Source organism: Tinamus guttatus, unplaced genomic scaffold (assembly GCF_059628265.1).
Source record: "Tinamus guttatus ecotype Peru unplaced genomic scaffold, ASM5962826v1 Tinamus_guttatus_pri_ptg000470l, whole genome shotgun sequence".
Taxonomy (NCBI): Eukaryota; Metazoa; Chordata; class Aves; order Tinamiformes; family Tinamidae; genus Tinamus; species Tinamus guttatus.
This window is the reverse complement of record NW_028289004.1, coordinates 3062401-3134489: the sequence shown is the minus strand read 5'-3', so window position 1 is coordinate 3134489 and position 72089 is coordinate 3062401. Positions and strand designations below refer to the sequence as shown.

The window sequence follows — 72089 nt, the reverse complement described above, 5'->3', positions numbered from 1 at the left end:
CAAATGCAGGGGTTAGGAAGTTAACTTGCCTCAGTACAATCAATACAGGGAGAGATCCACCACAGGCCTCTTGAAAGCCTGCCCTTAATTTAGCTGGAAGGAGCTTTTCCCCGGAGAATTAAAGGAATTGAGTAGGACACTTGCCTGGAGGAGGTGGTCTGAATACATGATTGCAAAGCAACTGTGGTGGAAGTGCACTCACCTAAAACTGTGTTAACGTAATTTTGAATAATGAATATGTGAGAGGAAACCAATTTGCTCTCAGATATCCCACAAACAGAAAAAAATCATCAGATAAATTATTCATCGTGAATTATTTGCATAGGCTGATAGGAACTCATTAAACACCCAAAGACTGATTTGCAAGAGGGGAATGGAGAAATTCTTTAAACTGGTATTTCTCTTCTAAACTCCTAATAATTGCCTCTCCAGTGCAGGAATTTGTGTCTTTCTTCTGCTGTTGTTCCATATTTCTTGGATTGTCTTTACTGAATGTTTTATGGCAGAGCTTTTCTTTGCACCAAAGAGCTGGAATTTCACAGCTCTGTGTTGCAGCGCATTAGAAAACAGTACAGGACATCACATTTCCTCCATTTACTTGTGGCTGAATTGCTACAAATTTTTAAATTGCAATACTTAAAAGTATCAGCTACAGATACATAAATCTCCCATTTAAAAAAAAAAATCCATCTCAGCCTCTACATGCCAAGGATCCAGCTTTTACATTAAGTAATATGACAAATAACACTAGGCGCCAATAATGCTAGGTGTCTTTTTCTGAATACCCAATGTGAGCCAATTTAAAAGGACATAACTTAGGGCAAGCAAAATCACTCTACCAAACTTTCCAGTTTGAAAGTACTGGATTGTACATCTATGCCTGATGTAGAAAGAGGGCAGAATAAAGCACTTAGGACGTTTCAAGTAGTGTTTGTCTAACTTATTCTTCAAAGATCTGCTTCAGGAGGCTGTGCAACCAGCACAGGCAGTGTATTCCCAGAGAATGCCTATTCCTAGTTTGAGGATATGCAAATTAAATCATATTTGCTTCAAATTAAGCCGATTTCTGCTTGTCCCACCTTCAGGGGGCATGGAAATCATCCGATGCCTGTCCTTGCAGATCCTATACAGATAGCATAGTGCTACTATGGTTCTTCTTGTTTTGTCTTTGCTAGGCTGACCAAGCTTTTCTACAGACACTGTTTTTCCAGCTCCTCCGTTTTGATTAGTTCTGTGCTCTCTCCAAACGTTGTGCTCTAGGTGCTCAAGTTCAAGAAGAATGGAAGAAAAAGTTATCCCACATCTTCTGCATGCCATCTTTTTAATAAACTTTAAAAAGTGGAGTAAGGTTTAAATCTGAGGTTCTGGTAGCAACACAGCAGTTTTTGCTCATGATTGAGTAGCAACAGAGTATAACCCCACAGCCTTTGCTGCAGAATGGCTGTTTAACCAGTTGTCTCTATCTCGTGTTTATAGAGCTGATATTCCTTTTTCCTGCACGTTGGCCTTACATGAATTTCTTGCTGATCAGTTCTTGCACATCATTCCTCCAACATGTCAAGAGTATTTTAGCTTCTCAGTTCTTGAAATGCCACAGCCCTTCCTAACTTAGTACAATAGGCAATTTTTCATTACTGTGCTTTCCCTTCTGCTATCCATGTTAGTGGGGAAACGTTGAATATAGTAGGCTCAGGACAGCCCTTTGTGTGGTCCGTTTCCCATGTCTGAGTGCACAGAATACATCACTGAGGGCACAAACTATGCACGTAGTGTATGCAATGGGGTAAATGTGTAGTAGTAAAGTAGAAGTGGGGTAGAAATACAAACTGTTAATTCCTATGGTGCCACACTAGCTCTGGGCTTCAAGCACAATTAAATTCCATGGTGATTTGCTAAATAGTACCACTTGGCAGTGTAATTGCTTTGTATTCTAAACACTGAGCAAAACTGCTAATTCAGAAAATACCCTGATTCAGCAACCATTGCAAAAGTGATGCGGCCTTGCCATAGATGATCAATTCTAGTACTTACGGTGGAGGAATTTTAGAGTGGATTTTTTTTTTAAGGCCAACTTTCTTCTAATTCAGTTTCTCATGCTCCTGCATCCATACCTTATGTTTAAGTGTGATGGGATACAGAGCACAAGGTCTGCAGACGCTAAGAGAGGCCCCCTGCTCCCTCTGTAAGGTTTGGGGTATCTGTCCTTAGCTCTGTTCCTGTGGCATGGTGGGGAGAGGAGGACTGCAGCCGGCTTTCCTTTGCCAGCGGCTGACGCTGCAGCGGGAAGGAGTGAGTGAGATCACCCCTTTGCACTGGAGCATACTCTGCCCGGGTGATAAATGAGAAGGAGAGAAAAACAAGAGTGGGAGAGAGATGAGGGATGGCAGTGTGGGAGGGCGGAGTGCCAGAAAAATCTTCCTCTGGAAAACCACCCTTCGAGAAGAGGCCCAGAGCCCTGGGAACATCCTGCTGGGACTTCATGGCGCCCTGGAGGATCATGGCGCTCCGTGTTTTCCCGGGCTGGGGCCTCCCCTGGGAGCGCAGCCGCTGGGCTGTCCCGCGCTGACTCCATGCAGGAACTGCAGCTTCCTGCTCCTTTGTGCCGCTGCCTCCAGCGTGCGCGGCGGAAGGGAGGGTGCCCGTGTTTCCTTCCCCTCTTCCTCCCTTGTGAGCTCGGAGGCCCAGGAGAGAGCCCAGGCTTTGGAAATGCCCCAGTGTTTCCTTACGGCTGCTGGAGAAATGGAGGTTTTTGAGGCATGTCCTTGCTGAAGTTCCTACATCTGCAGAAATTTGGCTTTCTCAGCCAGGCACCTCCTAGTTCACCCTGGGCAAGTTGTCCCTTTCCTCCCCCATAGTGCTGCAGAGACACGGTGGAGAAGAGCCGTATTTTTAAATATGTGCTTTATTTTTGGAAACCTGTATAAATAAATACAAAATGACCAAGAGGTTCAATGTTTACTAAACATTGCATTTGATTGTATGACATTACACAGTGTGTGTCACAAGAGTTCACCTTGTAATTGTGTCCTCATCGCTGTTGGTGCATAATTCTGGAACTCATAGGAGACGATTAGTCCTGGAGCTGCATCCAGCCACCCTTTTAGTGGAACCCCTGAGTGCTTAAGATTGCAAGAGAGTGTTAGGGGAGCTCTGGAGCCAACAGGCTGAGATCAGATAATTTCATTAAGAGAGATCTGACATAGCAAAAGAAGTTAATGGGAGGGGTGGGAGACATTCTCCAGTAAAGAAAAAGTATTAAAGCTTTGGAGCATTGATAATTTCTGATTTACTTTTCCTTATTGGTTAAATCCATCAAGTCAGCAGAGATCACAGGTTCATTTGGGAATATGATTTTGTTTCCCCTCTGCTTGCTGAGAGCAGGCAAATGGACAAATCTCAGATGATCAGTTTTTTTCCTGAAGAGCTTGTTTATATTTTGATAGGGGTAAAACTATACTCAACCACTTCTTAAAGTGCTGGTTCTCCAAACTGCTTACCATCCTTCCCAGTGAAGGTCAACTGCCAAGGTTTTATAGACATACTCAGGTCATGATTTGGTTGCTTGCTTCTTTAAATTTTCTTTTTTTTTCACATTCATCCCCTCTAATTCTCTTCAGAAGGCATGAATGTAGACAGCTTACCTGCACAGTTAGAGTTGATGAAACTGCTTGCGGGAAATCATTTTTGCATTCTATTTGGCCTGTTTGAAGCATTTTTTTTTTCAGGTAGACCTGAATTCTGTATAGATTGGTATGGATTATGTATGTGAATGATGTTACAGCACCAGGGAACAGGAGGTGACGAGAAATGAAGAACTGTAAAGAGGTTTACGGCTTTGAAAATCATTCCCTGCAACATTTTTTCCTCCCAAATGAGAGTTTTTGGTTACATTTAGCAGACTTTGCATTCAGGTCTGTGTTCCCACCACATACCAGGTTTCCTATTGTTTTCATTTGCTGTTGCCCTCCTTGTAAGTGTTGCTTGGTGGCTGTTCACCTTTGGAATTAGAGCTTGATACTTTCCCTCCTTCCATTCAGCAGCAATCTGAAATAAGCTTGGTGGGTAAAATGCCACTTTACTCTTCCATGAAACAATTAAGCCCAAACCAAGACACCCCCCTGCTTTGATACTGGTCATACCAATGTTATTTGGGTCCATGACAAGGCTAAAGCATTAGAGACGTAAGTCAGAAAAGATACACCTTTTTCTCAGCTCGCCTTCTGTTTCTGTCCTCCTGTACAGAAGCCTCTTCATTGCAGCCCGTGCAGACTCATCAATAACATAGGTTAATCTGGTCAGAATTTTATGACTGATTTTGTGTGTTTCAAATTTGGGATACTCGGTGAGTCTTGTTGAAAAATAAAGAATATTTCTAAGTTCTCTTTTAACAGAAAATCTCATGTTCAAAGTGCATTTTTTTTCTGTTTCTTTGACTCATTTTCGTTGTTTCCATTCTAAACAAAGGAAAAAAAATCCCTATATTTTTAATGAAAAGCCAATATTTTCTGATGCAAATCTCAAATAAAAACAATTCTCTCCTCCTCTTTCCAATAGTTTTTTCCAGGAGGCAAAATGTTGTCAAGCCAAATGTTATATTGAAAACCCATTGTTCTTTTTGGCTTAGATTGGAATATTAAGCACTTTTAGGAATGTTGGTAGGAGAAACTGAGCCTCCCAAAATCGCTGGTGATTGAGTCTTGCAAAATCAGTTGTCACCCAGTAAAAATAAAGGGGCTTTTGTTTGTTTTGCAATTCTCATCCTCTTTCTACTGTGGCCATTTCCAAATGTACTGAGAGGGTTGAGATGGTAGCCAGGTGAAACTTTCTGGGGTGAGTAAAGCAATTCATACATGAGAATATTTGTTTGATCTGAATAGAAGCTCTTTCACTGACTAGTTGTCTCAATAAAGCCCGCAGCATGAACCTCAGACAGGTTGCATGGCACGAAGCCGAAGCTTGAGTGTTACCAAGTACCAGAAAAGTGCAAGACTAAGTATACCTGGATCCACAGCACGCCTACATCCTAGCATCTCTATGGATAGCATTTTTTCTTCCTTTCTTTCTTTCTTTCTTTCTTTCTTTCTTTCTTTCTTTCTTTCTTTCTTTCTTTCTTTCTTTCTTTCTTTCTTTCTTTCTTTCTTTCTTTCTTTCTTTCTTTCTTTCTTTCTTTCTTTCTTTCTTTCTTTCTTTCTTTCTTTCTTTCTTTCTTTCTTTCTTTCTTTCTTTCTTTCTTTCTTTCGTAATCTTTTAAAGAATATTTAAAATATGAATGTCCTCTTTTACATTATGGCCTCAGTTTCTTCTCCCTAAACCTGCTGGTCAATGCTCGGTCACTGCTGGCTCCATGTCCCAGGCTCCTGTCCCCTGTACCGCGGGGACCCTTCGCACAAAACTCAGCACAGCCTCTGGCTCCCAGGCGCAGAGGAAATGGCCATTTGGAACAAGATGGGCCGTTTTCAGCAAAGCTTAATAGCTCTGACCCCTGTGAGGATGTGGTGTACGGAAGAGATATTTATTAAAGCATTTTCCCTATATTTTTCCCCATTTCTCCCTTATCCAGGCACCACAGTTTAAAGGTCTATTGGTTGTAGGTGTCAGTAATAGAAACCTCTTACCTTATTTTCAGCCTGATGCTGGAAGAGACCACCTGAAGTGTTCCTCAGGGCCGTGAGTGCCTTTCAAAGCATTTCTGTGCAGGCTTTTATGGTGTTGTCTACAGCAAATCTAGACATTTCTCATTGGAGTGGACTTTTTACCTTGTTTGATTTTCCCATTTCCAATATGCATTTGTTATTTCTACCTGTGAAATATTCTCTCTCAATCTATTATTTGCTGCTCACTTCAGACATTTTATATTCTGAGATCATGGCTTTTGAAACACAAGCTGAGGAGAAAAAAAAGGAACTCTATCGATGTTTGCAATCTTCTACATAATTTTGAAGTGTTGCATCTCACCACCAAATTTACCATTTCTAAGCCTGATTCTTCTAACCTTTTCTTGGCAATAATTGCTCCTTTGCTGGAGAGATTTGCAGAATGTCAAATGGGTAGTTTAAATGGTATTCTCCCTCCCTCTCTCTCTCTCTATCTTTTTTTTCTTTCTCTCTTTGTTTTTGCACGTTCCATATTTTAAATCTGCCACCTAATATGCACACAGATGGGCATATAAACTATAACATTATGGTCTGACATTAGGTTTTGAATATTTCTCATTTCCAGACTTGAGAATATATGTCATGTCACTCATATATATCAGAGGTACAGTAGAGCAGCAAAATGTTTTTGGCTTTCCTAGTTAGCTACTGTAGGCAATCTCCCAGTGAGATCCGAGCTTTTGGCAGAAATGGCTCCCATCAAAGGTGCTATCCATAGAAATAATCCCGAAATTACCCGGGGACCACTGCCAGCGGCAGGCAAGATTCAGTGTAATCCCACCTCTCTTGCCATCAGATGTATAGTATTCTGATTTATATAATGCTGTGAATAGGTAAATCTGGAACAGCTCTCATGGCTCACTTTGTCCAGAAAGAAAACTAAACACAGCTTAGAAGAAAAAAAAATCGCTCCAACATATGAATATTTTACAGGAAGGTGGGGTTATTTCAAAACATTACTAGCCAACTGTTTTTCTCCAAGTAAGAATACTGGCCAACGAGGTGCATTTTTCGATTTTCAGTAGATTATAAGCCATTATGCACCGTATTGCTCTCTGGTTCTGGTATAATGTTGTATATATTTAATGTAGAAGTCTCCAACAGTGGGGTCCAGAGTCAATTGTGAACGATACCAACCTTGTATTCCAAAGCAACGAAATACTGAATTCACAGAAGGAGGCAGCTGTGAATTTTCATTTGCTATATGTGGAGGGCCCTGGTGCTATTTAGACAACCTTAATATATGTTGTAGCAACAAATCTTAGATACTCTCAAATAATATTGCTCACTCCTCATTTTCACTTAGATATTCTTTGCCTTTGCAACTCAGCAGTTTTCATATTTTTTCTCTCTGTTTATTTTTCTTTCTAAAGCAGTTCTGAAATTCTGCAGCTAGTTTCTTTGTTCTGAAACTTGGTAACTTAGCTCCAGTCCAGCTGATTTATTACTATGAGGAGAGCTAAAACAGTCTTCCTACCAATATTGTCTACGTTTCTGGATTGGCTTTTCCTCCTCTTTATATAGAGCCAACTTGAATTTGGTATATGCGCTATACATCATTGGTATGGGGGTGTATGCACTATATATATATTAGTGTGGCATACGATTTTCCTGAATATAGCTGCCAAATATAAGATAATTTTTACTTGTAGTAACAGTGAACATATTGCTTATTATGAAATATAATCAGGATGTGAAAGCATAGTTTTTTTGCACCATGTGTTTTCTGTCATTGATTTGTTTGTATGCATTCAAAATTTTGTTTCCAGCAACTTTTTATTTCACTTGTGCAACTTGGTAATTTCTAGGAATATTAGTGGCAATCCTGCTCAGAAGTATGGATATTCACAGCATGGAACATATTTAAAGGGACTTAATATGGCTGAAGAGAGTTAAGATAGAATATTTTGCATTATTTTAAAGCACATTCTATTGTATATACTCTGGATTTATCAGTTATTAGGCTGCTTAAAGCATATTTCTTCTAGATCCTGTATCTGTAAAGTTTAAAGTGGACTTTTATTTCTCCTGCTGGATTTTGGATGTCTTATTCTCCTCTTCTTTATAGCTAGATGGTTGGCATATATTTCTGGGCCAGGAAACTTGAAACAAATCATGTAATGCAAATGTGAGCACACTCAGGTGTATTGAATCAGTAGTCCTGTCTAGTTCATCTGTGCAAACTGGTCGTACAAATGACAAAAAGGTGTATTTGGAATTAAAATATTCTAATTAATATGCAGCATATACAATTTAAACATACTGTTTGTAAATACTTGTTGGTCTCACTTGAATTCCTTGGTAAAATAAAAAGAGGTTTAATATGTCTGTGTGCTGAAGGCAGACCTGCAAATGGGAGGTCTTTTTTTTTTTTTTACAGAATCACAGAATGGTTGAGGTTGGAAGGGACCTCTAGAGATCATCTAGTCCAACTTCCCTGCTCCAGCACATGGCACAGGGTGGCATCCAGGAGGGTTTGGAAGATAACCGGAGAAGGAGATTCCACAAACTCTCTGGGCAGCCTGTTTCAGGGCTCTGTCACTCTCACAGGAAGGAAATTCTTCCTCAGATGGAGATGGAACTTCCTGTGTTTTAACTTGTACCCATTAACCCTCATCCTGTCACTGGCCACCACCGAGAAGAGTTTGCCCCATGCTCTTCACAGTCTGCACTCAGGGATTTGTACATGTTGATAAGATCCCCCCTCAACCTTCTCTTCTCCAGGCTAAACAGGCACAGCTTGCGCAGTCTTTCCTCATAGGAAAGATGTCTGAGTCCCTTAATTGTCTTTCTTGCTCTATATAGGCTGGACCCCCTCTAGAAGCTCCATGTCTCTCTAGTACTGGGGAGTCCAGAACTGCACGGAATATTCCAAGTGTGGGAATTTTTAGACTTTTTAGAAGAAAATGTATTGCTTATACATACAGATAGCCCAATTTTTCTTAACTTACGCATATGGACAGTTACATGAGCACCTTTTGTAATATAGGCCAGCAAGGCGTGCCAGCCTTGCACAGGACTTTAGCTCCTTGAGTTCCAGGAGGATGTTGAGATGTCTCTCGCATTAGATAAGCAGGTAGAAAATGAAAATAATTTGATTGCCTGTTTCAGCCAGAACTTCTGCCATCAGTGCTTGCGAATTCCAAATATAGGGCAACATGAGGATATATCCTAGGAAATCCTAACAGGCAGCAGAAGCTACCTCTGAACTCCAGACCACAGCTTCCCATGAAGCCAATGTGGCTGAAGGACTTGGCAATTGCAATGGGCAGCCAAGAACTCTCTGGATCTCAGGCCTGCTGCTGTTCTCCCTGGCTTGGACTTGGGTCCTTCGCTTGTTCTTTCGAGTAAACTCAGTTTTATCTCACTGTCTCAACCAGGTGTGACTGTAAGTAGCCCCCTTGTCACTCAGTTTGGTGGTTTGCTTCTTCAGGAAACCTCAGATCCCTTAAAACCCTGGGAGAAGGACATGGGATGTGGGGAAAGGACAAAGGACCTATAGGTGGACCTTGGGTGGTGACCTCAGCTCTGTGATGTAGAGTGAGGGGTGCATCTCGGCAGATGTTTTATAACTTTTTGGATGCTAAGATGTTCATAAGGAAGTGTTTAACAGCAATAGTTCTGGCAGGCCTGTCAGAAGTCTAGATTTTGGAGCTATCCAAACTATCACTCAGCTGAAGACTTTTACTCAGCAGAAGACTTTTACCTTAACCATTGATTGATCTGCTTGGGCTGCAGTTCTGCTCCTGGATTTGCTAGGAAAAACAAAGAAAAGCACTTGGATGCCATGAACATGGGAGCAAATACTACCAAGTGAAAACCTTTTCCTTGTGCATCCTTGAGCAAGGTGCAGCATGGGGAAGGGCAACTACTGGGGAAGTTGCCCACATTTTGTCTTTGGGACATCACTGGCCTCAAGCTGCTGCAGGCGACCTTGAGCTGTTCAACCATTGCTCTCTGATGGAAGTCGGAGAGGACGCACAGCCTAATTAGGCAGGTTAGGGCAGATAACTCATCAGTTTGCTGCCTAGGCGGTGCAGCGGGAATTCTCTAGCAGGTCGGGAGCACAGGAAGCAAAGAGAGAGACAGCCATTTTATTTTAGGCTTATGCTATACATTGAGATTCATTATACAATTTTCTTCCCTAAATTAATACAAAAATAGTAAAAATAGGTTAAAAAAAGCCAAAATGAAAACCCCTGAAATCTTGCAAGCCATTTATTTGACGCACAGATTAAGACTTCTTGGAGCTTAAATAACTAGAGTTATTTAGACTTTTTTTTTCCCCCCAAACTAAAAAAGGTGATGCCTCTTAGAATGCCAACTGTATTGGACTAATTCTTGCCTAAGCAGTAACAACTGCCCCAAGTAGCTGCATGTAAATGCTGAGGTGCTCCTCTCTTCAGGCGGGAGGCTGTGTCAGGCATGGGTGTCTCAGGATCATCCAGGGAAACATCGTTCTGTCCAACCTCAAGCGTGCTAGGCAGGAATCCCCTTTGGATCACCTCATGGGCCCATGCTTGTCTCAGAACAAAAAGGGTTTTCCCTTGCCCTTCCCTGGCAGAGGGTGGTTTTCACAACGTGTTTCCCAGATGCGCAGCCCAGAACTGGGACCTAAGGCACCCCATTCTCCTGGTAGATCAGGGAGGGGAGAGGATGAGCTGAGTTTGCCCCGTGCCTGCAATGGGCTGCCATCGATACTGCTCTCCCCGTTCTCATCAGAGCTGCATGTACCCAGGGTTGCTTACTTCTTTCAAAATATTTGAAAGACAATAAATGACAATTAGCTTGAGTGATTAGGGTAACTAACTATACAAGCAAAGAAGATATACTTTGACTGTATAGCTAATTGCACAATTCAATTTGTAGAGAAATGGGTCTTGATAAGTGTTAATGCAAGGGAGAAAAAAAGCTGTGGGTAGTTCTTTCTGCTGAGAGTTTCAAAAAAAGCATCTTTCCCATGGGCTTGTGCTTTACCCCATGAGCTCTGCTTCAGCAAAACATGTAAACATTTTCAAAATTTCGGGCAGATGAGCAGCTGTATGTGAACAGGATTTCTTAATATGCTTCAAGTTGCACCATGCTGAGCGACCTGCTGTCCCGGGCCGCGGAATGGAGGTACCGCAGGGCCCGGTGGTAGCAGGCGATAGCCGCACGTTCTGCTCTGGAGGGCTGTGGTAACCCACACAGAACAGGGGCCCCTTTCCTTCTTGTGCTCTGCTCGCGTCTCCAGTCCCTCATCCTTGTGAGGGCCATTAGAGCAGTTCAAGGTCCGTAGCAAACCCAAGACCTAACCCATATTTTCTGTTCTCTTTCCCTAGTCCTCCGGAAATTCAGTATCTATTATCCGACTTAAGGAACAGGACACTTATTAAATTTGCTAAGTTTTGAAATAGTCAGCTTTTTCTCTTACAAAGACACCAGCTAAAGAGAAGCCTTTCCTACCTTCTCACTGTTTAAGGGAAGTCATTACCTCCATGTCTGGCTCTCCACTGAGTAGTGCCACTACTCAATTTTTTTTTCTTTTAATGAAACTAAACAAGCCGTTGGTTGAAGTAGGACTTGGCAGCTCATAGGATGACACTTAGCCTGGACAAGCATTTAAAAATACACCTGTCAATTTACAGTGTATGTTTTACCTGAAAACAGTGCTGGCTCGGAAAGCTGCTGAAAGCAGATACGAATCCTCACATGTTTCAAAGTAATCTCAAGCCACTGTGGTATTGTGTTCTCTCCAGGTTCATGCAGTTGACCATGATGAGTATGTTTGCTTGCCTTTGGAAAAACAGGTCCTTTTCTTTGCCAGACAGGCTTGTCTCAGCCTTCACAGCTCTGATTTTCATATAACTAGAACATTCTCACTTAAAGATTTGGGCAGAAAATTCTGGCTTCATTAATTAATTCTTACAGTGAAATTATTCCAGCTACACCAGCTTTTCTCTCTCTCTTTTTTTTTTCTCTCCAGTTAGAGTATTTATTATTTGAAAATGAACCTGTGCTAAGCCAAAATAAGGAATATGACAAGAAAGATGGGACTGAGTTTAATTGTTGTATGCATTTAAGTTGGGTCTTTTCCTCTATGTTTACTGCATGGTAAATATACACTATACACCCTACCTTACTGTATGAAACTCTTCATGTTTGTAGCTGATCTATGTGGTCAGAGAGCCACAGTCCTGCACATTCTTGTTAACCTTAGTAACCTTTTGCTGTTAAATTTTAGCCAGGCCATAACACAGCGTTACTTGCTGTGGCTAAAAAGCTGCCTAGGAGTGTGACAGAAATTGCGCAAATGTCAGTAATCTTCTAGAAAGGAGGTTTACCACTAAGGGTAGACTGTTATGCACAGTTAGGCATTCAGAGTGCTTTGGACCAAGAACAAAACATGATATTTGCATCTCTTAATCTATCGATGCAACTGACTTTGGTGAAAATAATTCCAGAGAAAAGAATTTGGCTCCAGAGTAAAGAGCCAAAGGGGAGGAAGGCCAAAGTGGGTTGGCATAGTCTAGAGAACATCCTGTTTCTGGTGCATGTTGAAGTATTCAAGCTACCTGTATAGAAGAAATATTTGGTGTACATCAGATACATTGTGATTCAAGCAGAAATCTTATGGAGCTGACGTAAGTACAGTGTAGGCATTTTCATGGTTTTACCTCAGGAAGCCTGAAAGTGGGGAATGGAGTAACAGCTTGAGGTGAAATGTCATGAGAAAATAACATAATTTGGGTCTGCTTCTGAGTTTTTTCTTTTTTCTTTTCATTTATGTATGTATGTATGTATGTATTTACTTATTTATTTTTTCTCTGGGAGCTGATAGGCTTTAGAAAGAGGTGCTTCTCTGCCCTGATCTTCCCTGCATGGACATGGGCACAGACTCTGCTCCCCTGCCAGTCCTGGGAAGCAGCAGCAACTACTAGGAAGGAATAAGTTCCAGGAATAAACTGCCAGGGAAGGTTCAGGAATCCACTTTTATAATTATTTCTAAGAATGGGTGAGACATATATCCTTCAGCAGAGATTTATGTACAGCTGGCTTGCTCTGGTGTGAGGGGATAGACTAGATGCCTCCTAACTGATTTCTGTGGAAGCCCAAGCATGTACTGTGGCACTTTGTCTTAGAAACACCTCTCCATCTGTTTTCCAACAGGTCTGGAGATAGCTGAGAAATTTTGTCACTGGTTTTATCACCTTTCTAGGGAAGCTCAGAAGGCCTCACATGCTGAGATTTAATAAAAGATCCATGAAACTACAAGCTCATCTTTGGGCATCTTTTTAAAGATGCTCCTATATGCATCTCAGTTGTTAGGAGGTTTTTCATACCTATCTCTGCACCGGGTATTTGTAGATGAGGGCATCAGGGATAGCAGAGGTGTTTGGCAGATATTCCTCTCTGCAGTGTACAAACCCAATCCCAAATCTCCCAATTCCAGGTTTCCCACAACTCAGTAGACTGCTACTGTCAAAGGCAATTTGCTATTTCTTTGAAGTACTCAGCAGATTTGTTAATGGCCTCAGAAGTTTAGAAAGTACTGCAGCTGCCTGTCAAACTACTGGGACATTGAGGGTTGTTACGTAGAGGTCATAGTGACCATCCAAGAAAATGTGCAAGGCAATACATGTTTGGAGAACATTTCTGGCTGGAAAAAGTAGCCCCAAGCCTGAATCAAAAGAAAATAGGGGAAACAGACCTTTCCCCTCAGCTCACGTTCATTTTCCTGTCTTGAGTATGTCCAACTGATTGCTGCCAAGGCTGAAGCTGTTACAGCTCTCCAGCTGCTACTGCATCTGATACTGTTCAAGCAAAGAGCCTGTGTGTTCGTGGACAAAGGACCTTCTGGTCAGGGAAGAGTGCTATCCAGGGGAAATGCTGGCAGCTGCCCTGCAAACTTGTTTTGCTAGTCGGTATGTTACATTTTGCATCAGGGCAAAATACCCGGCTACCTTATCTTCTGCTAGGGAAGGAGCTTTGGTAGTATCCTTTCCTTGAAAGTTGACATGCACAAGGTGACATCTGAGAGTTTTACACAGTGTACCACAGGGTCACTGATTCGATGCCAAAGGTGAGTTTCAGGGGATGCAGCATAGTCTGGGTTTGTTGCAGTCACACCATTGTAACCCAGGCAGCCTTCTGAGCCAAAGCACCCTCATTGGGCCAAGCCACATGGCCCCCGTGATGTCCATTTGACCCCCTTATACTGTGATTGAGGCGCTGAAAACTTTACAAGAACTCCTACTTTCTGGATAAGAGGTAGGAGGGTTTGGTTGAAATACTCATGTGTTCATTAGTACACCTGGCACACCAGCTAGCTTCCCACAGCTGGGAGTTAGCAGGCGACTTATGGTTGGAATACTCTCAGCAAAAACAGTACAGTTGGCTTATATATCCCCACTGGGGATCTGCCTCCTAATGAAACCTTCCCAGAATGAGTCGGTGGTTCTTCGAAAGGGAGGGGATGAAGGAGAAAAGAGATGCTTCCTCATCTGCATTATTCCACATCACAGATGCTGGCAGAATTAGTGATTTTGAACTCACAGCTCCAAAAAGGTCCATGTGATGTTTTCAATAGATCCCATTGATATAGGCTCTTTGGGCACATAGTTAAACTTGTTAAATTGCAATCCCTACCTTCGGTTTGTTACATATGACACTCATGGTCTACTATCTCTTGGAAGAGCCCATAGTTGTAAGGTCTATTGCTTTACAGGATGATTGAGGGATTAAGTTATACATTACGTAACACTACCCACTAATCCTCTTAGCGTGCATTACTAGTGAATGGCCTGAAACAGACTCTTATTAAAGAGCCCTAACATTCACTCCCTTCATGACATTTATGTATTTGAGGCTTGCGTCATGGGTTTTGGCGCTGAAATATTCAGTACACCATCTTCTGTCTGCTGCTAGATCCACTGGCACGTGCTAGTAGAGTGCTAACAAAATTATTGTTGGTAAAGCAGATTACTTGTTTAACTAGTAGCAAGACATTTATAAAATAGAATTAATATACTTTCTATAGTGACCGTGTCACTGGAGTTTTTTTTTTGTTCTTTTTGTTTTTATAAGAAAAAGAAACAGCTATAAAACCATGATTAAAAATGTTCCAGGGAATGAGTTACATTTTTAAAATAATGGCATTTTTAGGAAAAATAAGGTGATCTATAGCATAAATGTGTTCTGAAAATGTTTGGTTGCTGCATCCTGCCTTCTTTCTCAGTACAGCTTGCTATCTGTTTTAGAGTTTGCATAAATGTTTAGATTAGGGGAGAAAAGAAAAAATTAGATGTGATGGTTAAGACCTATAAGAGCTGACTCACGGACTTGAGTTATTGCTGTGCAGAAAGTTTGCAAAGACTTTACATCCTGTGAACACCTACTGCTCTTCCAGCCTTGACAGTTGACCTTTCCATCTGACTGGGTTTAGCAACAACAGTTGCAGTACCTGCAGCACAGATAACCGGAACGCTGCTCGGGAACCCAGCTTTGCTCATTACATCTTACTTCACGTGGCCAAAACTTTCACCCTCTCTTTGCACATGTGTGCAAGTTCTCTCATAATACCTGTTAAGGGAGCCACTCAAGGAACAATCCTCCCTCCCTCCCCCGCTTTTTTTCTTCATTCCTCCCATCATTTTGCGTATTCCTGGATATAGCTTAGAGGGTGAAACCTCTCCCCAACAGAACTCTTCCCCTTCCCAAATGTTTAGCCAACACTGGATTCTTTTTCTCTCAGTAAGAGCTAGTGTAAAAAACAACAAACAAACAAGTTAGACTGTTGTAATTTGGTCAACCACTCGGGTGCTATCCATATCCACCATTTCAACACACTCTATTTCCTCACGGTTTTCAGGATTCTTCTTCTCTTTCCTCTTCTTCTTGGATGGTGGCAGGAAAGTCAGTATCACAGGTAAAATGGCAAAGCAGTGAAAGAAGGTGACTAATGCTATTAAAAACAAGCACCTGAACAGTGTACGGGTCAGATTTGAAGGCACAGCTGCAAGAGGAATCAGACCAACTATATAGCAGAGGTAGCTCTGCAAAATAGCTACCCCATGCACTTCCAGGGCATTTTTCACCCATTTAGTTCTTGTGAACTCTTTGCCCAGGACAAAGGTTGATAACAGTGGAGCACAGTTGTCAATTGTATAATTAATTCCGTAAATTAAGCACAACACAGAAATACAATCTAGTTCCACTTTCCACAAGGTCATAAAACCTATAACTCCAAACTCAACTGAGGCAACAGTTAGAGTGAGCCACACATTGATCAGAGAGTCTGCCACCAGGAATGCAGAGAAGAAGAGCAGAAATAAAGCACTGATGCAGGAGTTTTGTAAGGGGGCTCCCACTGAAGAGGCGTAACGATCCATGTACACAAACGATGGATTGAAAACGATGAATTTCACCTTGGAGGTGAGAGAGAGCTTCCTCAGGGTTTCCAGGAGATCATAAAGTTCTTCCCTCTTGGTTTCCATTGTCTTGGCCACCAAGAACATCCTGGAGGCCACTACATCGACTTCGTTGTTGTATTTTTTTGAGAAGATGATATCCTCTGTAAAATGGGCAAACTGAGGGGCTTTCAGGAAAGAGTTCCTCAACATATCAGTGAAATTTTTCTTGGGCAATCCAGTAGATATGTTGAGTTTCCTAAGATAATTTAAGTAGCTTTCAAACCAAGATATCCTCACAAACCCCTTGGTATACTCTAGCACATCCTCTTGAACACTGGTGTTCCAGTACTCTATTGACTCATAGATATAAAACCCAATGACCGGGCTGTAGTTACTGAAATACTTCTGCTGGGCAGTAGTATACTCAATGGTTCGTGTTGCAGTTGCTACGATGTTACTAAGGTCTGACCCTTCACTGACCTGCAGGTAGCCCATTAAGGCAAAGGAAATATAAACCAGGTAAAAGAGAACTACAAAAGGCTTGACATAAGTGTTTGTTATCCAGTCACAATAGTAGCGTTTAAGGAACCACACCAAAAGATGACTTTCGTAAGTGTTTGTTTCCTCTGAATCTGCTGTGTCCTCACTGAATTTGGCTGTCAGAAGAAACCTATACCATGCAGGCTTCTCTTGCAATACCTCTGGCTTTGGTACCTTTCTACAGAAGATACTATGCTGGTAGTTGTTTTCTATGTAGCCAGTAAACACCAGGCTGGAACCATAAAAGGAGAGTACATAGAGGTAGTTGAAGAAAATTGCAATACAGGAATTGCAGCAGAAAATCCTGGCTGCTTCAATGTTAGTGAAGGGACTGGCCCCTATTCCAAAAGTGACCAGGTACATGGCAGTGGTGAGAGAAAACGAGAGCATGGAGTCTGCAAATACAGCTGCAGTTCTCTCCTTTACATGTTGATCTTCTCTAGTTTTTCTCCACGAGGACAACATTTCAAAAGTCCCATATAACCCATGACCTACAATAGAGAACAAAGCAAGTGTTTAAAGTACTCAGATAAACATGAAGAAAAATGTAATGTGGGCATGCTAAAGGCTCAAGAGAGACACATTTGGATATTATCAATCCTTTGGGTAAATGACCTAGAAGAGAGAAATTGTTATGTATTTACAAGCCACAGAACCATATTCACTACTGACTAGCAAATCTTGCTATCTGAACTTGATGGGAGCTCTGCATCATTGACATAGGGTTGATAAGTTAAAGAATTTTTTTTTTTTTCTGATTGAAGGTTTCATTTCATTATTTCAGAGTGCCTGTGACGGAATATGCTTTGACATTAGTTTTTCATGATGATGGGATCTGACCTGTGCTGAGAATAAGGAAATAGGATCTTCAAGTGCCTATGCTGTAAGTAGAGCATTAGTTGGTCTCTTTGTAGAAAAACTGTAAAAAATGAAACCTGCATGTAAGGTGAGTAATTGTCAAGTAAATCAGTCACTGACTTCTTCACTTCTATCCAAATTTGCTGTCAGGAAAAAGAAATCCTAGAAATGGAAAAAAAAAATTAAAAAAAAAGCACAAGTGAATTTTAAGAGTAGTAGAATGATAGAGCTGATGTGCAACTGCTTAAGGCATTAGTTTTCTTACTTTAACCTCTGAGGGTTTGTGAAACCAAGTGTAGCACCATTTTTTTTCTTGCCACTTCCTGAATGTTGTAATTAATTAATTTAATTCTTAGAGTGGATACAGTTTTCATGAAAGGACGTAAAGACCTGCAGACCTAAAGACTCCCTCTAACCCCCAAAGAATGGGGAAAATGCATGATTTTATCTTAACCTCTGGTCAGCTGTCTTCCTCTAGTGGTTTTTCTTCTGTGACAGGTAACAAAGGTACATTTGGGGAATACAGAACTCCCTGAGCTCATAGTATGGTCGAGCAGAAAACATAGTCATCAACCAAATATCAGATGAGAATGGCCAAGATAAAAGCAGATTGAGGTTTTACACAGAGACCAAAAGAAAGAAAGAGTCTTTTTATCCTACAATGTAAGACTTTGATACTTTCTCATAAGTATCTCACTTCTCACTTCATATCATCTTCACTGAAAAAAACCCCAGATCTTTTCCATCCAATCTCACTGTCTTTGTTGCCTTTTAATTTTTCTCCTCCTTTATTCTTGTGCTGTTTTCCCATCTTCTGCCTCTCTGGTCTGCTCTTTTCTCTACATTGCATTATCTCCAGATACTCCCAAAGGACAATCCTCTGTGCTTTGCTTTTACCCCACTCCTTGATAACATGATCAGGACTGAATTTGTTTCTGATGACAAAGACGTGCAATCATTGGACTTTTGAAGTTGATACTCCAGAGCAGGGTCAAAGTAATTCACACATATCTGTTAAAATTTCAGGCTGTCTGCTGTTCCAAAATTGCTGTATTGGTTATACCCTCTTCACACACAGATGACTATCACTGCTGCCACATGGGCTACAAGCACACTCTGAACAAAATAAGTGTTCTGAAGAACCAGAACATATCACGGTCCATTCTTAAATGACCTAGCATATTTAATCCACGAGATAGGTATTTAATCCACTTGACAAATTAACTCTTCTGTAATTAGTATGTTTCACAGAGTGGACAGCTACATCTGACTCATGCTAACCTTGCAAGGGTTATCCTATCTCCATGTTGAACAGGTGGAAGAGCAGGTCACTCTGCTAATACTGAAAAGAATGGATATTTTATACAGAATTCAAAATACAGTGTCCATAAGATGAGATAATAGAGCATCTGGTGTATTTGCTTATCACCTGGTTATTTGGAAAAACAAAGTCCATGCTCTCATGTATATCAGATGTCATGTCTGCATGGTTACCTGGAGTCGTGGAACAGGAATGTCCGATTTGTAGCAATATTACAGTCCCATTTTCAGTATGGCATTTAGCATTTATCTTAATTTTCCCTAACAACATTTTACAGTTGCTTTCAGAGGCCAGGTCAAGACTGTCAATTTGATAACTAGCACCGTGGCCCCTCTTAAAACTAATGGGAAATACTGGAACTCCCCAGACATAAAATAAAGCAAGAAGCACAATCAGTGACTGGCACCTCGTTGTTAATTATGCTTCAAATAGTTATGTTCTAGCCTCAGAAGGGAAAGCTACTAAGCTTGCTTTCAGCTTGTTCTTTGTAAAGACAGACTGACCTTTATTTAAATGTAACTGATCACTTGCCAAAGCAGGGAGTGAGAGGTTTAATCCATTTATGGCTCTCATAAGTCCTGCAGACAGGCTTGTCTCAGAATTTCACATGGCATCATATGCATTAGCTTCTAGTGAGCAAAACAGTATAAAATGAGGTCATCGAATACCGCAAATTACTTCCATCGTGAGCTTTAGTTATAACATGTTTTTGCAAAAAAGAAAAAAAATGCTTCAGCATTAATAGGATCTTGCCTAAAATCATTCACATACATTAATTTGGAAGGCCTTTGACTTTGCATTGATACAAAAATTAGATCTAATTGAATATGACACAGAGTATGACTTTTTAACAGGTGTAAGATTTTGGATAATAGCAATGTCTGATAACATTGACTTCTGATACCATTTATTTTTTCTAACAAGAAAACATAAAAACACTCTGGGACACAATCTGTTCTCACATCATTTTGGAAACTAACCCAAAAAGAAATTTGATTAAGTGAACTGTTAGAAGATCCTTCACTGCATGGGCTCTACAAAACTAGTTCAAAAAAAAACAGCTATATGTTATTTTATTTTCAGAGAGGTTACTTCTACTGTTTGCTACACAATCTGCATGTTAGGAATGGGATTTTCTTTTGATTGTAGACCTTCTGATTCTCTTTCCATTTTGTGCAATAGCTACAAAGTTCTAACTTACCTTTAGGAAGACACATCTAAATGATTCACAGACTTGTACATAAGATTAAGCCTAAACTCATACACAAATTAGGCAGGGCAGTCCAAAAATTAGCTGCATTTGGTAGAATGGGATTTACCTAATATAATTTACTCCTCTAAATACTGACAAGCACAAATTGGAGTACCTATCTCCAGCATTGTCTAACTCTCCGATGCTTCAATGAACTTCTTTCACTTACCTGTCATTTCAGAGTTTCCATTTTTTTGCAAACCTGATTTGCACCTCTTGTATTCCTCTAGCTAGCACTGTCTGTACTAATAACATTAATGAGGAGGTAAATTTTTCCTTGCAAATAAATCATGCAATTATTTTAACTGATTTTCCCTTTCTACTAAAGAATTAGCCACAAGCGTCTAATGATTTATACCAATTTTCTCATTATTCACAGTCACTCAGTAAATAATAAACATGAACTCGAACAGCTAATGGGCTATTGGAGAACTTTTCCTGTTGACATTTGCTATTATGATTCACCTGCCGTGCCCTACTGCCTGGCTGTATGGCTATAAGCTAGGAACAAGAAGTACAAGGAAGGACTGGATTTTTGCAAGGAAAAGAGAGTCTGAGCAAAGGAAAATATTAGGGGAATAGGAGAAAGGTAATGGTGAAAACAAACAGAGACATTCCAAATTCCTTTTTTTTTTTTTTCCCTCACTCTTTTTCAATGATTTTGCATTGTAGATCATCTGCCTACCGTATGTCTTGGTGGACAGAGGACAAAAATTCTGGCTTTCGTAAGCAGAGCAAATGAAGAGAGTCATCGTTACCAGAGAAGGCACTTTAAATTTTTGATGGGCTGAGGTGGGCCTATTTTTAGTTTTAAAAAACAGTAATACCAGAAATAAAAACAATAAGTGGTACTTAGCTTAAATACAGTGCTTTTATGAGTAGCCTAAAATGTTATAAAAAGTTACATTAGCCTCCTTCAGGATCAACTTTTGCAAATGCATGTGAGAAAAAAACATGAAGGCAGTTGTGAAGCCTTAATACTGTTAACATCCTGTTGCTTAATACTGCAAAGCTCTTTACCATATTTTTTACCATCATTTATGTGCAAGGGTTGTAAGACTTCATTTTGGTGTCATTCTAAAATCTGAAATAAGAAATGCATCCTTTTGTATGTGAAGTACTTGCTCAAGCTAGAAGCCCTTTTGAATGGGTAGAGGTAGCCTAGGCTTACAGTTGCCTGTGTCTCCGTCTGGCAAAAGGTGAGACTGAAGCCCAGAAGGGCAAAATGATTGAAAACAGCCCAAGAGCCCATGGAAGAAGGTGGTGTGACCTCCTAGTCACCAGGGTCACCAACTAATTCTCTATTCACTTAGCTTAACTGCTTCCCTAAAATGAAGGCTGTTGACTGCTTTTCTTCAGTTTAAGGATGAAGCGATATGTTAAATTTTACGTTAAAATCACATGTGAGGTTTGGGGTTTTTGCTCTTATCATGAGAAGGTGAAGTTCTGGTATTGAAGTAACTTTTTCAGTAAGAGAAAGTATAGAAAATGACTGAGAATTCAGTTTTGGTTCCTTTTCTCACAGTTTTATCCACCTATGAAAGCACACAATAATGATATCACCCAAATTGACACTAAAGGCAAAAAGCCTGTGGACAGAGGTGTGAATGAGCCTCAGTAGTATGTTGGGAAACCTTGTAATCTGGGTAGACAAAACTCCAGCTAGACACATGCTCTAATGGAGATGCTGAGGTTAAGTCTTGATTTTTACTTAGCTTTTCTTTACTTGTATTGGCTACATTCATATAACGCTGTCAGTTTGGTTGGATGACTGCAGCCTCACTTAGGCTGATTTAAATCTGAAATCATTCTACTGAATAGGAGGACCTGTCTATGAGAGGAATTTAGTGTGCAGTGTAAAAGCGCCTGAATTTACAGAGTACTAGCTACTTTGCACCAGTTTTCCTTCTGGAAATCTATGAAAGGGAGCCTGATTCACTTTCAAAGTGGAGCAAAATATCATCCACATGGGCAAATACTGGAGGAATTAACATGAGGCAGCTAGGACGCTATAAATTCACACACCAGCTTATTACCAATGTAGGCAAGCTTCAGAGAGCTATGCTTGTGCAAAATTAGTGCATGGCAGATCAGAATCATACCCCAGGAATTGCCCTTTTCAAAGCTGTACCTGTAATAACCTATGATATAATGAAGGTGCAATGAATTTTCCTAACTGACTGTATTAAAAATAACAATGTACACTGCTCAAGTATGTGATTGCTTTCCACAGAATGTAAACAAAGGGGCTGAGATAATTTCCCTCTGCTGACTTATTTTTTTCCAGCTAGATCAGTGAGCTCATCAGCTCCCACCTTATGCAAAGCCGAGTGAAATTGCTAATCCGGACTCTCTTTGTCACAGTAGCTATAATCAACAGTTGTTGACTAAATATAAATGCTACATGACCTGCCTCATGTGGCCTCTCCCAGCATGAGGAATTTTAACTCAGAACGTATAGCAGTTTCAAAGTGCTGCTGAATATGCAGGCAGAGCAAAGAGCATTTGCATCCTGTTCAAACAGCTAGCATGCAAACAACTGGATTCCCACACTGTTCCCACTAAAATAATATTAAAGCCCACTGAGATAGTTCAAACAGAACAGACGGACCCAGAACCAAAAATAACTTACACTTCAGCTCTCAATGATTAATCACAATTTAGCGGCATGGGCAGGGATGAGCATAGTTCAAGCACCACTAGCAAGACATCGCAACCAACTATAGGTTAATCTAACTATAGCTTACCTTCCTTAAGCAGAGCTGCAAGAATACAGTTTTGCTGTATCAATATCAAAGAGAGTGTGTACAGTCAAACATCCCACAGGGGGGTAAGCTTGCCTGTCCTGAACAACTGTGGTGAGCAAAGGAAAGTCACTGCAAATCCTACTTGCCATCAAGCCAAGCTGCCAAGACTAGTCTGACTTTTATTTCCTACCCACGTGCATGCACGCCCATGTCCATGTCCATGCATGGTATGTCGATCTCCAGCACAACACATCCATGTCCATGTCAAAGACCAACAGACATCCAGTGGGCAAGTAAGCCTGAAGAGCTATGTGGACACTCCAGCAGCTGGATTAAGGGAAACGCATGAAGAGCAGTATAGCAGAAACATTCCCTATAAAACTGTTAACCAGGCTTTTCTGCGAGATATTGGCACAGTGCAGCCCCCTTGCCTTTCTTTACTGCCTATTATGCAGACTCTACATATCTGTATCATCTGAATTACAGGTGTGACAGCATACCTCAAAAATGCAATGGCAATGCATGGTAGGTTCACTATTTGTGGCTCTTGTTTTTGAAGACTGCTAAGTTTCGTACATACCTCCAGAAGGTGCACTATGCCTACAGATATGCCTCCCATTTAAGTTGGGAACCCCCTCAGAAGAGAAACATATTAGGTATGTCAATCTGTTAGGCTATTCACCCTCAATAGTCAGAGCTGATGTCTTAGATCATGCTCATAACAGCACCAACCATCCCAGTCAGAAACCACCAGGCATGTCCATATTCTGCCTAATTTCCTGCCTGCATCAAAAATGTGGGCATCTTGGTGTATTCACACTGGTTAAAACCTGCCTCGGTCTCCTGAGAGGATGCCTGTCTGCTGTGTTTTATGCTGTATCTACTTAGGAACAAAATGGGAGAAACTGAAATGAACAATAATATGTTCTATGCTTCTGCTGGATTTGACATCTGTAGGTGCAAACGGTGAAAGATGTCAGTGAAGAGAAAAAGTGATTGTACAACATGCCGTGCTGGTTGGTGCATGCAAGAAGAAATCTTCAACTGGTGCTCAACATGTTAGGAGACCACAGTGTTATTTTTAGTCTTTGATCCTGCAGAAAGACTCTCTGGGCCATTAAGTCTGTGTTCAAATTGCTTACTGCATATGCATGTCTTGAAATCCAGCACAAGGTTTATGCCTCATTTAGGTCTCATGTGGGGCCTCCAAACACATCTTAAAGGGGGGTTAGGTTGCTCACAAGATTCGTGTGGATCTGCTGCACAGCGGTACTTTGATCCCTCTTTTCTGGCGATGCACATCTAACACGCAGTAGCCCATCTCTGCTGTTTCTAAAGATTGCTGTTTTCGTAAAGGCAGCATAGCTCTCCACTCTTCCATGAAAGACCCTGTTTTGGTCCGGCTTTGCCCTTTGTGAATGATATTTTTCAGTAAGAAAGAATACACCAGCAGAAAATAAATCACCCTCCTAGCCTCTGTTTCAAAGAAAATAGCCAGGACTAGTGGACTAGTGATGCTTTGGATATGTGATGTGTCCCTTATATAAAGTTAAGCTCCAAAATACTCATCTTTTATTACAGTGAACAAGCATTAAAGGGCAGATGTTTTAGAAATGGTGCAAAATACAAGCTAATTTTAAGAAAATGACCAATATATTATTTTTGAAACTAAGATAAATGTGCTTAACTGTGAAGAAATTTATGCACGTATACATAAGACAATCCTGTCATTTTTCTGTCTATACGGGGGAAAGAGAAAAGAAATGGAGAAATATTTCAAATAACTAAAATTAAATAATGCCCCAGTATTCCTAATTCATCTTATCATGACCCCTTTGCCATATTTTAGTTTTAGAGTATGTCTATTTTAATGCTATTTATTATAAAAGGTATATATAATACATATATATTCTCTGAGAAGCCCTCCCATTCAATGAACACAAACATTAATTCCTCTATAGTTAAAAGCATGCAGACAGTAAGAGTAAAGTAAGACATTTTTCCGCAACTCTTTGCATATGCCAGTGCTATTTAAATGCACTGTATTGCCTGTAATGTGCTTTTGTTAAGATACATGTGTATACTAGAGTACTGCTTGTCAAGAGGAAACCCTTGATTTTATTGTATAGTTGTGGAGTACTTGTTTTATTACCTGGGCAGTTTTTTTCCCTACAAATACAGGTACTCTCTTCTAAAAAGCACTATATTTACTGAGTCACTGATAGTCTTCTGAAGCTAAGAACATAAGTATATGTACATATACGTGCACATACTGCACATATACATGCAAGATTTTCACTGGGTTCATGTTGATGAGGTGGGAATATGGGTGTGCAAGTTAGCTGTGTTGTCACCTCCTGGGCAATCTCCTTGCATATTCCCAAGAAATCTTGCACAATAGTATCTAAAATACTTTGCCACCATGTATATTTTAAGCATACTGCTTTTCATGTGTTAGTGCTCTCCTCATAATTGGTTTCCTCAGTAAATCTGGGGCAACTGATTGATTAGGAGGAGAGAGTCAAGGAAGGTATTGAAGAATATAAGGAGAGGGTCTGACCAAGAGAAAGAGCCATCGCTGGGGAAGCCTAAGTGAAAGGAAGCGTTGTGCAGACTTAGTTTGCTTAAGCTGATCTGGGGGTGGAGGATTATGTATGGAGAAGAGAGAGAAGAGAGGAACTTAAAAAAAAAAGGGGGGGGGGGAGGGGAAAATGCAGTGGATGCCCCACCAAGAATAGCAAAACAGAAAAAGAGACACAGAAAGTTTAGGGAGACCAAAGCTGTGCTGGGTTATGGAAGGAGATACCATGGCATAGCACAGGAAAATCAGTGAGATGTGCTGGCAAAGGCAGCAGGAGACTGCAATCAAGATGAATGAGATGGAAGAGAGAGAAAGCAGGGCAGTAAATTGTGAGGCAGCTAGTTGAAGAATGACACATTTCTTCCTGGAATGAACAGGCAGGAAAGGGGGAGACTGACAACGAAGGCGAGAAAGCTTAGGGCAGAGAATAAAAACAAGAGAGACTCAGTAAGCTTCACATTTTTATTAACTGGTAACAAAAAATATTGGTGGAAAAGTACTATACAAAGTCAAACATTTGTGTGTACGTTACCATTATGTGTGGACTGAAGGGCATCTGGGAGACCTGTGCAGGGGTTGTTACAAGAGCAGCTTTTCTCTTTAACTCTCTCTATAATTGATGTTGACATTTCAGTTTTCATGGATATAGTAAATACCTGGGTGCTTGATAAGGAATGCTTAGAGGGCTTACAGGTTTGGCACATGTTGCGATTACCTGCTAGCAACTTCTCTGAGAAATGAGAAGGAGCAGGTTGCCTTTAGAGACCAAGGCTCAGCTCCATCAAGTCACACACCTGGAGATTCGGAGTTTGCTGGCCCCCGCTTCACAGGAGGGTCAGACCTTTGAAATTTTGCATGCTGCCTGTTAGCTGCCTTGCTTGGCTTAGCTATTTGTTGCCTTCATGATCTCTAAGCTTCAGCAGTCCTCGCAACCTCCTTGCATGTCCTGGCCTTTTCACTCACCTCTTCCAACTGTGAATTTCCCTCCTCCTTTAAGTTCAAATTTCCCTTCTGACCTTTCTCAAATGTCTAACCTCAGACCTCACCTTTGCTGCTTCAACTTTTTGAATCCATGTCCTTGGTGCAGACATCTCAGCTCTCTGCTCCATCAGGATGAGACCCCGTCAGGCAAGTCTGATGCCCAGCAATTTTGTGCTTCTTAGAAGTGTCCAGTGCTTGTTTGCACAGGAGAGGCACTCTGAATAGCGGTCCTCCCAACCCTGGGCTCTCCGAGGACCTCTCGGCACATTTTGCATGGTTACGCTCTTTCTCCTGCTCTTGTGAAGCCACAAAACAAACGTGGCTGTGTGGGGTAACTGGGGTAGTAGTGAGGCAGCCTGCGACAGGCTCCCACCACAGACCCCCTGCACGGGCATCGCCGTCCCCGGCGTGCACGGCGCCTACGGCTCAGCAGGCTGGGCCTCCCACTCCGGATCCTGCTTCCAGCAAGCTCCCGGGCTTGACTTTCCCCATTATCTTTCCCCAAAGCTTTTTCTGGAGCTCCTTGGGCTCTGCCTGCCACTTGTTCCCCTGCTACGCACGCACTGCCCCTTCATGCACCCGTTCCCTCTGCGGCATTCAGGCTTTGCCTCCTTAGACCTGCCCTGGGCAGTACCTTCCTCTTCCCTCTTCTCAGAAACATGCGTGTTTTGAGGCTGCTGCTGCCCTATCAAACAAAACAGAGCGGGATTTGGTGGACAAGAGTGGGATGTGGAAGGCAGTAAGAGTTGGGTTTGTATTTATTTGTATTTTGCAAAATAGTCACAAAATGCTTGTTACCATTTCAATTTACAGAAAACTGCAAGTCCAAGCTTTTCTTTTTTTTTTTTCACTGCTAACTGTTTTTTCCATGCCAGTTTAATGAGCAGTGTACTTTCAAATCAGAAGCTAAATATAAGCCTGTGGAACAGGCCCTGCATCTTTCCCCATATTTGGCAATGTCTGACATTCCATAATTATTTTACATAGCTCATTCTTTTCACGAACTTGGCAGCTGAAAAGAGCCATGTCTTTCTGCATAAACTGTAGGAGTTTCTAAAGGAATACGAAACAGATTGCTATTTTCCTCTTAAATAAAAAGACCAATATTGCAATTTTCACTTGAGTCTCAAAAGTTAAATGTTGCACTCCACCTGTAGGAGGTAAAAAAGTGGTATCAAAAGCTTCCTGTGTGACTACTTGTTTTTCAGTTTATTTTATAAGACGGTGTTTTTCAGGAAACCTGTGTTTTTAAAGGATTGGCACTTATTAAATAACATTTACTGCATAGGGGAAGCTTACGATGAATTTATCAACATCTGTGCCAGACCAAACATCTGCAAATTTTAGTGGAGTAGGCAAGAGGAAATCAGAGTTTTAATTCTGCTTTTCAGCTGGCATTATAATTCAGCTATTTTAAATTCTGTTGAACTATGAAGAATATAATTTTTCAGTATATAAAGCTTAGGGTGAAAGTGGATAGACTTTGTTCAACCAAGTATTCCACGTGAACTAGGCACGTGAATAACCCTGTCCTTAAAACACATGTTTACACATGCTTAAGCACGTTGATAAATGTGGATGGTAGTTTTAGGAAACCATTGGGGCATGCGCTGGTTCTAAATATGCTCAGACAAATGGTGGGCGCCTGTCAGGTTTCAGAGGTTTCAAGCTTCACTTTCACATTAAAAGTATGGGCATCGACCTAGAGCTTAAGAGAAAAATAACATCCTGGGGCAGGAGGAGAAGACCTGTGCTTTTTGGGCATGACCTGGGCCAGGAGGTCTCTGGTGCTACTCCTGGTTAGCGCTGAAGCTTGCGGAACTGCAGAGCTCAGCAGTCGGCATCGCCACGGCTGGATTCGACTCCTGCTGTTCATTTAGCAACTGATGGGGGCTAAAAAGAAACCTGCCACAACATCCAAGCCGTCACTGTAGTGATACGCTCAGGCTGCACACAGACAACCACGAATGACTGAGATATTGTGACTTAATGAGTTGCTTCTCATGAGCCGAGTTACAGAGTAAAATACACCAGAAGAAACTACCATAAAGGTGATTAAATCTGAAGTATAAAGTGTTTAAACTAATACGGCATATTCAACAGGTGGGGTAGACAAAAGATGTTCGCACCTGCACTTAAAAAGTCTGAGCTTAGGAGTGTGACTTGTAAACCAGAGTAATTTAATTGTTTATAATTGTGCTATTGATATAAAGGCTAAGGATTCAATATATACAGAGGCTGCTACACTTCACTATAGATTTTTTGTTCTTGGAAATAGCTGATGCCTAAGGGATGCTAGGGAAAACAAGATTAATGAAATCAAATATTATAGACCACACTGAACCAAATTATTTTGCAGATGTGTTGCCTAAATCATTGGCATAGGCTTGTGACTGGGCAAACTACTTAACTGATTCAGAAAATAATTTAAAAAAAAATATGAAAAAGTAGATATTTGCAAAACATTGCTGTCTATTCTCAGTTAATGCCTCCTGGAGAGGGCAGCGATTCAATCAGGACAAATTTAATGAACAGGAGAAATGCTGTGACGTAAACAGGGCATAATTCAGTGAGGAGAAGGGTAAACTTCTACATGTTGGCTGGAATAATCAACTGTGCAAACAGTGCGGAAAGGATTTGTGAGTTACCATGAGCCCCAAACCAAACATGTCAACCATTTCATACTGCTGAGAAAAAATTGACTGTCATACGGGGATGCATGAGCACAAGTGCCGCATGCAAGATGTGTGAAATCCTCCTACTCTACTTGGTGCTGCAACTCACAGACCGAATCCTGCGCCCAGCTGTAGCACCACACGCCAGTGAGGATGAGGAGCAGCCAGAGTGCAACAAGCAAGAAAACCCTGGGGGGATGTGGGATGAAATGGAAGAGGGTTGGATGAGAGTGTCCCAAATATGTAAGGAAAGAGGAGATATGTTGTTTTCCAGATGCAGCAAGGCATGAATAAGAAGGAGGGCACCAGAATTGCCAGAGAAATTCAGGTCACTCACGATGTGGATGCTCTCACGGTGAAAGTGAAACACCAGGGGAAGCTGCCAGGGAGGAGTTAAAGTACAAGCTGCCAGGAAGACTGTAGCCTTGTCCTGTGGAGAGGCCAGCGGATGTCTGGAGAGCCCTCCTGGTTCTGTTATGGTTCTGTTATTCTGATGAGAACCTAAAACATCCTCAGCTGCTACAGGGAAAACTGTATTAATGAGTTATTTTAGCAGAGGGGCCTTGATTGCAATCTGTCCAGTGTCTTTTTTCTATCTCATTTTTGCTTTTGGCCATGAGATTATGGGAGAGTAATAGCTACAAAGTTACACTGTTAGCCAAAATCCTTTAGCCTTCTGAAGGTCAGTTAATCTATGATTTAATCTGATGGTCACTGAAATTAAGTGGAAGTCTTTCAGCAGACCACAATGGCGAGTGGTTTGTGCCTTTGGTTACTTTGAGTTAAACCTTCCCTAAAAGCCAAACAGTGTAGAGAAATTAGATACATTTCAAAATGCACAAAGAATATTTCTGTTGTACTGCAGGAAAATAAACCTTGCTTTTCTAGCTATCTGGTGATTTAAAACAGTTCTCATTAAAACTCCTCAATGCCTTTGGTGCCTACTCTTCACCTATTGACGTTCCCGTTCCTTTGGGGATTTTATGCAGCTAGGGAAGCAAAGAGAGATTCATTTGAAGTCGGTTCCTATGTCCTGACTTTTTCATAGTGAGAGCTGAGTTGCAGCTCTCTGCAGCTCTCTCTGCAGCTGAGCTGCACTTGAAACTTGTTCTTAAAAAAATGGAAGGTTTCAGCTGAGAAATACTCTCCTACCTCTCCCTCACCAAAAAGAAAAGAAAAAAAACATAGCTGGCCTATAAAATTTGGTAGGACTAAAATGTGAGTGAAACATAAAAGTCTTTAAAGATTTCAAGTCTCAGCACAGTCACTATCAGTAAATTAATGATCTGGATGTCCCAGAAAGCAGATGCCTTGATCCCTAAATAGAGCTAATCTTTCATATTTTTTGAGTCACTTTCCCTGGTACTTTCATTCCTGCAGCTGGATTTTCGACATTATTTCTACCACATGTATTTTCTTGCAAAGCATCTGGAAATCCCCTGGGTGTTCACATAAACTATTTAGTGTGAGGAACATATTTTATAATACATGCATACACATAAAAGCCCACAGATGAAAAGGTGGACTTAGGTCACACAGCCAGCCTTTTCCTGACTCTGAGTTCTTGTGCTGGATCTCCTCTTGATTATGGCACAGTTTAATTTTTGTGAATGTCATAGGAAAATGAGGATTATACACAATAATTGATACAACATAATTGATTTCTTTTTGTCACTGAATATATCTTACACATTAACTGGTAGTGCGAAGTACTCGAGCACAGCCTCTAATTAAAGCGCGACAAAACCACACATATAGTATGGGCACAGCAAAGGAACCTGGCACTTGATATAAAAATAACTGTGCTGAAACGTGTCGCACCACTACACGATGTGAGTATGTCAGTGGAGACACACTAATGCTTGCAATCTACAGTATTACTGAGCACTGATTTTCAGCTGGGAAAGCTGTGATCAAATCAATGCATGTATTATTCTTCACGAATGAATAATGTTGGGAACAAGGACATATTAGACACCTACAGTGTACAAAGCTTTTCACGCTGTTTACAAAAGAAACACGAACCAAGAGAATGTGAACTCTCCAGAGCTGACTCTTCATCTCCCAGGAAGCCCTTCTGCCTGTTTTGATACAATGCTAATTTCCCCTCAAGGGCCCTGGTCCACCAGAATCAACAGGAGAGTCCACCCAATTTGGACGAGGAGGAGCAAACTGACTCTCCTGATTCCCTCCTTGTTCTTCCCGTCCTCAAAGCCAAACCTTGCAACCCCACAGCCCGCAGCGAGTGCACGTGGTGTGAAAACCAGGGTCAGAGGAACTGCCTCTGTCAACACCACGGCCACAGGGCTGCACGTTGCTCTGCAGCCCAGGGCTCTGCCCGGGGCTGTGGGACGCGGTGCTACCCGCGTGGGCCCGTTCTGCACAGGAGGAGGCAAAGCTCTGCGCGTGCGGGCTGTGAAGGGCTACTGAGCTGCCCCAGCAAACAAGGGCTTTCCAAGAGAAACACAGCGAAGAGCTGACTCCTACACTTATCCCATGAACAGGCTCCTCTTAGAGCATTAAGCCAAGAGTAAGCCACCACTCTGCTCCCCAAAGGAGCGAGCGCTTGCTGAATGAAAAACGCACAAGCCTCTGTTATATGTCAGGAAACCTCAGTATTGCCCTCAAACCCTGAGCACCAAAACCACAACCCAGCTCCCACAGACAAGCCACCGCCAGGGCCCTCCCTTGCACGACACAAGGCACTAGCACGTCCTAGCTCCTTGCTCCCACTGCGTCACACAGCAGGGTCCTCGCAACACCAGAGCCCCTGAAACAGTTCTGATGTCCAGGTATGGTTTATAAGCAGAGGCCGTGTGGATTTGGTGCACTGTGGCCACTCAGTGCCTAGATACTGGGACTCATGCAGTGATGCTTCTCTATTTGCTGGGAAGCACGCCAGGGAAGCACAAACACACAAAAGAGAGAGTAGTAGGAGATAGTTACCTAACATGATGAAGGGGATTCCCAGGAAGGTGGAATTGTATTTCCCACCAGTGAGATTGATGATTCCAGCTGCAGTCAGAGTGGCAAGGGTCACGGTCAGCAATCCCAGCAGGCCAAGCCAGGGTTTGCTGCGGACACAATCCTGCATGGAGCAGCAGAGAATGGCCAAGGTGACCACAAGGACCAAGCTCGTGATCAGGTAGCGTTCTGACACCCTGCTAGTCTTCTGGAAATCCTCCTTCAGCGAAGAAGAAGTGAAAGGATACATTTTGACTTTCCTGTTGGATTTCTGGAAAAGTTCAACAGTGTCACAAAAAATGGATTCCCACTTTTCTGCCACCATGTCATTCAAGGAGTTGATTGCCTGCAAGTAGTAGGTGAGCTGAATGGCTTCTGCAGACTTCACCCGGTCTTTGCTGTGCACAGTAACCCCACCAAGCTGATGCCCGTTATATACTTCCCTGCCATCCTTTAAGTGAGTAATCGGATATGTGATCGCAAAATTAGTTCGATTAGAAGAACGAGCAGCCTTTAATTCCTCCAGCACATGCACTATGTCGTCCACTATGCATGTCTTGTCATTGTTCAGGATACATATATGGGCAAACGTGTAATTGAAACCAGGTCTTTGAACTTGGATCCTGGTCACAGCAGAGTGCAACTACAAGGGAAAAAGAAATCACAGACGTTATTCATCAGTTCATCTTGCACAGAAGCAGCCAGAACAACAGTGGCGTGTGGCCTCGGTCCCTTTCCTATTTGATCTAAGCAACAACAACAAGAAGTTCTGCAGTATTAATAGCACACTTGCTGAAAAAAAAAAGGAAGCATGCATTAAAATAGCAGTATTATTCTCCTCTGCCCTTTACTGATAACTCAGGTATGTCACGACTTCCATATGTGCCACGTGCATGTGCGGTTCAGCCCCTCTAAAGAAGCAAACTATAAAGGCCTGAGCTCCACTTTCAAGAGATCTAATGAGTATAGGAGGGACAGCTAGACCTGACCATATTTGGGGATGCTGTCATACTTGCCATTGCCAAATTTCTTTCTCAACAGATAACTTTGAGGTCCAGAACGCAGAAAAGCAATGTGACCCTAAACACCACCAGCACGGGATGGAATGGGAGCCTGTCAGTGGCAGCGGAGGGGGATTAGCACCCTCTTGGAATAAAGGGCAGACCACAGCTGCACGGCCTAAACGTGGGGATTGTCGGCATAGCAGGAATAAGACAGCTGGCATTAATTAATTTGCCCTCTCTTTTTCCCCTTAATCCTTAGCAAAACTGAGAGCAAGAAGTAATATAAGAGGCTGACATTAGTTTCTCTCTCTCCCTCGCAGAGTGTCTGTTAATCAGAAAAGGCACAATCTTAGGGGCTGCAGGTTATTATCTCCCATTATGTTGGTGTAATAGCTTTTATTGCAGTCTCCTTTTTACATCATTTTGTATCTTTCAGAAATTTTCTGTGCCGGAGCTGCGAGCCGCTTATTTGTGATCATCACAATGAATGTCAGTCAACACAGAAGCAGCAAGAAAAAAACCCGAAACATAGTAAGGAAATAGTCCAAATAGGGTGAAGTTCTTGCATTTTTTTTTTCTGAGGGGAAAAAAATAAAAAACCTGCTAATCTTAGGAGCTCGTACGCAGCGATGGCTTTCAGCTTCATCATGGGCCAGGCGAATCTCGTGGGGCTACTGAAGGGAGAGAAGGCAGGTAGGGATCCCGGGCCTGGCGTGGGCAGAGAAGTACGAGACAAATTTATCCTCCTCCACCACTGGCTCTCAGCTCCTCCATGGAAAACTTCGGGGTGCTTCTGGGACTAGGAAAACCAGCGAGGCTTGAGGGAGCTCGCCAAGCCTGCCCGCTTGTGTGGCCACATCCGCTGCGTGGGAGGTGAAGAAATCATTAGCTCCATTCTGAAGAAATGCAAAGTTTTATCATTAGGGCTGTTTTAAGTAGAGGAAATGGGCACAGGAGCATTGCCAAGGTCTGGCAATAAACCCGGGACTAATAAAAGACAAGGAAAAGCCCTCCTTTACTTGCAAAGTGGGGAGACTATAACTCTTCTCGGACAGCTGAAGAGCTCAGTTAAGAATATCTCTAACTTCTTTCCTTAAAGGGTGAATAACTATTTTCTGCGTCCAGATTCTGAACAACACAAAGAGAATTGGCTAAAGAGAAAGAATTCCATAATTTGTAAATGCATATAAGGGTTTTCACTACAATTTGAAGAGGACAGGAAATTCATCTATGTGGTAAAAGGGCAGGGATTGGGTGCTAATTGATAAAAGCAGTTTCCTTCTGAAAAAAAAAAAAAAAAGATTGAAAAGAATAGGAGATAGTGTTGTCTACATCAGTAGAGCTTATGCTCAGCTGGTGATGATGGATGAATTGTCCAATCATCATGGCTAAAATCCTGGGTCTGGGGAAGTTAATGACTTGTAGTGACTTTTGTGTGATATTTCAGACCAATTTGCAGAAAAAAAAAAAAGCATGTATGTGATACTGTGTGTCTAATTATTTTAAAATACATTGCATAATTGGTGATGGACCTAACTTCAGTTAAATTGCCTCCATGCTCAGGGTGATGAGATCTCCTACCGGCAACAACACAAACTTCCTCCTCTACTTCTAGCTGTTTCTTTAGAAGTGTGGGGGTGTATGTATATTTTTTTTCCACATTTGAGTAGATGCTATTTTTCACATAGCAACAGTTCAATATCAACAACAAAAAGACAAGTTTGAGAAAAGAACTGAACTAACAAACCTTCTCACAACGCTGGGAGAATACAATACCTTGCCACGGTGAGAAGGAACACTCTCCTTCACGGAGCGAGCACAAATAGCTGTCTGTGCAACAACTCAAACATTCTTGCACAACTTTCTTCTAAAACAAAATAAATGAAGAGATTCGCAAGCACATGCCAGAGAAATGAGCCAGTGTGGGGAATTCTTCTAGACATCCTTCCAGGTTGTCTCTGCAGAGCTGTGCTTTGCAAGAGCTGTTCTGGGAGTCTGAGCTTCAAATGGGTGTTATAGTTTCAGGAAATGTCCCCATTTACTGAAATTGGAGGCAGGTATCCGATTTTAAATTTATTACAACGGCAGCTCCGGAATCTATTTCATCGCCAAGATCGTAAAATCAAATGCCATGTTCAGAAGTGTGGCTGAGGACATCCAGCAGCAATAGAAGGACTTTACTGCCCGTATTAGATTAACAGTACTACTCCTTCAGAAAGGATCCATCAAACGACATAACGCAGAAGAAAAGAAACCATCACACAAGTTTCATCAAGGTGTGTTGCTATTTACCTACTCTGCCTCACTGCTGCATTCATTTCCTTCTACATCTGAGGCACATTCTTTTAATATTTAGCTTATAAAATAACCCCATCTGTCACAGCTGCTATTTTATCTTCAGCGGAGGGCTAGAAGCTAAATGTCATACTTAAAATACTCATTTCTTCTTGGAAACTATCGTTTCGGATTTGGGAACGAGCTCTGCCGTGGCAGCGCGGTGCTTGCTGCGACGCTGCGGCACGGCCGCGGGGCCGGAGGCTCCTGGGCCAGGCCGATGGGCTGGATGCAGCAAGCGGAGCCCCTGTTTGGCCCAGGATTGGGGATGAGCAGCCAAGAAGGACGAAAGCCTCCCGTGCCCTCGGCGCCACCGAAGCGCGCCAAGCGCTGCCCACCGCGCCGGAGGCGGCAGCCGGGGAGGGCTGACTCACACGTCCATCCTCGCGGCAAACACATCCCTTTGCCTGCAGTTTGCTGCTTCAGGCCACATCCCAGAAACCCGGCCACTGGTGTCTCAGTGCATTGTGCACAGGTCTGCAGCATCGTCGCAGGCTGCTTCCCTTTGCTTGTCTGCAGGAGCCCCTGTGTGGCTGAGCTGCTGCCTCCGCTCCACCATCCCGTGGGATGGGCTCTCCCAGCTCCCCTGCCGTGCTGGATTCAGCTGCAGAGGTGCATGCAGGCTTTCCCACCTGAATCCAGAATCCGCATCCCTCCTTGCAGGCGATGGGGTCCTACACAGCCCACAGGGTTTAAGAGGTTTTAAGAAGATGTGGCATGAATTTAGAGGCTTACGCAGGCTGCAGTTTGGTTTGGGTATGATACACCAAGATGAAACTTGAGTTTGCTAGCAGATGGTAAAGACCGTTGCCTGATGCGGGCAACATTAACATCTTTTTCCTCAGGGCGGCAGTTTAATGGCAAGTTAACTATATTCCAAACAAATCTGATACCCAGCACTGGGGCAATGACAGACCACCATATTCTCCTTTATCCAGGCATTTTCTTATCTGTACCAATCCTACTAGTAGAAAGGGAGAATTAATAGAATAGTAAAAGCTGCATGAGTAGTTTTTCTTGACAGGAGACATGTACTGCTTGCTCACTGCTTGCACTTTTTCCAGTTAGCTAACAGTGCAGTTTATTGCTGAAGTACGAGTGCCCTGCAGCAGGAGAACTGAACAGCACTGCCCCAGCTCACTTGCTGTGAGGGCCTCCCGTTTCTGGCTTTTTCGCTGAAGAAGATGAGATAATAACGTGCACCTATTGCCCTTTATCCTTGTTTAAACAGTGACCACCACTCCTTTCCCTTCTGAAAACATTCTTATCCATGTCCCACACCATGCTGGAGGTGTCTAGAAAGGGCAGCATTTTCTCCTCCTTCAGCCTGTTACCATTTGCATTCGACACCCTTTTGGCCCTGGTTGTTGCTTACTCTAAGTCCCATGCTCACTGATTTATTTATTCTTTGCAGACCAAAGGTGGCTTCACCTGGTAAATCCCTGGTGCAGGGAGCCTCCTGGTGAGAGCTACTCGCACTTCACATCTCCACACCACCCCTGCTTTGGTCTGTGATGCAGCCGACAGACGAGAGGTGGCTAAACCTCCATCAGGTTTAGCCTTGTCCATGCTTGGACTGCGGGCCCAGGAGGGGATGCCATGAAGCAAAACACTGAATCCCTTCACTGATCCTGGGCTGAACCACTTGCCCTGGGGCTTCTGAACGCCATCGCTGCAAAGATTTTGTAAAGCTATTTTTGGCCACCGGTACTGCTGCCCCTGCCATAAATGCAGGAAGGGAGACACGGAGAGCCAGGGCTGCTGGGTTTGCTGGCTTGGCCCTCCTTGGCTTGGCACCGGGCTCGGCAAGAGGGCCCCTCCAGCGAGCTCTGTGCTACCTGCGGCACCGACAGCAGAGCAGAAGCTGAAGGCACCGGGTTGCACTTTGAGCGCTATCCTCAGGACACAACTCTTGGTTTTACCCTCAAGCCATTGGAAAGACACAGGGAGCCACAAGAAAGGGCCAGGAAAACCTCCTGCTCCTTTCTTTTGTCTGAAAGTCCTGCCTTTAATTAAAAAGTGAGCAGGCACCGTCTGTGGTGTTGGATTTTTTTTTTTCCATCATAAGGAAAGAAGAAAACTCTGCAGCATTCCTGCAAAGCAAACAGATCCCATCCCAGCAGGGAGGGCTTAGAAAATGCTGATTCATTTGCAAAATGGTCCAATCCCAGAAATCCTTTAAGCCCACATTATATAATCTGCTACCAGGATGAAAGCTACAGTCAAACGGGACGAGGACTGGAGCACCAGAAATGGACATTTGTGCCCAACAGAGGCTCTGTTTGCTGGCAGAAGCAGATTGCTCCTGTGTGGTGAGGGAGCAGCCACCTTCAACAGGGCGCCCAAGTCTCACTCAGCTCTCTCCAGGCCTGGGAAAGACGGTCCGACTGCCCTGGGAGCGGGATCACAGCAGAGCCACCACCACCACCTCCAATATTAAGGAGGCATAAAGCCAGCTTGTGGTTATTATAGTGCAAAAATGTGTTTGGTTTTGCTGTTGAGCAGTGACGTACAGTGTTTTATAGGTGACATTACTCATCATAAGGACTTGACTATGCTTTGTGACTTGACATATAGTCGATGAACGGCCAACTGGATAAAGCTGGCTAAATGTAAGTATTTCTTCCTGTGTTGCGAATGATCTGGCACATACAGAGACACGTTTTACTCACGACAGCCAGATCTTTGCGATGCCACATCACACTTTTTTTGCTATCATTTGACTCTCTCTAGTCTTGCAGTCTGTGTCTTATGGTTGGTATTAAAATGATCTTTACTTGAATCAGTGATACCAACTCTTAAAAATTTTACTGTCATTTTCACTAAGTCTGGTATTTCTTTGAGTCCCGGAACCTGAAGTATTTTATTTATTTATTTTTCTCAGCTTTCATTAGCAAAAGAAATGTCTGATCTCATGGTTATGGAGGAAAGCCTAAGAAGGCTCAAAAATAAAGCAAAGCAAAATGAGCTCACTATGAATTTATGTTTAAAAACTCATGACTATTTTGGGCTCCTTTTCTGATTTCTAGCTCATTTTCTGATTCTCATTTCTAGCTTTTCAGTCAGAAGACAACAAAGTAAATGCAGGCTTCATCTTTTCTGTGAAGCTGGTTTACTGTTTTGGTAATCTTTGCAGGTAACTTGTGCCAAAGAAAATGAGGAGAAGGAAAAGCTTTTATCGGATTGCTATAAACTTCTCCTCTTTTCCTATGATCTCAGTAATCTTTGGCATGCGCTATCCTTGCAGAGTGCTTTTTTATTCACTTCAAGAGACTGCCTCAGTCAAAAAGCAAAACGGTTATACGAGGGAAAAGACTTGCCCGACTCCCAGCTTAATTCCCAAAGGAAAACCCTCTGCGCACTCTGCAGAAACGGGCAGGCAGGGAGGCCTTTCAGGAGCGCTGGGGCTGCTCTCAGTGCAGGACACGGGTTCGAGCCAGGCTGTGGTGCCCCGAACAAGCCGTGCTGGCCGAGGGATGGAGACGGCACGCGGCGAAGCCGACGCATCGCGACGGCTCCGAGCACGACACGAGGAACTGCAGCTGGAGAGGGCACAGCGAGGAGCCCGGCGGGGAGCCAGGCTCCAGCAGGCCCCACAGGCACATTTCCTCATCAGAGTCTAGTTTCTAAAAGAAGATGCTAATTATTTAAGCTATATTTTTACAATTGGCTTGGTCAGTGAATAACAGAGTTACATATATTTTTTTCAACAATTTTAAAGTAAATAAAATGGAAAAAACAAAGTGTAAAATATAAATCTTCAACATAGGGTCCACTCCTAGTGCTTGAGCGAGTATGTCAGCAGACATGTGTACATTTATATTTCCATCAACTTTCTTGACAGAAAATTGCTAGATATACTGCTGCTTCTTCAAAGCAGAAAGGCCCTTCCAGTCATGCTGGTCTTGATTGAAACCATCACTTTGGCAATACCCTCCATGTTTGTTTAATTGAGCTAAAGACATTCCAGTTTGGCCAGAAAGTTTTCAGAGCTCCTGCTCCAGGAGGACATGACACACAGGCAGTCGAAATCCCAGTGGGGAACTCAGAACATGAATCCACGACCCATGCTTTATGACTGGAAGCAAGACAAAAACTTGTTTTTTGTTGCTGATCTTGCATCAGTCCTGCTGGTGGGCGTCATTCCCCAGACTTCTCCATGAGGACCTTGCGACTCCATAGAAAACTTTTCAGGAGGCCTGGGAAGGTGGCAAAGCCTCCTCCGAGATAGCTTCACCTCGCAGGAGGTCAGCTCTGACGACTTCTGCTCCGGCCCCGTGAGATCTGGCGAGCTCCCGCCGACACCACAGCCGTTCCCGCGGGGAGGCGACGGGGTTTCCGCGTGCGTTTCCTTGCAGTGTGCTGTTTATTCTCTTCCTCCCCACATCCTACCTGCGTATCCTAATTCTCATCTGTTTTCGCGTAAGATACATCTCGGCCCTGCAGCTTTGTGCTGCTATGACAACAGGCTCGCGCTTGTGCTGCTTTCACACCCTTGTTTTGCTTCCAGTAGGGCTCTTCCCCTCATATTCCAGCCTGGCTCTCAAGACATGACTTCATCCTTCGTTTTCCAGCAGAATTCAACGTTTGCTCACTTGGCTACTTGTGTGGGAGTGCTACGAGTGCGTGAGCTATGTGGAGAAGGTGAAAATCAACTATGTCCCTGGCTGGAACCACTGCCCGTGTCTGTGCTGGCACTTTGAGGTAGCCCAAGCTGTGAAATATCGGGTACCTGCCACTAGCCCAAATCACTACAGACCTACTTTGCAGATGTGCCCAACAACCAGCGGCTCCACACACTCTGTAAATACGTGCCAAGCTGGTCTGGCAAGCGATGGGAAGCACCACAAACAGGGGAACACAACTACAGGTATCTCCTTTGTGACTTTCCCCAAACAGCAAGAATGTATGAGGCAATATGGGACGACAGCAGACAGAGCATGTGAGCATGTACATTTACACAGATGTAATAATTAAAAAGTGGGCGGAAGAAATATAAACCCAAACAAGTATGATGGCTGCAAAATTCTGAAGTTAAGTCGTTTAGTTTTACATTAATCAGAAGTTGTATAGTTCTTAAACAAATGCGTTCTTAGCATAAACATCTAATCTGAGTACTAGCTTGCATATGCAAGTAGGTATTCAGACATTTATCTAGATCCACTGATGGCTTATATGAGAGGGACAATGCACAAGCACTGCCTCTGAGAATCTGCAGTTAGGGCAGGCTTCTTTTAAAAAAATTAAAAAAAAAAACCCTACTTCTATAGAATTTCATTGGCAAACTGTAAATACAATCCTTTGCAGTAAGGAACACTACATTTTATTCCCTTTTCCTCTTTGTGTCTTGTCACCTTAATAGACTTTTCTGGCAAAAAGTACTAATATAGTGTTAATGCAATAAATATGAGCATGCAAGGGGAAGAGGAGATTTTCTTCTGCAAAAGGAAGTTTAAACAAGAAGTCTGCTAAAGTACAGCACAGCTAACTCACTGTAATTATGGAGGAATGAACAGGCAGGCTCATAAAGATGGGTGTCTCAAATTCCAGCTCAATCAGAATAAATTTCTTTCTGAGGCTTAAAAAATATCTGTCTATGTCTGTATTTCCAGCAAGTCTATATGCTTTTAACCTTTCAAGTTTCTAGCTGCGAGTGGAAATATCACAGTGAAATGGGATGGGGCTGCTGTCATACTATTTTTAGGTTTGATTCTAGGCTTAAATGATTTGTACAGGATTTACATAAGCATCTGAACTTTTGCATGACGGTCCGTACCAAATATCCGAATTATTCTTGCTTCTCCAGCTGCTTCTTTAAATACAGGGGTGAAAAAACACACTTTCTTCAGCGAGGTGCTTTTGTTTCATCTCTCTCTCAAGAGTGAAATCCTGCTCCGCCAGTGCCCTGTGCTCAGCCAGGAGGCAGCTACAGCAGAGGGCAGATGCCACCATTGCCCGGTCTCGGGATGCAGCCCCTGCATACCTGCCACTCCGCAGAGTTTTAGGCTGGCTCGCTTTAGGATTGGCTTGGGTTATTCCCTTTCCTTTCTTCGGCAAATGACGAGGCGAGTTGGAAATGCAATGGACCGCAGGCGCAGAAAGGCTCTAAGTGTTTATGGTTAAGAGGTACGAGAACTACGGATGGCGACCGAGCGCTGCGCCAAAAAGGGTAGTCGGCCTCCTCTTCAAGTCAAAACTATTACATATAAGGCAGCCACATGCCTCCCTGCTAATTAGCAGGGGAGAACTTGTGCGGAGCAGCTTGTACGTTCAGCAAGAACCGCCACCGTCATGTGAGCAGCCAACATCGCGCTAACACATGCACGCTGCCAGCAGGGAGCCCTACGGCATCCACCGCGCGGGGAGCCCGGCCTGCGAGCCGGGCCCGAGGCGGGCGGGAGGCTGCTCTCCTTCCTAAACCTCTCCCCAGTCGGCCGCTCCAGTGGTAAGAAATAATTCCTACGTCTGAAAATGTGCCGGTCGGTTAGGAATTGCTCTAAGTCAACCAGAGCTTTTTAGAGAAGCTACCAAAGAAGTTATCACTTTATTAGTTAAATAACGAATGGGGATATTAGAGTTATTAACTTCTGACAGCAGCATCCTCGTTCCAATTCCAATTGCCCGGACTGCAAAACTTTGTGGCTCATTACTGAGGTTAGGGTAAGAGCAGCTCACTTCCCATGCTGCTGAAACCGGGGAGAAACCTCCTTCTTTCCCTTGCCAGGAGGCTAGGGAAGCACTCACGGCTCTCTCTGCCTGGTGAGGTGGATACAGCGGGTGAGGAAACCTAGCAGAGATGCCACCAGGGCCAATCTCTGGGTGCCAGCGGGTGCAGATGCAGCAAGAGCCACACGGGAGGAGGCAGCATCCAACCTGACACTTCTTCTAAAGCAAAATCTCTTCCTTCTTCGGAAGAGGAAAGAACAATACATGCTGCCACATGGAGTCTGCCCTCACTGTACCTACACGGCAGCATGTATGGGAATGTAGCTGGGATGCCGATTACTTTCACCCAGAACACTTATTTACAAGCCAGGCACTTTGCACTGACTAGCTCGGGATACTTTTCAGGGATCTCTGCTACCTGCTCCCCTGCATGGAGGGGACAAGGCATGCATATGATACGTATATAGATATGCATGGAAACCTTGAGGGACAGACCATTCCCCTTCTCCTTCTCTCATTCATGCTGCTGGCACAGAACAATGTAGCCCCGAGTCACCACATATACAATAATATTGGAACCTGGCTGCTCCCCTTCCTCGTCTGCTGTGTTTTGACCCACCGTGCCATCCACAGGGTTCCTGAGGCAGCTGTCTGAGCCTGGCTCTACCCACAAACAGAGAAATAATTAGACAGAGACACAATCACACGCACAAGACATACTGGAATTAATTAGATAAGAGTTGCAAATAATGCATCAAATATGCCTGACAATGTCAGATTAACAGTAAGCAAACAGTCAAATGGTAATGGTGTTCCATTATCTCCCTAAATGAAAAATAATCATTTTGTTGACAAATTCTATCTACTAAAAATGAGGCAGCGTTAAATCCTGACAGAACTTTCCAAGTTACAGCTTTTTTTTCTTTTTTTTTTTTGTTGTTGCTGTTGATGTAAGAAATCTTTTGCATAAGTTTGCTTGCGGAAAGATTCGCAGCAACATTTATTTTTGTGTCACTATGCTATTGATAAAACTACAGATCTCTAGAGAAAGCAGTACAGAGGAAAAATCCATTATCATTATTATCCTATGACTGAGTAAATGTGCACATACTGGCTGCGAATGCAGTTCATGGTACAAGAAAATGAAGGAATGAAAACCGTCTCTCTGGAGTTTTCTCATTTGCCAGTAACATTTCTGCTACTGTACTTAGTGAGTCTATGCTCATTAAATCTGTTTGCTGATTACCACTGGGTAATACGTCAACAGCAAAAAAGGGAAAACATAAAATACCGAGAGGGTCTCTGCAATAGGTCGGTACAGGGCTACAGTGGAAACACAGTTAAAAGAAATGCTTTGTAACAGTTATTTCCGCGCTTGGTAAAAAGACCGAGAGCTCCCCAGAGTCTCCCGGAATAGGTATTTGCATTTGCCCTCTCACTGTAGAAGAGACCTCCCTACAACCGAGAGGTATTAACGTCGCCTTTTGTGTGGTCTGACAGATTGACATTGAGGGGAAAAAAAAAAAAGAAAGAAAGAAAGAAAAGGAAAAGCAACACAGAGAACACGGAGTCCCTGGGGCTTCCATAAGGGCACAGTGCAAACGTGCAGCCCTCCCTTGAGCTGCTCAATGCCGAAGGTGCGCAAATCCAGGCAGCCACACCTCTGGATGTTTGCAAGCGTTCTCCTCTTTCCCTTCAAGCCTCGACCCTCCGAGCGTGCGATTTTTGCATCTGTCCCCCCCATTCCTTCCCCACGGCACGCTCAAAGCTGCCGTGGTACAAACTGCGAGACCAGCCCCGAGAAATCCAGGCTCCCGACACGTTATTCCGTGCCGTGCCGTGCACTGTCCTGTGCGGATCTCACGACGTGCCCCACGCCGCCCAGGTGGCACAAAAAGCCGATGCCTGGCGCACGCACAACTTGAAGCAGCAGCACATCACATAACAACCTGCACCACACCTCCAACCTGCCGCCGAGCTGCGCTTCCCTTCAGCTATGAAAACAGCAGTTTTTTGCCATGGGCTGGGAGGGGAGGGGGAAAAAAATACTGCCCGCTAAAAATAATCAACTGAGTCACGGCATTTGTCTCCGGGAGTCGTGGAAAAGGCGCTTTCGTGCCAGCCTGTGCTAGGCAGAAGCGCGGCCGACACGCAGCATCCCCCAAAGCATTCCTGGTAGCTCGGCCGAGAGCTCCCTAACTGCTCGTGGAGTTGGAGTTTAGCAACCACCCCATCCTTGAGCTGCCTTAACTCGGGAGCACGACTGTGAGATGAGTGCAGAGGAACTGGGAAAACTGCTCTGACAACGAGCAGCCTGCCGTCCCCACTCATCCAAAGCAAATAATAATATTAATAATAAGAGAAAATGTAGCAACGGCAAGAGAAAGCGCATCCCCTTCTGCTGCGGCTTTGTCTGAGGTAGTAAGGAGGGGAGAGAAAGGTTTCAGATCTCCCTTAAAAAAGAAAGAAAAAAGAGGGCAGTCATCCCAACTGTTGCGGGGATGCGACTTCGCAGCCACTGGCAAGCCGGCGGGCGCAGCGCCCGGCGCACGCCGCTCCCTACGGATGCATGCGGATGCCGGGCAGGCGCTGGGATGCGGGGCCACGGCGCGGTTACCTTGAGGATGAGATCGGTGTGGTGCTGGTCCAGCATGTTGGCCTTGCGGAAGGAGGTGATGATGACCCGGCCGTAGCGGCCGGGCGTCTGCAGGTCCGAGTAGAGCCGGTGCTTGGAGCGGTTCACGGGGAAGAGGCTGTTGACGAGGCTGCGCTCGATCTTGGCGAGGCTGTGCGCGGGCGCCAGCAGGTGCTCCACGCTCTCCTCCACCTGGTAGCGGCTGAAGCTGGCGCCCAGCAGGATGGAGATGAGCACGGGCGCCGAGGCGAAGAACACCGGGTGGCTCGCCACGAAGTGCCCGAGCCGCGAGAAGGACGTGCCCAGCCCCCTGTGCAGCACCTGCCGCAACATCCTAGTGCGGAGGGCGCGCAGGGGGGACAGCGCCGCGCCGCCCACGCCGCGCCTGCCCCACGGCCCCCGCAAGAGCATGGGGCAGCGCCGCGGGGCCGCGCCGCCTGCGCCTGCCTGGGCGCCTACGGCGCGCTCCGTGCTGCGCCGCCGCCGCCGCCGCCGCCGCGCCCCGGAGGAGTTTCCCTGCGCCTCATGGCTCCGCGCGCCGCCTGCTCGCCCGCCCTCCGCGCTCCTTGCGCGGCAGCGCCGAGTGCTGACTAATCCCGCGGCGGGCGGGGCGCGCGCGGCGCCCCCGCGGCCGCACCGCGCCGGGCCGCGCCGGGCCGGGCCGGGCCGGGCCGCGCCGCGCCGGGCGGCGGCAGCGAGCGCGGGGCGCAGCGGCGCCTCCCGCCTCCCGCCGCGGCCGCGCCCCGCCCGCCAGCGCCGCCCGCCGCGTCCCCCCGCCCCGCCCGGCCCGGCCCGGCCCGGCCTGTTCCGCGCCCGGCGGGCGGCCCGGCCCCGCGCTCGCCCCGCGGCCACCGCCGGCGCCCCCCGAGCAGCCCCCGCGGCTGCGGCCACGTGCCCGGGCCGGCGAGCCGGCTGCCGGGCGCGGCGACGGGCGCGAAGGGAGATGCCGGCGGCGCTCGGTGGCGCGGAGCAAAGCGCCCGCATCGGCGGCGCCCGGCCAGGCCGCGCTTGTACGGACCGGGGGTAGGGAAGTGTCTGTGTGACAGCAGGGCTACACCTGTTGCTGCGGGGAGCCGCTCTCCGCTCTCGTGCCGACTGACAGGCGGCTGTTCACGTCGCGGCAGCGCCTGGCTCGAGGTGGTGTCGTGTCCGCGCACGCTTGGTGCGCAAGAGCACCTTGGCATCGCTGCCATCGTTGGCTTGCGGCTGGGTCGCGCGGTGTGAACGCCCTTGCAGTGCTTCACGGCTTCTTGACTGAGCAGTGCTGAGCTGCGGGCGGTAACGTTCCCCTTCCCTGCGTCTTCTGGCTTTTTGCGTGCCCAAGTCCGGCCCAGGCGCTGCCATCATCCATCCTGCTGGACCGTGGCACTGGTGTCTGCAGTGAGATCATGGCCCTGTGTGCTTGCAGCGGAGTCTCCCGGCAGAGATGAGTCCTCACTGCGCTACATCCTGTACCAGACCTCTCTCAGTCCTCTGTGCAAGAAAAAACTTAATTTGGGTAAAATTTGAACAAAAGCGCACAGACGGAGATAGGTGCAGGAGCACAGGCGGGAATCATTTGGCCCGGTTTTGTATGGGGTTCTGTAGCAGAACAAGGAGTAGGTGCCAGCCTCTTATCTCCTAGTCCCATGCTCCCTCCTTGTTGCCTGTTTGTAGCCGTAGACAGATCATTGTATAGGGCTGATTTGCATTATTGTGCATTAGGGTGAAACATGAGGATGTGCGTAGTGCTTTATGTCATTAGCAGCGAGTAAAGAGCTTTGTCATTGCTACTGACAGTATCATCTATGCTGGTATTCTTTTTTGTCTCCATTAAAATATTTTCATCATTATTAAAAAGCGAAGAGGATTATTAACAATTTCAGCAACTCTCCAGTGGCTGGTTTGCATTTCTCCTAGATTCCTTGAGAAAATGGCTTTAAGAACAGACATTCAGCCCAGTTCTCAGCACTTAAATACAATATATCCAATTTGCTAGGACAGAGGAGAACTGGTGTATCAGCAGTTCTGCCGAGCGTCCCTCTCTCCTCCCAGGCCAGTGTCTCTTTTACTGCCTGTTGTAGCCTGCATCAGACTGCGCAGAGAGGCTGCCCAGAGAGGTTGTGGAGTCTCCTTCTTTGGAGATCTGCAGAACCCGCCTGGACGTGGCCCTGTGCCACGTTCTTTATAGGTGTCCCTGCTTGAGCATGGGGGTGGATTAGATGATCTGTAGAGGTCCCTTCCAACCTCAACCATTCTGTGGTTATGTGATTCTGTATGCAACTCACTGCTATGGAAACGGAGACTTTCTGAAGGTGGTCATTGGTTTTCACCCAGATACAGGTCTTCCATGGTACAAACAAAACATCTCTCTGTTTTTGGGGAAAGTGACAGTGACTGGAGTTCTTGCCAGGAGCAACATGCCGGGCTGCGGTGCATTAACCTTCTGAGCGTTAACCAGCACCACGTGCCTTTTGGAGGAAGAGGACAGGTAGGATTTCTGTCACGTATGAGTGCTACTCCACTACAGCTTTGAATGGTGCTATACAAAGTAGATAACGATGTCTTATTGCTCTAGAGAGTTTCCAAACTAAATTAGGAAGAGAGCGATGGGAAGAGCTGACCATGCAATGAGGTGCAGATATTGGTAAGAGGGATAATGAGGATGAGGACAATACGGTTATGTCTTTTCAAAGACGATGCCTCAGCTGCCTCAGGGCAGCAACTTTTGGGGACAGAGTTCAAAAGGATGATGGGAAAGACGTGACTCATAAAGATGACATTTAAGTCCACTCCCCAGAGCAGACCTCTCCTCTGTGAATGCTGTTAAATCTCAGACCTGTACAAGGAGGTTGCTTCAGCACAAGTTGAGGAGCTCTCAAGAAGGGAGATCAAACACATACGGTGGCTTAGCATGAGGCCGTGCTCTTGTTCCTAGGGTTGGGAAGCGTGGGGTGAAGCAAGCCCAGCCCAGCTCCAGTCATGGAGCTTTCGCTCCTTGTGAGCACGGCGGGTATGCCTTGAGCCTCCAGTAACGTGCATCTCCACACATCTGCAAAATCTTGTTACCACTGCATGTTTTAAACCTCGTGTGAGAGGAAGGGTTGAACAAAGTTACGACAGTCTCTTGCTCCTGTTACAGGTGTTGCAGTTGCTCGAGGGGCTGGTCACAAGGACACCCACAGAAGTGCATGAGAGGATGTGGATATTTGTTGTTCAAATGTTCATCCTAATGCAATTGCTTAATGTTGTGACCACTAGCAGAGTAACCAACCCAAAAGGGCTCCCAGGGAAGAAAAAGATTAGACAAGCGATGGAGGAGGGGATTCCTGATGAGTAACTTCAGCTGAGTAAAGAGGGCCTACGGGAAATGAAAGGTGGCAGGAGCAGCTGGGATGGCTGTGGGAGGCATGCAGAGAATCAAGATTTTGTATTGTTTTGTTAGGCATAAGGAACCGAATAGGATATTTTTGGAGAGTGTGCATGGGATTTAGTGATGCAAATGGGGAATGATTTTTGCAGCACAGCACTGAGCCGTGTGTGATGCAGGTTCCAGCGAGAGCCTGGAGAGAATGAGGTTACCCACAGAGGGGATGGAAAGAAAACTAAGAAGATTTCTGAGGAGTTTGATTATAGCTAGATTCTTAAGTGATGCCAACCCCTTTTCACCAATATTGTCAGGGTCATGCTCATTTATACTTGCTGAAAGCCCATTTCAGCTTCTCTGGTGATGTGCAAGGCTGTTCTGCTTTGGGACGGGGCTCAAAGAGATTTTTGGACCCCACACGACATGGGTGGGCACAGCAGCAATCCTCAAAGCATCATCCAACTCAGCTCTGCTTTGTAGTTCTTGGCCTTAGGTCTGGGATTAGGTCAATGAGTGAAACTGTGCTTTTGCTCTTCATTTTATTTTTCACTTCCCCAGTCAGTCCTACCTTCTCCTGGTTGTCACAAAGGAGTGTGGGGGCATCATGGGCTGAGCAGCATGAATCACAGCTTGAGAATCCCCAAACCCAAGTGATTGCTTTGCTCTGCAACCAGAAAAAGTGGAAGGAAAATACAGGGTCAAACAGAATGTTGAGAAGCTGCGATCTCTCTCAGGACAAGTCCCTTAGGGCTTTAGATGATAGAGATACCCAAAGAAAGGCCACCTTTCTAACCCAGCTTACAAACCAGGAGGCAGGACCCTTGCCAAGAGTTGGGCACATATTTTGCAACCTGCACTCACTGCACCCATAGATGACAGTGTCAGAGTTTAAGATTTTTTTTTTTTTAACTCCCTGAAACAGGTTCCTGGCAAAATCTGTCTTCTTCCTTTAGCATGTGTGAGCCTCTTGTGCTCACCAAATCGAACAGAAGAGAGGGGTAAAAATGAAGCTTAGCTACATTGTGCATGCACTTCAGAGCTGTGCTCCCCAGTGCCCTGATGTTCTGCCACCCGTAACAGGACATACATATTTTAATTGGACCTGCAAATGCAGATCTTGGGAGAAATTACAGGAACGGGGCTATCTTTTTTTTCATTGGCTAAAAGGAAAGAAATCCTCTCTTCTCGTATGCTGCATAAAAATAGCTCTTTTTTTTTTTTCAGCATGTCCTATAAAATTGAAATGGGTAAATGCACCTCACTGGCCTGTTTCTCCCTCCAGATACAGATATATATTTAAAAGACTGTAAATCACCAAGAAATACTTTGACAGCTGGCACCTGATTCTTTCCCGAGTGCCCCTATGGTCACTCCTCAGCAGCTCTTTGCTGATTCATGAAGACTGCTAAGAGAAAGCGTGTGTGACTTATCTTTTATGGAGTGCAATGAAAGTGGGAAGTGCCCTGTGTGGCTGGAAAGGCAGCTCCGTGGTCTGTCTCCGAGCCGCTCCATTAGCCTGCTGCTGGCAGCGATGACACAAAATTTGGTTTGGAGATCCCCGACTGGACCGTTAGCATGAACAGATTGAAAAAGCAAGCCGGAATAAAACGGGGAGCCCGTGCCCTTTTGTGCTTGTATGGAAGCTCAGTGGAGAGAAAGATGATTCTGCTTCCTTGCATGTTGGCACAGGCTGCACAGAAACACAGCTCTGCTTTTCTTAGGGTTCATCCATGCTGTGTTCGATCTAGATCTGCTTCTTTAGCTGCAGCCTCTGGAGCATCCTTCACTGGCTGTATTTTTGCCTGGGCCATTAGATATTTGTGAGTGACCAGATTGTTCGTCATGGGCTCTCATCTGCACATTTTAAAGCAGTGGCTGTTGACATCTCTGTCGGAATTGCCTCTGGCTTCGGAGAAGGGTCTTTCCTTCACCGCGAACTATAATGGCCTGACAGAAAGTCCTTCGTGCAGAAAGATGGATTAAGTTCTTATTTTGAAATGCAGTCTAAATGGTCCTGATGTACTGAAATGTAGCAGCTAATATAAGCAGACGAGTCAATTTACAGCTTTCATACTACATTTTAAGACACAAAACAAGCAGGCAAGACAGCACAATAAATCTACCCAGTGTCCCAGTCTGGGTGATGTTAATTGAACATAGTTTTATCAGATAACTGGATGATGCAGCTTTCCAAAAAACAGAAAATGCACATATTTTGTCAAGAACATGAATTTGTCCAAAGAACGGTGGTCAAACTTAAACAATATATTCTTCTAAATAAAGGTTGATGGGCCCATGAAGTGAAGTATGAACACAATACAAAGTTCGTGTTTTAATAATAGCCCTGCTGATATTAGAAGAACAGTTATATTTTTAAGGATTAAAGGAACCAACAAAGAAAAGCAGTATTCTTCATGGATAAATTATTCTAGGAAAATAGGAATTTTCAACTATCACATTAACTGTATAAAATGTATGGATTCTTTTCTGTAAGAGTAAAACATTGCTTTAAGAGACAAGTTTTAATATTAAGCAAAACATTAGCTAGAATTCTAGTAAGTATGTCTGGAGACACTGGGATTTTGGCAGAGTTTAACTCCCAGAATAGTGTGAATGTTTATTTTCTGTTTATGTGTCTTCACACAAAACTGAGTAAAACATGTAGGTTTCAAATGAAAGCAGAGTAAGAAACATGGAGCTGCTGAAATAGGCTTACATCTGATTTCATATTTAGGTATATTAATGTGTATATACACACTTGTATGTGTGCATTCACACATACATGCCATATATATGTGTTTATTTTATATATAGAGATATATATATTTCACACACACAGACTTAAATGAAAGCAATGGACATTTAAGTCAGATATTAGCAAAACTTTCTAACAGTAACATCTTTCTAATAACAAAGCAGAGCACTAGGATCACACAAGAAGTATGTAGAGTTTCCATCACTGGAGGATTTTAAGAACAAGCTAGATAAATATGTAAGGTGTGACATGAGTATTGCTGATCCCGCCTTGGGCAGGGGAATGATTAAGGATGATTAAGGATCATTAAGATGATTAAGGGACTGGAGCATCTTTCATATGAGAAGAGGCTGAGAGCTGGGACTGTTCAGCATGGAAAAAAAAAAAGAAGGTTTGGAAAGCAGGAAATAGGACCTTGTAAATGTTTATAAATATTTGATAGGAGGATATCAAGAGGATGAGGCCAGACTCTCTTCAGTGGCACTAGTGGCAGGGTAAAAGGCAATGGGCGCAAACTGAAACTCAGGAAATTCCACCTGAATATGAGAAAACACATCTTCACTATGGGTGATTGAGCACTGGAACAGGTTGCTCAGAGATGTTGTGGAGTTTCCATCCTCAGAGATACTTAAAGCCTGACTGGACATAGTCCTGGGCCACCTGCTGTAGGTGACCCTGCTGAGCAGTGTGGCTGGACCACGTAATCTCTGGAGATGCTTTCCAATCCCAACTTTCCTGTGATTCTGTGAATGGACTAGGTGTCCTCTTAAGGCCTCTGTCAGTCCTATTTTCTAGGATACAGCTGAAGGATCGGTTACATGTTCATATATACACATCTGTTGAGGTGAAAGAAAAATAGTCTATGATTTGCAGGTGCAGAGACATTTACTCCTGAGCATGGAAGACAGCTCACCTACAAGAACAGTGAGCACAGGTTTGTGCCCAACGTAGCATTCAATCCTATAGCCATAGTATAGACAGGGTTGATCAGCCTGTTTCTCCCTGATTACTGCTTCCCATTCTGACTTACATCCAATTTATAGCCTTTGGCTAGGCTTTGTGTCTCTAAAGCTGTTAGTAAAGACACTTATATACATATAAATTACAGATGTTCAGCTTTGGGACAGCTCACTTGGACTCAGAATTGTCCTCATACTGCTCTATCACGTTCTTCCACCCGTATCTAGATTGCATATTGAGTCATATCGACAGTGTAGTTGGCTGTAAAGTGAGAGACCTTCAGAAAGGACATAAAAAAGAAAACCTCTTACTTTTTCTCCTGCCCTTGAGAATGCCTGTACGAATTGGTACTGGGCTGCCTGGGTTTTAGACAAAATCGTGGAGTTTTTGCCTCATTTAAAGGCCGCAACAGAGACTGTTGGAGGAAGTATGGGTCAAGGGCTATGAGCTCCAGGGACCTGTTTATACCACTTCTCTTGGCTGGTCACAGTCAGTGCCCTGCTGGTCGCTCCATGCCTCAGTTTCCCCACCATTAAAACTCAAATGAGAGAGGTTGTCTGCCTGCTGCGGGCAGTGGAATGAGCGCATTTAACCAGCCTTTTAACAGCACACAGGGAACACGGTATAATGCACCACTGTGGAGTTTTACAGTATTTGAATCAGGAAGCCCTTATACATAACATCATTCCTAGTAACATTCCCTCTGTGTTGTTTTATTAAGTTAATTAAAATGAGCCAAATTATACAATACTTGGCAAAGGGGGAGTGAGTTTTAACTACTCTTTACCCACCCCATTTTCTTCATCTTCCCATAAAAATATGGATGCCATATGATCATAATTGGAGCCCTGCCCCAGTTGTACAACCTCACAGTTGTACCACACACTTGTGCTGGATCAGAGGGTTTGGACATGCCTCCGTGCTGTGTCGAGCCTCTGCTGCCTTCCTTGTCTGTCCCTGGCAGCTCTCTCACACCTTCCTCTCTGTATCCCTGGATGGAGTCAGGGACCGGCTACCGTTGGAAAATAATAAAGAAGAACATCAGTTAAAAACTTTAAATAACAAAGCAACCCAACAACCAACCAAAAAAAAAAACCAGCCATGTTGCTTTGAAGCAGAGTATTGGCCATTTGCACATCCCCGGTTAAATGGGATCACTAAAAATGTACCACAGCCATATTTTAATAGACCTTAAAATGTCCTGTTACTTGTTTATCCATTGCCATCTCCACCATTGCCAGGTGGAGAATATGCAGGGTGGTAGCTGAAAATTTCTGAGGATGTCATTGGGATAAGGTAAAAGTCTGTCTGGTTTTATTTTTAGGTAACAAAAGCTACCGTGACAAAACAAGGAATGCACAGTGCTGAAAGAAACCCATTGCAGCTTGTCACAGGTGCACGTCTTATGAGCAGGTGAAACACATACAGCATTTGATGGAGAGCCCTTGTATGGAGCACTTTCAGTTTAGCAAAAGCAGTTGATATTTAAGCAGGTGTGTACTGAAAGTTAGAAAACATCGGGATCCTTTTTTCCCCTTATGTGCTTTTCGTAAAAGTGGCCTGATTTTCCGATTGTTCCTGATGTTCCTGAGATAAAAACAGAATCAGGGAACTCCTTATTGTATGAGATATAGTTGATCTTTGTATATTTTTTGTTTTTTTGTTTTTGCTTTCTATGAAAGCTACATTCCAAATGGCACTCTGCACCCATGAATGTAGAATTACATTATTACTGTAGATGTAACATCTTGCATTTTAATCAAGGAGCTGGTATTCTACATGGGTAAGTGCCCATCAGCTTTAGACAACACACAATTAAAACCTTATTTTGTAAGGCAAATGTTTAAAATGACATACATGCCTATTTCTGGATAAAAAAAAATCCTTATCAATCTGTACGCTGGCTTTCCTAGCAAACACGAACATGCAGACCAAGGCAGTATGAATCATCAGCTCGCCTCTGATCAGAATTCAGGGTATGTTCTGGTTTGTGTATAATACTAATTGAGTTTGGCTTTGCACCTGAAAACACACACTTTATTTTGACTGCATGGGAATATCATATGAGGAGAGGCTCTTTTATATTTGATTGAAATTTACTGTAATGTTTAAGCAAATCATTAGAAATATTTTCTTCCTCAAGGCTGCTGCAAGCATGCATTTTCATTTATGGGAGATATATGTTATTCCTATCATTAAGAGCAGTTTTCATTATTCTGTAATATTTATGTCACAGTAGTACTTAGAGTACTCTTGCTGTTTCTGTAAAATTCTTCCAAAGTTTGCTAAATTATAATAATCTGGAAAGTCACTATTTGCACATGCTTAGCAGATGGCTCCTAGGAGATGGCTGCTAAAACCACATTGCATTCAGCATGCTCAGACTGGGGCTTTGCAATTGCTTTTTTTGGAAGCCAGGGGCTGCTCTGGTCCCTGGCAATCCTGCTAAATTCAGGGAAATGGTGTAGCTGCTCTTTCCTGCGTGTCCTCCTCCGCACTCATGGAAGGGGAATTGGGCTGGGCTGGAGAGGAGCAGAGGTGTCTGGAGGCAGAGATGTCTGAGAACGGAGCGGGAGGAGCGGTGTGGAGGGGAATGGGGACCAGCTAGTGGGATATAATGGCAAAGGATGGAGTGAATCCCAGGTGAGGGGAACACCTTGCTTATGGGAATGGGCGATGGATGGGGAGCGGTGGGTCCGAATCCGCTTGCATCCTTCCCCGTGCAGCGCTGGGTCTCTGCTGCGGCCGTAGAGGAGGTGCAACAGTCACAGTGAAGGGAGCGCTTCGTCCTTCCCCAGTTAGGGGTGACCTTCCCTCCTGCTGGAGAGGTGGGAGTCCATGTGCCAGGAGCCCAGAGCTGCAGACGGACCCTATGCGATGGTACAGTGTGCAGAAATTCCTGCCAGGGAGGGGAGGACATCATTAGCTTTAAAAACAGGCTCTCTCTCTCACGCTCCTGAACTTACACATGGATGTTTATTTAAAGACCTCTTAGGTTGTTGAGCCAAGCACTGAAAGGTTCAGAAACACCTAATTCGGGATGTCAATACAACCTTAATTTGGTCTCAGTGTGCACACACATTTTACATGGCAGCACATTAGTCTTTTTATTTTTTTTCTTAGAACTGATCCTTTCCTTATTAGGTGTCCAGGATCAATAGAAATTTGGGAGGGAGTGAAGGTTGCATACTGAATGAGTTTATTCCTTGGAGACTTGGCCCTGTGTCATTTGCTGCAGATTCTGAAAGGAAGCTGGGACTGAACAAAGCAGAGGCTATCAGTAAAAAAAAAAAAAAAAAAAGAAAGAAAAGGGTTACATGAGTTACGCGGCTTTGTATACCCTCTTGTAAATTAGAACTGCTGCGTCTCGCTGCATCAGGGCTGTGATGCTCAAGTATTGGGCAGTATGGTGTCGTTTCGATGAAGGGAAGGGAGGATGGTGAAGGGCATGCTTGGACAGTGAAAAGCAGCAGCAAGGAGGAGAACTCAGCCTTGGTTTTGGAAATATGTTGTGTCTTGGTGTCTGTGCAGGGGCATCTCCTAAGCAGAAGAGAAAATCAAGCAATAAGCAAGACTAAGCCCTGGGTCGCTGATCCATAGCCAGAGGTCTGTGTGGCCCTAGGGGGCCTGGAGAGCAGTGAAAGCAAGTGCAGCCTGCAATGGGAGGAAAGGAGCAGCATATGAATATGTGCCAGGACTTGGGCATAGTCAGGATAGATGTGAGGAAAAGAAAAAAAGTAATTAAAGAGGGAAACCCTTCAGTTTCCCCGTTTTTTGCCTGCTTCCAGGCGTCCCTGACCCCTTGGTGCACAGACACACCAAGCCCTGACGCGGCTCTGTTCTCATACCCGATCCCAAGTCCTCTGAATGCCACCGGGTGCTGATGAAATCCCCCATCCGAGTGACGGCAAGGAGGACGGCAAGTCTCCAGGAGGGAGGTGTTTTGGGGCACCCCTGGGTTGGAGGCTTGGGCTCCTTAGATGAGAAAAGAGGTGCTCTGCACCGCCGTAAAGCACGTGGGTGTTACCAAGCCGGCATAACGCATCCAAAACAGTGCAAACACTGGGTGTTTCTGCCCAAATGAAATCATCAGGCGCTCTTATTGACCTTCTCCTGCTGCCCTTTTGGACACAGGTGGATAGAGCTGCGGCGGGGGGAGCTGACCCACGAGCTTGCGGGGCGGCAGGCGCCAGGGCCAGGGACGGCTCTGGCACGGCACCGACCTGCAGGGAGCCGGAGCATCCGTGAGCAGCGGCGGCAGCGGCGGCGGCGGCAGGCGGGTGTCTCCGAGCAAGTGTCAGAGTGTCTTGGCAACAGGACAAGATGTCTGCAAGTTTCCCTCACTTCTGCAGAAGACACGTCATGCAGGCAGCGCGGCGGTGCGTGAGCGCAGCCGCGGAGGCTTCGCTTGCAGGAATTCGCGTCGAGAGCAAAGGCTTGCGTGGTTGGCGGAGGGAGACGGACTGAAAATTTTGTGACAGAGGCTATGGCATTTCTCTCTCTGGCCATTAATTGGTTGTTACAAATCTGCAGTGCAGTCGTGTTTTTTTTTTTTTTTTCCCCTCTCTTTTTTCTTTTTTTTCCCCTTCCTCTCCTCTCCTTCAAATTATTGATTCTAATAGTAATACCAGTTTTAAGCGGTGTAGCACATGAACTAGTTTCTTTGGTAACCGAGTCAGTTAAACACCCACACAAAGTTAGAATGTGTTAGGTGCAGACATTATCCCCTCCAGAAAAGATGTGGGTTTTTGGAAACCGCAGCAGTAGGGCAGCAGTGTATGTTCTCAGGGAGTTGTTCCAGGAAAAGTTTTATGTACCATATGCAGATTTTTAGCTAAGTCCTGATCTTTTGTTTATACACACATATGGAACTTAAATATATTAGCTCCATATTGATTTCTCCAGTGACTTCAGGATTATATAGTTTTTTCCCATCCTTCTCAGTACCCTTTCCTCCTTCCCCCTCACTCCTCCCCAGATATAGAGACTAGGTGACTGCGGAACAGCATGCAGTAGGAATACAAAACAGGTGAATAAGCTTGCAAATGCATGCTGCATTGCTTCATGATTTATTTGGTGGAAATAAAAAATTGCACTATTTAATCTGCCCCTTGAGATTATGCATGGGGAATGCAAAGGCTTTTGTAGTTAGCTTCTTTTTAAAAGTGGTCTAAATATAAGTGTAATCTTTGTGATCTTGGTAGTTATTTGAAAGCAAATATGTGCATATGATTAAAATTATTTTTGGAGTATGAAATGTAACCAGGAATCTAATAATTCTTGTCATGTTGTCTTGATCACAATGAGTAGTTCAGTCTATAACAGAAGCTAGTAGACTTATATAGCACTTTTTCTAGTGACATGTCATCCTCCCCAAGTTAAAACATCAAAATTTGGAAACATATTTGACTTGTTGCTGTATATGAAGCAAGATCAGACTGGTATGTGAGAACTGAAAAATGACCATAGAGAGACACTGAGCCTGAAAAGACCATTTCGTTATTCTGTTTGAATTAAGTTGAAAAGGAGACAAAAATAAATAGGGAAGTGTGAGTTAGAAGGTTTTACACTCTTTGCTTTCCTACTCTGATCATCAATTCTAAAAAAGAAAAGTGTGCTTTTAGTTAAATATGTTTCTTATGCTAATGCTCTGTCTTTTAATTGCAGTGCTTCCAGAGTGGGAAAAGCCTGACACAAATAGAGAGAGCATCTGAAAGCGCTCTTATGCAGTACTTGTTATTTTGTAACTCCCCTTCCTGCACTATAACAACATACATACCATATTGTGAAATTCTGCATCAGAAAGCTGGAAAAGATGTGTAACATTTCCCAGTGTACAGAACCTGATGAAAATTTATCTGGATGATAGGTAATAAATGCTTTTTATAGCACCATATAGTTAAAATTCAATCCATTATAAATGTCAATGGAAACATTAGATGGGAAAAAAAATAGTTGACTTGGAGAAAAAAGAAATGTATTCCTGTCCTCCTTTGGGTCACTTCTATCATCTTGTGGTCACATCACTTCCTTAATCCCGCAGGGAGCGTTTCCCTCCAGGCTCCTGCACATTCTGTGGTCTCCTCCTGGTGCCAGACACAGTATTTTCTGCAGCATCTTTCTCAGGCTCTTCCTATCTCTCATTGCCATAGAGACAGTATGTGCCTATTAGAGACACTGCAGAGATATGCCTGCTCAAACTCGGGCATGGATGGAGAAGGCAGACCATGTGCAGAGCTGTAAGCCTGAAGTGCTGCGGAGAGGATTTTGCAGCAAGGCCCTGATCTGTATGGCTTGTTAAAGTGCAGAAGGGCAACAGGCTCCAGAAATCCTCTCAAGGGGAAGTGATCTCATGAGATGCAAGCAAAAGGCTTAAGAAATGCATTTCCCAGGCTCTGGGTCATCGGAGCCAAGCTCTGAAGCTATCTGGGTTAAAGATGATGCACAGCATTATTCCATATTCTCAGTAATAACAAAAAAGCTTTATATAACAGGAAGTATGTCTTATAATAGAAGAACTAAGCAAGGATTCCAAACTTGAAATGATTCCCTGGACCTTTTTTTTTTTTTTTTTTTTTTGTGGACAGATTATTTCTGCTGTAGTTTCTTCTCTGCAGAATATGTGTATTATTTTCTCTTCTCCCTCGTGTAGGCTAAGTAGGAGCCTATGAACATCACCCAACCTAATCTCTAGGTACATGTATACTCTCCAATGCTGCAATATAGGCCAGACAGAGCCCTTGAGCAATGAAGAAAGCTTGAGCGTGCTTGGTGCCTTCCAGTGGGAGTGCAGTTTCTTGCATGCGTTTTGGACACACTGGCTCCATCCAAGGCTGAGATACATCAGTGGGTATCCTGAGTCTGGCTTGTGTTAAGCAGTATTGGCGCTTTGAGTCCAAACTACAGATGGAGTAACAGCCAACATCGTGGGTACCAAATGTGTGGTGACAATATTCACCATGCATAAACTTATGCTTGGGTTCAGCTGGAACTAGCACACTTAGTGTAAGATGAGTGTATATGGGTTCCTCGTGTTGTGAGTGGCAGTTGTAGGGCAGTGTTTCTGCTGAGCTGGAAGCACGAGTTTTCCCCATGACCGTCATCTCCCACGCTTGCAGGTAGAGGGTAGTTGAGAAGAAGCAGGGAGCAGACTAAATTACGCCTCCCCTTTTCCACAGCTAGTGCACTGGGAACACGAGGAAGGGTGGCAGTAGAACAGTTTCTTACTCGTATTGCAACAGTTTCAGTGCAGTTTAGTCCTGTTTTCGGTTCTTTCTACTCTGTTCATATGCCGTGTCTTAGCCCACATGTGTAAGAATATGCTGGTGCATTAGGATGTTATGAGCACTACTGTTGTTGACTGTGAAGATAAAGCAGCTTGTAGAAACAGCTGGTGTTAGCTGCAGAAAGAGACCTGTGCTTAGTAGGTGAATGAGTGGCAGAACTGCTAGGGGATAGCTGGGTAGGAAATACGTATGTTGACATTCAGTTTTTTAGCCTGCAGCCGTTGTCCCCACCTTGCATAGAACTGATGGAGAAGGTGACCCAGCTACCCACAGCATGTGGAAATTCACATTTCCTCACTGGGTCAGGTGTTGGTTTCATTTTATTTGGGGCCCTCCAATGCTTAAGTTGCCTGACAAATAACACCGGCTCTAAGCAGCTGCAAAGACTTTGTGAGGGCTTTACATTGCTTTAATCCAAAATTGGATTAAGCTCATAATAATGGACTTCATGTGCTACAAATAACATTAACATACATTCTGTTAGAGCCTGGTTGTGTTGTGCTGTGGCACACAGGAATTATTGCCTACCAGAGAAGTGTTAAGTGAAATGTCGCCAGGGGATTATCACTTCTCTTTCTTGCATGGTTCTGCTAAACTGAGCAGGAGAAGAGGAGCTCCCACCACCCTGCTAGGAAGCCTTAAAGAAGAATCTGGTTTCTGGTCTGTTTTTTCTTTTTCTTTTTTTTTTCTTTTTTTTTTTTTAAGATGTTTGCAATAAGGAGGGAAGAACAGTGGTTTTTGATCACTGTTTTGGTCTATCTTTTTCTGCTACGAAGACTTGGCTTTCCACAGCCCTTTCCCAACACTTTTGAGTGTCTGTGTGGAAAATCCTGAGAGCCCTCCTGCAAGACGCAGAAAGATTCACCCCTGAGGTTAGTTTCTTACTTTCCTCCTCCCTTGTGTGCTCCAAACTCACCTCCTGTGGGTTTTGCTGCACGTACATTGCTCGTAAGAACCAGCTGTAACGTTAGTCGCTTGTGCTTTTTGATTTCATTGCATTCCTTGTCCTCCTGCCTTTGCTGCCTCTGCAGGCAAAGTTGCTTGACCCTTGTGTCTCTTTCTTACCCCAGTCGCTCTCATCTCCCTCAAGATAAATATGATGCACTGCAAATTCTGGTTATTATTCACTGTGTTTATTGCGTATTTTTGATTTATGCCAACCAGTGACAGAATATGTGTGCGTGTTCCTCAGCTTGTATACACATATAGTTGATGGTGAGATTAAATTGCTTGATGTTGGTATTTTATGACGTTAGGTGGGTACGTCCTGGAATATATTTCAGTTGTGTAATGCTGTAGTAGCAGGCAACCATAAGACATTTTCTATAGCCAAGATAACACCTGGGACAAAGAGAGGCGGTTTTAGGCAGTGGTAGATTAAAAATGAATTGTGGTGCCATGCTGATACCACCTTTGAAGATTAAACACTAAAAGTTAGCTTTTTCAAGCTTCTGCTTACACTGAGCATGAATGTATCTTGTTGGTCCCTTTAACTGCAGCTTTTTCTCCTCCCCATCTCTATCCTCCACCCCCCTCTCTGCACAACCTGCGTTTGGGAATAGGCACCACATGTAGGAATATGAACAAGCAGATGTCAGGGAATAGGTCAGCAGTAGAAGGTAGCTTTCAAGTAGACCACATGCAATCCTGAATCAAGGCCCTTTCCTAAATTATGGCCAGGCATACTTTATTGAGAAAGATTAAGGATATTTAAGTTGGTGATATTGACAAAGCCGTGCTGATAGGTGCTGCAGGAGAAGTCCCCATCACAAACTTGACAGGGAAGTGATGTGTGGCAGCAAGATTACTGAGGCACAGCTAAGGAGCTCGGACTTGGCATCCACAAGGTGGAGGAAGTTATATACTTGTCAAGTTGCAGTACTAACACCTAGAAAACTTTGGCTTCCTGCAAGGCCTCCTGTGAGACACTGTATTTTTTTGTGACTCAGCCTCCGTATCAGCTAAACAGAACAACAGTGTATTTGTCAGAGTGTCATGGGAGTTAATGCATCAGTGCTGGTAAATTGCTATGAGATCTTTGGATGGACAGTACCATGCAAAGCACTTGAGTAAAAGTATCATTCTAAAAAGGTTTTGCTTGATATCTTGCCATTTATGCTTTAAAAAAGGTATTGTTAATACCATATGAAAATGAACTAGTGTTGCTGCTAATTTAAAAGTGACTTGCAATGTAAAGAGAACCTTTCTTACTTTTCTGTCTTCTTTGTGATTTTTTTAAAAGCCTGCTTCCTTTTGCTTGCTATCTGCTTTAGAAAGAAGGAATCATTTGTCTTCCTTTTTGATTTCGAGTTTGAAGATGTGAGGTTAGACGTGGATGAAAATGGTAGGTTTTCAGCATTAGCTTTTGTCAAGCCGAGAGAAAAAAGTTAAATTGTCAGTATCTTAAAATAATTCTGCTGGGGAAATGATAAAATGGCCATGTGAAACAGTTTGTGGATTACAGATTTCCTGCAATTTTCCATTTATTGAAAATGGTGCTATCATTGGAGCCAAATGTAGAGCTTCTCATTAGTGGGGAAGGCTATTTTGTAGTATGGGAGATATGTCTGTTCAGGAAACCTGCCCCAAACAAATGTGGGACATGGAGCTATGAATGGGAAGCATGCCATTACATGAAATCTAGCTGAACTGATTTGACACATAAACATTTTGTGTCAAAATAGAATATTTACATTTGAATGGGATACCTAAACCAAGATATTTGGTTAAGTTTTTCTGGTCATCAGATTTCCCCCTTCCCATCAGTGTGGGAGATGCATCATCTGTTGAAAAATCTTTGCAGAATAGACTTTCTGATCTAATGCTACTTATGATCAGTTCAAAATATATTTGGTATAGGACTGACTTTTAACCTCTCCCACACAATAACACAAATAATTGTTAGTTGCTACTGAGATAAGTGGTGTTTTTTAAAATGTTAGCTAACTGATAAGAGGGTAGGATAATGTCATGAGAAACATCTTGCTAATTAGCAACTTTCTATTTCAATGAAAAAAGTATTATAATATATTGCTTCACTCTTTCTATAATTTATTTGATTGGATTTATATAGCTTTATTAAATATGCTATGTTATGTATTATATATATAAAGTGATATTTAATGTAGACTGCATAATACAACTATCAAGTTAGGCATATATAAGAAGACATGAGATTTGAGATAAACATCTATATACTTGATATATTTCTGTATTTAAGGCAATTTCATTAAATTTAAGAGCCAGAATTTGGCCACATGTTATGATATAACACTAGAACAATCCAAATTCTAATCCTACGTGTTGTTGTCGCTAGAAAAAACAAAGGAAGAAGTGGCCTGGCACACAGTAGACCTATAAAAATTTCATTTGCTGCAGAGTCATCCATCAGCAAAAAGATAACTAACAAACACTTTGTCAAGAGAGCACTGTTAAATTTATCATTTAAGTTGATAGATAAAAAGGCAAGTTAATGAACAACAGACCACCTGGTCATGATATACAAGAAGTATGAGGATTCTCCTTTGCCTTCTCCCTTGCTCATCCCTTCATACCTGTGCTATTTTGATTCGGTACTAGTTTTACTCCCATTTACTGGCCTTGCACTGCAGTAAATAATTATGCAAAGATGAAGACAATGGCAAATCAGGTTTGACATATTTCACTGAGCAAATTGCAGGAACTGTAGTTAGGACTCCTTAGGTGCTTGCCCCAGTTCTGCAAATCACTTGCTATGTGACCTTGGACAATTAACCTTTCTGTGTTTCTGTTTACCTAACCGCACTGCCTCCCAAGGGTTTTATTAAGCTTAATTTATCAATCACTCAATACACTATTATAAAATATTTTGACATCTCTGCTGAAAGAGACCATGTGAGTGTGGAATAGTAGTTAGAAGGATAATTTGCTTGTTAAGCTTGGTTTGTAGCTGCTTCAGTTTACTAGTCTCTATCAAAAGAATTTGATTCAAAATATTTAGCAAGTAGAGGATGGAGAAACACAGGAGAGGAATATAGACATCATGGGTATTTAAAAAGAAGAAAAAATTCAAGAAGTAGTTAATACCTTTGGCATGATATGATACTGATTCTTTTGAACAAGCTTAAATAAATTCATATTTGTATTAATATGCATTACTCAGCAAAGTTTTCTCAACATTTTTAGCTTGCAAGCCAACTGTGAATGAGCAGACAGGTTAAAAAAACCCTGTGAATAAGGCTATCAAACAAAGACAATTTCTAGGTTTTCTTCTTATCTTCTAAACAGAAATTTCAGTCACCTCAGGAAAAGAAAAAGGCAAAAAAAACAGGGATTTTGCAAGATGCTTTTCTGAGCTCATGCATTTTCGTGTTTGTAAGGTTTAAGATTCAAAGTCCACACTTGAAGGAGGCAGAAAAAAACTTTGTCAGAAATTGCTTCTTGGATGTGGGAAACCACCTTCATAGAGCAGAATTTTCTAATGAAGATGGTTATTTTTAGCCAGAAAATTCTTGTCAGATGCTACTGTATAAATAATAAATTGTAAACTCTATCCAAAGTTTTATCCACTGAGACTATCCTTTGCTCTCCTTGCACCAGTGCACATGGGAACTATTTGCAATGAATGCTTCCAGATTCACGCCAGAAGAAGTGAGAGCAGCCAGAAAACTAGAAGATGCAGGTGCCAAGGGAAGGCACAGCAGAAACCAGAGCCACAACAAATGCATCAGGCAAGGTTCAGGTGTGAGAGAGAGTTTTTCTGTGTAGAGTAAGAGTAGCTCAGCAATACTGGGGAGGAAAACAGCAGAGCACTTTGCAGATAGCCTGTTGGACACATTATGCTGTAAATAGATAATGAGAAAGGAAAAAGCAGTCACCAGGGAAGGCAGTAATAGAAGCTGGAAGAGCTAATCTTTTAGAATGAAGGAAGGTATGGGGATGTACGCATTGCAAACAGAATGATTCGAAACATGATTTTAAACACTGCTATGAGAAGATTGTGCATTATTTCATTTAGAAATCAATCCCACATACTGAATAGCTGTGGTAACATAATTTCTTTCCTGATTAAAAGGACATTTCTTTGCTCTTCTGAAGATTCAGTTAACATTGAAAAAAAAAATCTCCATTATTCTGCTTATCACAACGCGTATTCTAGGATTTGGAGAATTTGCTCCCCAGGCTGTGAGACTAGCCATGAGCCAGCTGAATGTCAACTTCAGTCTGCTGACTTAGCATTTTTTCAGGTGGTGTTGCAACCCTTTTCCCTCCTACTCCCATCCCAAGCTGTAAACTAATAAGGCTTTTTTTTCCTCCTGATGGTTGAGAAGGATGCAACTGAGTGTCATGTCTGTGCTGAAATATGGGGAAGGGCTGGCATATTATGGGTAGGAGGGACATAAGGGTGCATAGACACAAGAAGAAGATAAGTAAATTGATGAATTGATGTGAAAGTGATTTTTGCCATTTGCTAGTTCTTAAGCTGAAAGCACATCTTTAGTGCTACATCCATTTGAAAGCGGCGCCATGGGTTATTTATTCTTAGCATGAACTTAATTCTCTCTTTTTTCAAGTGAATGTTATCAAGTCCAGCAGATGAAATCGCAACAGGTCTGATTCCTCACTGCCTCGTGCGCATTCAGAACCAGCGGAAGTGCCTCTGTGTGCTGCCAAAACAGAGCCTGCTCTTCATGTTTTGTGGCAGCAGTTCTAGCTGGACCTTGGGCACAAAGCTGATTTCCACGCTGCAAGGCAAAGGAAGGATCAAGGGACAGGTGTCACAGCTGCGCTGCTGTTCTACCCTCAGAAGAGCACGTCATTTTATTTCTCATCTTCTTCCTTGAAGCTGGCTGAAAAGTGATTTTAGGTGTATTTCTGTTCAATCATCAATAAATGCTGTTTATGGGGTGCAAGTCAAAACCACTCATGCCCTCCTTCGGTGAGCAGGCTCTGTAGGGATGGGTGCCAGTAAAGAAATTTGAGTACTGTTACTAGTAGGAGCTTCTGAGAATTATTGCTTTTGGGTGCCTGATGTACCACCTTGCCATATGTGGGTGATGGACTACAGTATTTTGAGTGATAACGAGCATAGGCAGTTTATTATATGATGGCTCAATATAGTAAATTCTGGAGGCCTGGATTTCCACTTAATGAATGCACTTTTAACTCCTTTTGAGAGTGCTAATAGAGGTAACTTGGGCAGTAGAGACACACACGGTGTGTGTCTGAGCGTAGCATTAGGCCTGATGAGTCATCCTGCTCTAGCCAAGTGCCGTTGCAGGATCCCTTACTCAGGGCTCATAGCACTAGCACAGAGGAAGGTGCTCTCTTCCTCACGGAATACTCCACTTTCTGCTCAGGGCTCGGCTCATCATTATGCCAGTTTCCATCTGCCAAGAAATCGTAGGGAGCAAAAACTCCTTGAAAAACAAAAATGATTCATCAACAGTTTATCCATCAATTTGTGAATAAATTATCTCTGAGCATCACTGGGCAGCTCTGTGTGGAATGGTTATAACCCTCTGGCTTTGCTTACCAAGTCCTGGCCAAACCTTCCTCCTTCATTTCCACTCCTGGCATTTTTCTTTCCGTTGCTTTATTCATAAGGTGGTGATTTTTATCGCTCTCTGCTCAGTACTAATATGGTTCCTATCCTTCCTGCAAGAAGAAATTTCTTTTTATTACATATAATCATTCTTTTCTTAATTTATAGCATGTCATGTATTATTCAGTGACATCTCTTGGCTCTGATTACAGGTTCTATATAATCTTACACACTTCAAAAATGATTGTTTAAATTACAATAAAATAATATCCAGCTCATTTATCTGGTGAATTTGTCTTTCATTTGCAGTTACTGGGGCCAATGTTTTATACAAAAGAACCTTCCCTGGGAACCTTGCAGAGAGGTGGAGCTAATGTATCAGGTGTCCTTGAGAATGAGAAACAGCCCTGGGGAGCATTACCTGCTTCAGCGGAAAAAGGTGAGGTTTGGAGCAAAATGGCACACAGTCTGCTAATCACTTGAAACCTGAATCAGAGTTTTTTAAAGGCAGTAGAAGCAATGTCAATTGATATCAAACTGTAGTCTCAGCATGCTGTTAAAATGCCTCAGAAGGTGGAAAACAGAATGAAGCTTTATTGCCCACTTTAGTACCTATAGACTGACTCCAAGCTTTTTCTGAGATGCATATGAGCAGTGAAGTCTTCTGTGGGAGTCTCTCTGCTCTCTTCTGGTGATCTGAGCCAGTAACAGCAAAGGCCAAAAGCAACAGCAAGAGCTCTTGCTGGGTTTGGGTTTGAATTGAGGCAGCAAAGAGACTTATACAGGGGTAGGATGAATCGAAGGATTGGAGAAATGAGGAAAGGCTTGAAAACTTGTTCTTCCTTGACCCTAGTGAAATTAATTTTCAAAGCATTTCTCAAGATCAATGAAATAATCTGTTCTGTGGTATTTTTCTGTCAATCCAAATACAAGCTGATTCTATGAGTAGTAGAAGCAATATGGTTACATATTGTGCAAAAATTATGCCAGCCCTTTTTGCAAACCGAGATTCTGTTGTTTTTAGCAGTGGACACATAGAGGGTACAGTGTATCTGCTACTTTTAATTCAAAACAAACTGCAACTAATTTCAGGTAAAATTTATTTACCATTCTCCTGTGTATGTAACATGTCTCTGTTCCTCTCTTGATTCCAGTTGCCTGCTTTCTGAGAGAAATATAGGGAATTTCCTGCAATTGAACAAATACTGAGTAACAGTGCAATCATACTGTTTAACTGCACCTCTGCCAAGGCTGAACCCTGGAGTAAAGCTAATAGAAATATCCAGAGTTTTCACTTGTTTTACAAAAAAAACACTGACTCAAAGAGAAGCCTTCTGGATGGGTTTTCTGAGTGCTCTAGGATTGAGTACAGTTGGTGGGTGTTAAGGGATTAGTCTGGCTATCCCTTTGGCTCCCTGGTCCTTAGGAAATAAAGCAAGATATTCCTATGACCTCAATATATTTTCCCAAGGGTCTATTTTCTCACTCTCCTTCAGTCTACCTCCACTTCAGGAGAGGCTGTGACCAGTGCTCTGCCTGCCAGTAGGTCTGGCAGGAGGTTTCATAGGGAATCACTCCGTGATATTTCAGTCCTCCTTCCAGCCAGCTCTGGATTCAGACACCTGGGTGGGAACACAAATCCTGTTTAGGGATTTATTTTGTCAAACTTTATAGCCCATTTAGAACTGTTATTGTGAAAGGCCTGTAGTAAGAGAATGGCACATACCAAGAAGCAAGGGTGTCTCTTCCAGGGTATCTGCCGAGAAGATATTGCTGCTGTGTGATTTCTGGCCTAATGTCCAGACTCTTTCTCCCTTTTGAGGGAGAGGGATGTGCAGGCTTTCCATGTGTACTTTGGGCCCCCTCAGCTTATCCTTTTTGCATGCATTTGGGTTAGGTGCCACATCAGCAGCAGTGGGTGATTCCTTCCCATCTTCTATTCCTAAGATGTCCTGGAAACCATTTCTATCCTAAAGCCTGTTCTCCCTAGCAAAACTTCCCACAGAAAGCTTTTTTATTCACACACTGAATGCTGGAAAAACTAATGTGTTTTCTACCCCCTCACACAGACAGTTTCTACAGGTTCTCTTATTAAATAGAAGCAATGGAGTTTTGTTGTTGTCGCTTTTTGCTGAAGACTCGTGATTGAAAGCCTGCAGTATACATACCCTTCTGCCTGGTTAGGATCCAGCACTGCAGAAACCCATTTTCACTGTAGTTCAGCTGAAAACTTTAAAGACTGCAGACAGGAGCTGGAGCAGTCTCTGGGTGCTGATTCTTGTCAAGCTTATAGATGTATTCCAAAGCAAGTCGTTTCTGTTCTCTGCAGGATGTTGTTTCTGTCTCTGAAGCCCATGTTATGTAAAAACAATGGCAGAAGCCTGCCTTAACTTGCCAAAAAACAGGAATCCTGATTGTTTGCTGAAATACACCTTTCCAGTTACTCCTCCTCCCTAATCAGTGGTGCATGGCACAGCTGATCTTTTAATGAAAAAAAAAGAGTAACTTATTTGATGATTGTTGGGAGAAAACCGGAATACGTTATTAAAAAGTACCAATCGGCTGTGTCTAGAGGTGATTTAGTAATAAAAATTGTATTTGACAAAAATCATCAGATAAGTTTTTCAATATGAATTGGTTGAGTAGCTCTACCATGCAAGCATTACAACTAATGTAATTTGGTGTGTCTGGTGTAAAAAGAGGCTGCCTCCTCCAGCTTTACTTCATGAACTGGAGAAAATTACCAAGCACTTTAGCAGGCCCTACTTTCCAAAGCCAAGCCAACCATGGTGTGTATTTTTAGACAAGTAGGAATGAACCTAAAGCTCAGTTGGTAAGTATTTCGTTAGCACCCTTTAGTGTAAAAATTGAATTTGTCTCATAATTGCTCTTTTGGTCTGACTTTTTTTGGACTTTTTTTTTTTTTTTTTAATCAAGTCCGTTTTGAGGACTGGCGGTAGCTGGTCTGGCATTGTAGGCCTTAAAACTTACAGTATCTTCACAGGGGAAGTATTTTCTGGGTTAAGACTCTCTCACTTTAACACAACATTAACTCAAGCCAGTAGTGTGAAGGGATATGGTCTTTTGTTACTGACCTGTACTTGGGGAAATAGAGCTAATAAAACTCATGCACTTATATCCCAGAGGAATCAATGTGGAAATATGAAGGAAGCAGGAAAATAAATCCCCCTCATGCAAAATAAAAAGTCAAGAAAAGTCTGAGAGACTTGCACTAGACAGATTGCCCTAGTGTAATAACACTTTAGAAAATACAGTGTTATCAAAATACCCCATAATGGTGTATGTTTATATTCTCTCCCCTATTAGAAGCCAGTGAGAAACCATGAACCATGCCTGTGAGATCTCTTCCTCCTTTCATTGCATTGGTATGCCTGGCCAATTTATGGTGGCAGCTGGTGTGAATCACTGGGATGAGGAATGAAGATCAAATGGAAGTGTATCTGGTAAGTACTATTGGGAATAGGGTGGCATTAAAGATAGAAATGTTCATTTGCTCTTTCTCACACAACAGGCTGGTGGTTATTGGTTGTATACTATCCTTATGCACTACTGTATGTGAGTATGGAGGTATTGACTACATCCGACTTTAGCTGTTCAGCACAACTGGTGTATGAGGAGGTCGTTATCCCTACAAAGGGCAGATCCCTTCAGTGGGCAATCCAGCATGTTTAAAGTATGCTCTGATTTCCCCTCCAGGAGAAGCTTATATCTCACCATAGGGTATATGAGCAGAACAGCCGCTTTCCTTCCTGCCCCCCTCCGTCTTAGCTAACTGAGTATTGATGTAAATACCCCCACAGTAATGTAATGCAATCTCACATCACAGCCTTGGTTCCTATCAGTGCGAGCCAGGGCAGAATGCAACTGATTGAAACAAGGCTTTAAAAAAGTATCTAATTAGTTGTAAGTCGCCATTTCAGAGCAGTTGTGCTGACAGCTAGGGGATTAATTCTGCTCTCAGTTATTAAGCATATGTTCCAGATTTTTGATATAATTTAAGTTGAAGAGAATATTACATGACAGGCATCCCTTTAAACTTTTACAATGTCTCGGAGCTCCTTCCAGTGTTAATTGTAACCCCATGTGAAGAGACAATTCATTAAATACTAACTCACTAATGTGTTCTGCCTCCTATGAAGCTTTTGCTGGGCAGAATCCTCTCTTTCACCGGTGACAGCAGAGTTATACGGGTTCATCCTGTGCGTGCAACCAAGCAAAAGCTACAGCTCAGGCCGTCTAGTGCTTGATGGCCACCCAATCCCACTCACCTTCTTTCCTCTTCTAGTTGCAGACTCCTGCTGACAATATGCAAATATATAGGTGTACAGTACAGGTCGTACTGCATAATCACAGTTCTGATACTATTTTTTTAAAGAAATGTTTTGATTTAATTCCCTTGCCTTGGAACAGCAGTTGCACATTGAATTGTCATGTCAATTCTCACATTGCCTTTATGGTTGGAAAGAGTGAAGGGAGCATCAGTGACTTTAAAAGTGAATGGACCCTGCCTGAGAATTTGGCAAGGCCAGCCCTCTGCAACTGAGGCTGGCAAGACTGAGCTTCAAGCTCAGAAAAGATACGGATGGAGAGAAAGGATGTACAGGACCTAGGCCTAACTTTGCCACTGACAGAAATGAGATCCCTTGAAAAAGGACTCTGGAAAGCAAGAGGATTTGCAGCAAGAAGAAACACTGAGGAAAAAAAATCACTTTTGGATTGGAAGCTGGTTCTAATTTAAATAGAAAAATGAACAACACTGAAGATAAGTGCAGTGGTTGCATGCTGCTTAAGGCTTTTGCATTACTAAAGCGAGGGAACGAGAGTTTTGGTGAAAGGTGAGAGTATTGGTGAAAGATTCTCCTCTAGGAACTGTTCCTTCATGCCCAGTCACTATCTTAGCCATCTTTGCTTGCTTTTCTGAAATTTCCTGGTTATTGTGCTACTGTCAAGTAAAAGTCACCTTTATGGCTTTTCCCAAGCCCTACCCTCTCATCCTTCATTCTGCCAGCAATTCTACAATCCATTAAATTGCTGAGATTTTGCAATCATTTTTGGGGCATGGAGCATCATTGTTTTTACTCTTTGGTTTCTCTTAGAGACTCAGTTAACCCGTCTTTGTATAACTGTCCTTTAAGGAGCTGGCAGGTCAGTCTCTGTAATCAAACTGTGTGCAGGTTCAGGGAATTAGCTCAGCAGCCTAATTTCCAGCAGACAGCCCTATATAGGGTCCCAGCTAAAGAAGAATTTAGATGTGCATGTTGGAAAAATGCAGATACTGGAGCAAGGAAGGATATTCCTGGAATGGTTGAAGGACTCTGTGACCTGGGTCAGGGAAAAACAGAACCTTTGTCTCGCTGTGCAGAGTTGTTCTGCTTCTTCTGTTTGTGCATACAGTAAAGATTGGTAAAGGGACTGCCTGGTGTCTTTCCCTTGATTCTGTTTTGCTATTCCTGACATTTCCACTTTTCCACTTGTTATGGAAGAAAATTCATAGCTCTCTCATGCTCTGGAACTGTATGCCATTCATCATTTTGAAATGAAATACTGAGTGTACTTGTGAAATGTGAAAAAAAGATGTCTCTCAACTGTGGCGCACAAATGCTAATGTAATGTGCTGGTGCAATATGAGGGATGCTGAAGACCTTTGGCATGGGCTTGGGAAGGGCTGGACCAAGCCCAAAGACCCAGAAAACTCACATGAGCAGCTAATCTTTGGCAAAGCATGCTCAGGAGTGCCTGTGGGACTAGATCAGGCTAGGGATTTCCCTGGGGATTTCTGGAGTTGAAGCTTTTGTTTCTCTTGAAGATGTGGTGGAATAGGTGTTACTGTGTTGAGAGAGGCTGTGGAGTCACAGGCGGCGCATGAGCTACGGCCCTCCATGAAGCAGAGGGTGAGGAAGGTTCCAGAACTGCTGGCGGACAGTCACCTCTCTGAAGGCAGAGCAGTCTGTCCGCAGACATGTTCCTCAAACCTGCCTGCAGACAGGATGCCCTTTCACATTTCTAAATAGCCAAAAATGCTGCTCATGCGGCTAGCTGAGATAAGCATAATAAAGAACTTGAGAAGTCAGGAGAACTGGCATTAGGAGAAGAAGCCTTGGCTTTTTCCTTCAGCAGAATGCTCAGCTATTTAATGCTTGTGTAGCTGAATCTGAGCTGTCACCAACCTAGATATTGTATTATTTGATGCATTATTAGGAATTTAACTCTTTTGTTAGCTCAGTGGGAACGGCATACAGAAACAGTTTAATTCTGTAGTATTATGCAAAGTCACAATACTCAAAAGAAAAACTACAAGATACTAGAACAAATTTGGTCACCATCAGCTTCCTCACAGCACAGACTTCAGCTAAAATCTCTCTGAGTAGAATATGCAGCTAAGGCACAGCTGAATGTGACTCACAGGAAACAGTATGCTGACCTGAATACGCGTACTGAGTACATGCTGTGGGTAGGCAGCTTAAATGCTTTGTACAAGCCATTTCACTTGTATTTATTTTTCCCTCTCCTGATCAACTGTGAAAGCCAAACTTTAATAATCTAAGTTTTCCCTTTGCTGTGCAGAAGAAGCAAAGATGGTGTCCCCATCCTCCCA

The 72089-nt window shown here is 43.4% G+C and overlaps 1 protein-coding gene across 1 annotated transcript; it reads right to left on the bottom strand.

Moving 5' to 3' along the window:
* Positions 1-15416: 15416 nt before the first annotated feature.
* PTCHD1 (patched domain containing 1) lies at positions 15417-45041 on the bottom strand. Its single transcript, XM_088532754.1, has 3 exons — positions 44586-45041; positions 31947-32607; positions 15417-17076 (listed from the first exon to the last, which is right to left on the bottom strand). Exons 1-3 carry the CDS (start codon positions 45012-45014, stop codon positions 15422-15424), a joined length of 2745 nt encoding a protein of 914 aa, XP_088388880.1. The 5' UTR covers positions 45015-45041; the 3' UTR covers positions 15417-15421.
* Positions 45042-72089: the final 27048 nt, after the last annotated feature.

Excerpts from the sequence above, each read along its gene's own strand:
- PTCHD1 (XM_088532754.1), bottom strand. The coding sequence starts at position 45,014 with ATGCTCTTGCGGGGGCCGTGGGGCAGGCGCGGCGTGGGCGGCGCGGCG. Across the intron at positions 32,608-44,585 it reads ACACCGATCTCATCCTCAAG|TTGCACTCTGCTGTGACCAG; the intron begins GTAACCGCGCCG and ends TTTCCCTTGTAG. Across the intron at positions 17,077-31,946 it reads AATCCCCTTCATCATGTTAG|GTCATGGGTTATATGGGACT; the intron begins GTAACTATCTCC and ends TCTCTATTGTAG.